General features: G+C 43.1%; 5 protein-coding genes across 8 annotated transcripts; all 5 read right to left on the minus strand.

Moving 5' to 3' along the window:
* Positions 1-2,060: 2,060 nt before the first annotated feature.
* On the minus strand, positions 2,061-4,817 carry lmo4lb (LIM domain only 4-like b). 2 transcript variants are annotated; one of them, XM_014171632.3, is made up of 5 exons: positions 4,772-4,817; positions 3,280-3,516; positions 3,005-3,101; positions 2,394-2,552; positions 2,061-2,298 (listed from the first exon to the last, which is right to left on the minus strand). In XM_014171632.3, exons 2-5 carry the CDS (start codon positions 3,495-3,497, stop codon positions 2,290-2,292), a joined length of 483 nt encoding a protein of 160 aa, XP_014027107.1. In that variant the 5' UTR covers positions 3,498-3,516; positions 4,772-4,817; the 3' UTR covers positions 2,061-2,289. The 2 variants fall into 2 exon arrangements, with proteins under 2 accessions (XP_014027107.1, XP_014027108.1); XM_014171633.3 differs by lacking the exon at positions 4,772-4,817 and adding an exon at positions 4,483-4,755 and having other exon boundaries at positions 2,161-2,298.
* A 3,384-nt stretch (positions 4,818-8,201) lies between these two features.
* On the minus strand, positions 8,202-11,675 carry LOC106585437 (CCN family member 1-like). The gene is made up of 5 exons (XM_014171631.3): positions 11,261-11,675; positions 10,730-10,943; positions 10,128-10,493; positions 9,784-9,968; positions 8,202-9,533 (listed from the first exon to the last, which is right to left on the minus strand). Exons 1-5 carry the CDS (start codon positions 11,330-11,332, stop codon positions 9,231-9,233), a joined length of 1,140 nt encoding a protein of 379 aa, XP_014027106.1. The 5' UTR covers positions 11,333-11,675; the 3' UTR covers positions 8,202-9,230.
* Positions 11,676-18,099: 6,424 nt separating this feature from the next.
* On the minus strand, positions 18,100-23,203 carry LOC106585436 (uncharacterized). Its single transcript, XM_014171629.3, has 11 exons — positions 23,074-23,203; positions 22,552-22,717; positions 22,231-22,405; positions 22,033-22,105; positions 21,732-21,850; positions 21,484-21,550; positions 20,986-21,351; positions 20,087-20,282; positions 19,703-19,866; positions 19,488-19,593; positions 18,100-19,320 (listed from the first exon to the last, which is right to left on the minus strand). The coding sequence occupies exons 2-11, from the start codon at positions 22,706-22,708 to the stop codon at positions 19,226-19,228; spliced, it is 1,518 nt and encodes a 505-aa protein (XP_014027104.1). The 5' UTR covers positions 22,709-22,717; positions 23,074-23,203; the 3' UTR covers positions 18,100-19,225.
* A 356-nt stretch (positions 23,204-23,559) lies between these two features.
* On the minus strand, positions 23,560-38,414 carry fkbp15b (FKBP prolyl isomerase family member 15b). Of its 3 annotated transcripts, none has more exons than XM_082968616.1 (29): positions 38,351-38,414; positions 32,611-32,714; positions 32,425-32,503; positions 32,230-32,299; positions 32,023-32,097; positions 31,826-31,924; positions 31,591-31,740; positions 31,397-31,465; positions 31,144-31,287; positions 30,886-31,037; positions 30,740-30,788; positions 30,496-30,612; positions 30,312-30,396; positions 30,013-30,116; positions 29,649-29,849; positions 29,398-29,496; positions 29,196-29,290; positions 28,959-29,061; positions 28,658-28,690; positions 28,021-28,192; positions 27,761-27,897; positions 26,525-26,680; positions 26,275-26,427; positions 25,966-26,058; positions 25,730-25,843; positions 25,535-25,642; positions 24,825-25,417; positions 24,507-24,612; positions 23,560-24,217 (listed from the first exon to the last, which is right to left on the minus strand). In XM_082968616.1, the coding sequence occupies exons 6-29, from the start codon at positions 31,865-31,867 to the stop codon at positions 24,143-24,145; spliced, it is 3,150 nt and encodes a 1,049-aa protein (XP_082824742.1). In that variant the 5' UTR covers positions 31,868-31,924; positions 32,023-32,097; positions 32,230-32,299; positions 32,425-32,503; positions 32,611-32,714; positions 38,351-38,414; the 3' UTR covers positions 23,560-24,142. The 3 variants fall into 3 exon arrangements, with proteins under 3 accessions (XP_082824742.1, XP_014027101.3, XP_014027103.3); XM_014171626.3 differs by lacking the exon at positions 38,351-38,414 and adding an exon at positions 36,505-37,432; XM_014171628.3 differs by lacking the exons at positions 28,658-28,690; positions 38,351-38,414 and adding an exon at positions 36,505-37,273.
* A 9,577-nt stretch (positions 38,415-47,991) lies between these two features.
* fgf17 (fibroblast growth factor 17) lies at positions 47,992-54,510 on the minus strand. Its single transcript, XM_014171418.3, has 5 exons — positions 53,984-54,510; positions 53,859-53,895; positions 52,882-53,059; positions 52,068-52,174; positions 47,992-48,693 (listed from the first exon to the last, which is right to left on the minus strand). Exons 1-5 carry the CDS (start codon positions 54,013-54,015, stop codon positions 48,403-48,405), a joined length of 645 nt encoding a protein of 214 aa, XP_014026893.1. The 5' UTR covers positions 54,016-54,510; the 3' UTR covers positions 47,992-48,402.
* Between the last annotated feature and the right edge of the window lie 15,745 nt (positions 54,511-70,255).

Raw genomic sequence — 70,255 nt, forward strand, 5'->3', positions numbered from 1 at the left:
TAGATCATCATCATACAGCTCGACACAGACTCCGTCTTGGATCTGTATCAGAGGAGTGGCTGGGCAGAAGGACACCACTCAGACCCTCTCTTCCTCTTCATCCGCTTGTAAAAAATATCCTGGCTTATTTCTGTCTCTTCACACAGTGTGAGGCGTAGAAGCTAAGGCAATTACACTCATCTGCATGTGTTAATATGATTAATGATTAATTAGTGAGTATAAACACTTTCCTATAACAGAAGCTAGGCTAGATGCTGAGCCACACTAAACGTCTCTGATAAAAAACAACGTCTCATGGCAAAAATATTTTTTTAGGAGACCTGCTAATTGGCATCTGAAAATGCTGGGCTAATTAGTGATATGCAGACGAGGCCTGATTGGTTTGAATGCAAAGTGTAACTTGTGGAGTGGTGGGCTTGAGATTGTGCAGGTTTTATTTCCTCACTATCTAGATATGAAGATATTTGTAATTGTGATCATTTCCATAAGTTAAAGAATTTGCGCAATGCTTTTCAATCAAACATGGAATACATAATTGATGCAGTATCAGCACCTACCATGACAAGTGGGACTTCTGAAATTGCTAAGAAGATTAAGGTGCAATTTTGATGGCTGCCATGCTCCTGGAAAAGGTGTGAAAGTACAGACCTCATTTGAAGCACAGCAGATGCTATCATCTGATTCACTCAAACTGTATTTCTTAAAGCTTTAACCACTCAGGTCTACACACCAATGTCTGACTATACAGGCTACAGATTTGTCTTATCCAGTTTTACATTACATCAAACAGACAAATTCAAGGAAGGCCAAGCAAGTTAGCCAATGCAGATCCAAACAGAAATCAAAGCTTATTCTTTTGAACAACCAAAAGCAGCAGAGGGGGATTAGAAAAGCTCTGGCTTGTGTCTTTTAATTGCAACATGGTAAACTGTCCAAGCATCAGATTGTTGTGTTTTTTTTCTTTTCTTCTACACGCGGGCTGGATGCGTAGGAGCCCCTCCCTTTAATTAGGCCGGCTCCCAGATTAGTCTTTAATAAAGTCAGCCACGGGATATGGCCAAAGTTCAGCCTCCCAGGAGCAGGAACTGTAGCAGGCAGCACAGATACACCACTCAAGTTTAATTGCTTCTGTAAATGGTCAGGACTGTAGCCCTCTAATTCCATTCTTCAGGGTAATCAGGCATGCTTTCACCATACAGGGCTGAGGGGAGCTATGCAGCACAAACAGGGAGGAAATGCCACACCAACTGGGTAGTAGTTTACCATGTAATCCCGCAAGACTCATGTCATGTGACCAACCAACTGCACTTAGGCTTCAATTACTTCAGTTCACCTCATGTTATAGTAAAGTCTTTAATAGCATTGTTTGTCTCCATCCGATAATTTCACATATTGAACAGGCATCCATAATTCAATTGAATGAAACATTAATTCAGGAAATAGAACTCTACTGGGAAACACAATAGCATTATAAAAAAATAATGGACATTTATCTTCTTCCTTGACTTCAGCCCAATTCATATGATGGTTTAAACATCACAGAGTAACAGATGAGAGGCCATTGAGAGGGATTCTGAGTTCATTATCGAAACGATGGGTTATTCTTGACAATAATGATAACCACAGCAATGCCACTGTGACAGAGTTTCAGTGGACTCCATGGAAAAGCTTATTTTTATTTGCTTTATTCTTCTTGGAGAGGGTATACCCTTAAAACTCATGGCAAGATCTGTCCACAAGCACCAAAGTTCTGGATATGATGCACAGAATTGGGGGTCCCTTACTTATAGTACAACATGTAACCTCAGTGCTGAAGTAGTTCATGTGGTCCATATTGTCTTTGATGGGCAGACCAGCACTGTATCACACACGACTCACCATTACGGTGTATTTGTACACTGTCTCAAGCATGGATATGTACAACACATCTGAAGTTGATCCTGCAAGTAAAAATAACCTCCTCGTCAGAGACAAGATGGTGGATGGTGATGAGGATCCCAAGTGGCGCAGCGGTCTAAGGCACTGCATCTCAGTGCTAGAGGCGTCACTACAGAACCTGGTTCGATCCCGGGGTGTATCACAATCGGCCATGATCGGGAGTCCCATAGGACGGCGCACAATTGTCCCAGTGTCGTCCGGGTTAGGCCGTCCTTGTAAAATAAGAATTTCTTCTTAACTGACTTGCCTAGTTCAATTAAAAAGGATCCACAACAACAGTATCAGGAGCGGGGATGGAGAGACCTCTGGAGACAAGTGAAGGATGAAGGCCCACCACACCGCTCTAACCACTCAGCACACCTACAGACAAGAGCAGGGGGGAATAGAATGTTCAGTACTAGACAGTGGTGTGTATGAAAGTGTGAAAGGCCTCATGGTCCTGGTCCCTCTCTCACCTTCTGGTCAGGCAGCACAGGGTTACTCTGGAGTGGGGGCAGGTGGCTGCTGAGCAGTGCAGCCTCTGGCCGGTCGTGCTCACAGAAGATGGTGCCGTTAACATAGTGGAAGCGGTCGCCTGGCACCAGTCTGTTTCTACAGGTGGCACAGGTGAAACACTAGGGATAAAAGAGACACAGGAGTTAGAATCCTCATGCCAAGTGCACACCTTACTCTTGTGGGCTCCCGAGTGGCGCAGCGGTCTAAGGCACTGCATCTCAGTGCTAGAGGCGTCACTACAGACACTGGTTTGATTCCAGGCTGAATCACAACCGGCCGTGATTGGGAGTCCCATAGGGCGGCACACATTTGGCCTAGTGTCGTCCGGGTTGTAAATAAGAATTTGCTCTTAACTGACTTGCCTAGTTAAATAAACGTTAAATATATACAAAAATATTATTGGGGCGTTAGCAAACGCTAAACTCCAACATACAAGGTAACTTTAGGATAGTGTATAAAGCACCTTGTTTCAAGTATATATCTATTGGTTTCACACAAACAACCTGTTACAAATGCACTGATGGTGACAGACACTAACAACAGTGAAACACTTACTGCCAGAGGGTCTTACCTTGAGATGGTACACATTGCCCTGTGCCCTCATAACCATCTCATTGGCCGGGATCGACTGGCCACAGGTGCTGCATGCGCCACTGTGCCCGAACAACCTGCAGACACAAAGCAGAGCCAGATCAGTCTCAGTGCTCTAGCCTGGGAGCTAAAGTCTCGATTCTCCCCCTCCTGTCCTCTCCCCAGAGCCAGATCAGTCTCAGTGCCCTAGCCTGGGAGCTAAAGTCTAGATTCTCCCCCTCCTGTCCTCTCCCCAGAGCCCCATTAGGACCTCACCTGATATAGTCGCTCCTACACAGGATCATGCCTCCTTTACTGTAGCAGGTGTTGCCAATGTCGCCTAGCTGTGCGTGGCAGCAGGAGCACTTGAGGCAGCGTGTGTGCCAGTAGCGCTCCATGGAGAAGAGCAGGAAGCGGTCTGCGATCTTCCCCCCGCATCCTGCACACGACCTGGGGGGTGACGCCACACCACCACCCAGCTGACTGTTCACCATGCTGAGCCCTCAGAAGCTCCTGGAAACAAAGACAATGTTGACACTTAAGCTACATGGCAAAGGTAGCAAGCTGTTACAATGACCTCATGGACAATGTAAGCAGGGAGCCTCCAATTATCTACTACTGGAAGGGGTCAGGATATCCAGAAGTCCTAACAGGTGACCATTAAAGCAAGCATGCATGGGCAACATTAATCCAAGTGTTTTAACTAGTATTTAGTCAACATGCTCATGTTTCACTGTATCTTCAGAGAAAGGAATTACCCACAACTTTACTTTCTGTATGTTTGCTAGTTCAAGAACATTAAGCTGCTACAGGACAAGCCAGGTAAACTGTAAATTGAGGTTTTAATAATGATGCCCATATTAGGTGGTTGGGTGAAGGATTTTTTTATTCCAAATACAAAAGCAGACAAGGTATACCTAGCAAATGTTAATTTGCCTGCATCGCAACTCATCAAAAACGTAGGAAGTCCAACAAATAATATGTTCACTGATTGAACAAAATAAGCTACATTATACTAAAAACTGTAACATAGCATTTATAACACGTTGTATGACATTTAACACTAGTTTAACCTGCCATTTTACCTGTCGTTTACAGATATCAAAATAAAATAAAAAACAATATTGATTTATATTCCACAAGATAAGGGAGCTGTGCTATCTATTCATACAGAACACTTTCCTATGTTGAATAAGGTCCAGGTAACGAAAAGCATTTTTTTATACAGGAAATCATACAGTGAAATACAGAAGTGTCAGAGTAATGCACGTGCAAGAAAAACTATAGCAGTCTCAAAAAAAGGACACTCGGAATGAACTTCGAACCATCACACAACAGCGAATCAAGATTAGGTGAAAATAGCCTGTATATAAATGTATATTTCATGGGAAATTAAGTTGAACATTACGGTAAGTAATTTGGTCATCAAAATAGGCTGCTTAACGTATCATAGGCGCATTTACAAGATAAGACGCTCACCTTGATGTGCGTTCCAGAGAATTCAGACGTGGAGAAGTTGTTGTAAAAAAGCAAAAACAAAACAATGGACGGCAGCGGATAATGTTTCAACAACAGTTAAATCTGACTGTGACAAACTAGCGCTTCTATGATATCCATAACCCACAAATAAAGCGACACATTTTCGAAAGTGGTTAATTAAAACGATTTAAAGCAATGTCAAAAAGGAAAAAGCGCACGTTATCAAAGATACAATGTAATAAAATTAGTTTTAAAGAGATTGCATGCAACATATTTTTAAGTCAATTACATTTATCATCCAACTCTCAACTATCACCAGCGTCTTTGACAGCTACACTATTAACCGAATAGCGCAAGCGGGTATTTAATTCGCTTCTTGGTGACGTTTTGAACATGCAGTGTGCGCAGCCACTAGACTCTCAGGGGTGGGGTTACTGTCAAAATGATTTATGTGTTTGGAGAGGGCCATTGTACATTTTCTCATTAGATTGAACCAAACTAAACCGTTTCCAATATGACAATCGATTCCACAATTCATATGTGCAATTAAAACGCATAGACTGTCAATAACCACTTCCACCTTACAATTCATATATTCGGAATAATACAAATTTGACGTTTACCAGACATTACCATTTACTTTTAATTAAGAGAAGTTTGGGCGAGATGTGGCAATACATTTATTTGAATATAGTTTATTTGAATAGTTACTATATTATTGTGTAGGTTAAATTATGTATTTTCGTATCATATCTTTCATAGTAAATAAAGAGCTGGGGATCAACAATAAGAAAACCAAACATTTTCAAATAAGACTGAATCCTAGTATTATGAATGTTATTAGAGTAGGCCAAATACACAGTGGTTAAATTGACCATGGGTCAAAGGGAGAGCCCGGCTCAACCCTGACCCTAGCCCTAGCTTCATGTCCACACCCTGGCTCAACCCTGACCCTAGCCCTAGCTTCATGTCCACACCCTGGCTCAACCCTGACCCTATCCCTAGCTTCATGTCCACACCCTGGCTCAACCCTGACCCTAGCCCTAGCTTCATGTCCACACCCTGGCTCAACCCTGACCCTAGCCCTAGCTTCATGTCCACACCCTGGCTCAACCCTGACCCTAGCCCTAGCTTCATGTCCACACCCTGGCTCAACCCTGACCCTAGCCCTAGCTTCATGTCCACACCCTGGCTCAACCCTGACCCTAGCCCTAGCTTCATGTCCACACCCTGGCTCAACCCTGACCCTAGCCCTAGCTTCATGTCCACACCCTGGCTCAACCCTAACCCTAGCCATAAGCCTAACCTTAGCTTATTGTCCTCACCCAAGCTCAACCTAACCTGCACTGCTTGCTAGGGGCCAGTAGAGAACAGTGTTCTCTTGTGTTGTAGGCCTACTGTCTCCTCAACAGTGGGCAATGAACAATGAGAACTTCAGTGTACTGGAAAACTGTGCTGCAGAAAATGTCCACCCAGTGTTGGTTATTTTTTCCCTATATTTTTTTTATGTTTTAATGTAAAGATATGCTTTAGAGTTATATGGCTGGACAAGTTAAGTGTTGTGTTTTACACAATACATATCACAGATTGCAGCACCTGAACTGCTGGAACCTTTATATCTTGGTGAAACCTGACTCCTGTTTAGAGTGACATTTCTCTTAGGGAGAATAATTTTTGCTACAAAATAAAAAGGTGTTTGTAATTGACTTATATGACAGTTGTCTTCTGCAGAGGATGCTATGTTTTTTGGGGAGAGATTCTTCTGCTCTGGTTAACCTTCCACCCAGGCCCCCACCATACCACTACTTCCCACAGACCCTGTTTATTTCTGACATATTTCCTTTTCCTATGTTACAGCCATGCTGAAACTCAGTTCTCTGTGAGGCTGGACAACACCTGTAACTTCCAGTCTGGTGTCCAGGCCAAAGTTAACTCCACCACAGAAGGAGGCTACAGCCAAAACAATTCACAGGGGAGAGAACTACATTTATACACTGCCTTTGAGTAATGCTCATTTCACCGGATGCTCTGTTTTCATATAATATGTGTTACTGTAAGTCAACTACAGTACATGGCAAAGCTTCTGTTTAATATGGACTGGACCCTTAGAAAAATCCATACCATGATATTATAACCCAATTTTAATACTCAATACTTTAATACTCAATCAACTATCACACAGTCTCCTATAACCTCCTCCCCAGTCCTCATATTGCCATGGTTTTCACTGAAATGCAAGAGCGCCTCTTTGACAGCTGTTTTGTCAAACGTTGTCCTTGGACATCAGCTTTAGTGTTCAGTAATTCTGAGAACGATACTATTTCCCTGAATTTACAACACCAAATAGCCCCACTAGACAAACACTAGAGACCATAGTCTGGAGAAATGTGGTACAGTCAGAAGGGGTACAGCCAATAGGAGGATTGGGGCCTTTAGTGAAGACGATGGCAGATAGTACTGCGGTCTCTATGGTGATGATGGAATGCCATGTGTCCTCTGTAGGGTTTTGTCTGTCAGTGGACCAGTGAACCAAATGCAAGGAGAATGTATAGGCTTATAAGAAACCAAACTGTTGCCCTATTCCCAGCCTTATTGTCACGTCCTGACCAGTATAAGGGTTATTTCTTATTGTAGTTTGGTCAGGACGTGGCAGAGGGTATTTTGTTTATGTGGTTCGGGGTGGTGATTTATGTAGTAGGGTGTTTGATTTATTATTTCCGGGTTTTGGTCTATGTTCTATGTTTTGTATTTCTATTTTCTTTCTGGTTTGTGGTATTTCTATGTGTAGGTTAATGGGGGGTTGGACTCTCAATTGGAGGCAGGTGCTTTCTCGTTGCCTCTGATTGAGAGTCCTATATATGGGTAATTGTTTGGTGTAGTGTTGTGGGAGATTGTTTCTTGTTTTGCCTGTGTGAGCATGACAAGACTGTTTTGTTGTTCGTGAGTTCTTCATTTTGGTGTTCTCTTGATTTAAAATAAATTAACAAGATGAGCATCCACATTCCTGCTGCGTTTTGGTCCTCTATCCCCGACGACAACCGTTACACTTATCTAATACCCTTATCTAACCCTATTGTGTATGAAACCTGAATTTCAAACTGATTACAATGAGCAGGTGAATAGATGATACATTGAGATGATCCGAATACATTAAACAGTAGGCCCATGCTGTAACAGCCTCAGAGATGCCATTTAGGCAACTAGCACACTGGAAGTCAGTCTGTTCTGAGCCAGACTGACAGGTCTACAGACAGTGGTGTGATAGACAGGGGAGGAGGTCAGGGTGGAATAGATAGACAAGGGGAGAGATAGGAGACAGGGGGAGGAGGACAGGGTGTGGAATTTGGAAGGCTGCTGTGATGTTTGTGCTGCAGAGACAAGCCTGTATGTATAAAGACACAAGGAAACATGATCGTGGCTAGAGTACTGACCCCGGCCACTCTGGAGACCCAGCCCCTTCTCTCCGGTCCCAGCCCTAACCACAAAACAACAGGCTGGCTTTCAGCACTGCTCCCCTCTCTGGAGTAGTACACTCAGCAATAAAGTACCTCTACAAGGTAAACGTCAGACTCACCACCTTCTGTGAGCCTATCCCAACTCAGGAGAGACTTTTGCTTTCCCCCCTTACTGTAGCATCCCAGACCAGCCACCCGATACTGTCATCTAAATCACCATCAATTAACACACCTCTCTGAGAAACACAAGTAAGACAGAGGGGCACGTGTTGAATGTTTTTATTACATTTTTCTGAGTATTAATGATAAGAATTCAAACAATATAGAAATCTTAAATATATCAAATACAATCTTCCCTCCAGTACAAGTCTCTATACTATGAGGCAATAAAAACACACCCCGGAAAATGAGGTGATCTCCATCAATTGCCACTCCACTAAGAGTGAAGTCTGTACACTATACTCTGTCATATGACACAAATACACACATGTAAACACTCTGTTTCTCGCCCTTTCATTCTCTCACACACATAAACACTGAACTTTACACAATGTAATATACAGTTAATTACAATCATTGATGAATTTGTAGAATGATATCCTGTCCTCTTTCTACCATCGATTTATCAGACAAAACACTTCATGAATGTATGAGATTGCCCATGGTCGTCACTCATCACATCCTTACACATTCACTGGCCTCACTAATTTACTTTACTATTTCTATTATGACAAAAAGTTATGTCTTTCACATACATACATATACATTCCTTTTCCCTTGTTCCTCTGTGGTTATAGAGGAACTTGACAATGTTAACAAATAAACATTATAAATAATGAGGGGGAAAAGCAGACAACCAAACTGATTCATTTACAAGTTCAAAATGACATCAAGAAAGTGACATCAGGCCATCCATAGTCTGTTGTGCTCAGTGCTGTCCCCCCCTCCACCAGAACAGTTCTGTAACTGTGTGATCAACAGGGAAGGGACACTGGACCTGGCTGTGGAGAGCAGTTGCTCCACATCTCTCATGTCTGATAACTTGTGGCAACGTGTTAGGAAGCTTAAAGTGCAAGCGATAGTTCTGCCTGGTTGGATGGAGCGGCCACCTAGCCGAGGCTCTCTCTCCCATAGTCTGGCGCTGGTGCAGGAGGGAGAGGCTGGTGTCCAGGAAGGGACTGAAAGGCAGGGCTATCCCTGGGCAGAGGGTGGGTGGAAGATGGGGAGAGGTTAGCATGCACTAGCCCTGTCTAGTGTGTTGAGGCTAGGGTTGGGCATCCTCCTAAGCCTGCCTCAGTGCCTGAAGTTGTGGATGTCATTGTGCAGGCTGACAGAGGGCCTTGAGGGGGAACTGTGATTGTGGCAGCTCTTCTTGCAGCTGCAGCTCTGGATCCACATGACGTTGCGTGTGAAGCCCTCTCCGTCGGGACATTGGAAGCGCAGGCGGACGGTGCGGGTCAGTGAAGGGGTGCAGCATCGCCCGTCCGCACAGGAGCCACAGGTGTGAGGCCGATGGCGGCGTGTTGTGGAGCAGCCAGCAAAGTTGATCCTGATTGGCTCCTGGGGGCGCACTGTACGCTGGCACTTCTTTACCCTCTGGACAGTCAACAAACAGAGTTAGACAACTGAGCTATGTATTCCACAAAAACATTATATATTACAAAAGTTATCATAATTAAAAGTGAAATATCAAATGTTATATGTGCTCTAACGCAATTTCCCACATTAGGTAGTTGTTGTGGAATTGTTCGATTACTTGTTAGATATTACTGCACTGTCGGAACTAGAAGCACAAGCATTTCGCTACACTCGCATTAACATCTGATAACCATGTGTCTCACTTTACCTTGATTGCTGGGGTAAGCTGCAGGTCACATTGGCGGACCTGACAGAGTCGTGTCTCTCTGACCAGCCGACACTCTGCGTTGTTATTGGTCACCCGGCTTGAGATGCCCATCCCGCACGTGGTGGAACATTCCGTCCAATCAGTGGTCTGAGGGAAGCATCTGGCGCTGGGGAGGGACACCAACTCTGTGGAAGAAAAGGACAGAGTCATCAGCAACATGTTGGGTAAGGCTTGGGAAAAACTAACATATAGGGCCGGTTTCTCAGCCTAGTCCTGTACTGAAAAGCCATGACTAGACAATCTGTGCCTGGGAAACTGGCCCTTTGGGTTAGGCTTTACTGTACCTCTAAAGGTGACTCCAGTGCTGGCCTGATAGCGTGGCTGGGCCAGGGCTTGGGCCTGGAGCTGGTTGTTGATGTGGTTTTGGAGGGGTTGTGGGTCAGGTAGGGCTGCCTGTGGAAGTTCCTCTGGGTCCTCACTGATGTGGTTTTTGTCATCACACACCCACTCCTGACAGCAGCGGTCCCAGGGCCGTGCCAGCCTTGGCTGGGAGCAGCGCCAGTTGGGCAAGGGCACCTGCTGGGGACAGAGTGGCATACAGCCCACCACCCCATCCATGCAGCTGCACTGGTGCTGGCAGCTGGGCTGGAAGTCCTCTCCATGCTGGTAGACACGCCCGTTGAACTCACAGGGCCGGCCCTGGGCCTCCGCTGGGGAGAAACAGAGACATTAGCAGCACTGTGGACTTCATACCCCTATGGTAGTGTGTTACCATGATGCTGAGCAATTGACAACTATCTACCTGGATCAATCTAATGATCAAAATTCTACTACAATTCTGAAAAACCCATACCCAGCTGCTACTCCCATAATTCTGCATACTCCCATACTGGCCCAGCCACCTCATATCTCTCCCACTGATGTTAAGGGTGCTCCTGGTCCTTACCTCGGCACAGGCCTCTCTCTGGGTCTCCCCCAGCCCCCAGGTGGCAGTGCAGGCCCTTGATGTGGTCACAGGGCTGGCTGGGGCTGCAGTCCTGGTTGAACTGCCTGGCACACACCTTACAGCAGCCACAGGCGTCTGTCACCCAACTAATGCCCGCTGGGCACGATTGCGGTGAGGGACCACAGGAGCACTGGGTAGGACAGTCACTCTCCACCTGAGACAGACAGCAGGGTCAGTGTTAAACGTGAGTTAGGGTCGGCACGGCAGCAGTAGGGGGAGGTGAGGGGAATGCATTCCAGGCTGATTTCTATGACTACTGGTACAATAGTATATTAATCTCAGTGCCTTTCTTCATTGTAACAAAATACCAAAAAAGTTCAACAATTATTTTTGTAAAAAAGTATTTTTACATAGAAAAATAAAATACAGAAACACAATGTAAATATGGTCATGCAAAGTGTAGAGAGAAAGAGTGAATGGGAAATAAATACAATTAGGGCAGGAAGGTAAGAATGCATCTTTGAAACTCACCATGACAGCAGCACTGGAGAGGAGAACGAACAGTGTGGAGACGGTCCGTCTCAAACTAACCAGAGAAAACATCCCGAAGGCGTAGATTACACAATTTAAATTAGAGATAAAGATTCCGTCCTAGAGGTCGTTAGATTCTAGATTAGATACCTAGTGTCTGTGAAGATATACTGTCCAGAGCCTGCACCTGAGTCCAGAGGAGAGAAGTGTCTGTCAGTTCACTTATTCCTTCATCTGTTTGAGTGCACTAAAAGGTACACCAGTCTAGTGTTTCTTTGCCCTCCTGCAGTGTCTTTGCTCAGCATGGGTCAGCACTGCTCAGCTGGGTTAGCTCCACTTCATATAGAGATTCCCTCTGTAGTGCCTGTACTTATAGACATGGGCAGACCGCCACCTCCCTGTGACATCAGCTCTCCTCAAGGAGGAAAAGAAAGTGAATCAAGGGGAGATTGAGTGAGTGGAGTAGGAGAGGAAGAAATTGCACCAATGCTACATTACTATACTGAGAAACCATGGTTATATTACGAACATAAACTCTGTAGGCACTTCAGTGCACTGACAGCTTACTATCATATGTCCCTAATGCTATTGAGAAACTACAAAAAAAGATAATTGCTGATAAATGCATAATAAGTAAAGGTAAGTGTGGAGTGGCTTCAAATAGTATTTGATTTCTTTCAAATAGGTTGAGCATTTGATTGAACCTTTCTTTAGTGCCAGATGGGTGTGGTTTGCACTTTTGGGACTATTCCGTGGGAGAATCTCAATTGCATATTCCTCATGTCCTCTCTCCTCGCCTCCTTCTTAAGACCCATTGGATGGAAAGCCAGATTTCCCTCTAACCTTCTCCTCTAATGGGTTTTGAGAAGGAGGTGGGGAGAGGACACGAGGAGTAGGAGTATGCAATTTAAATTCTCCCCATCAGTCCCATTTTGCCTTGAAAGCTCAATCAAGTGCAGCTTAAAGGGCAATTCCACCACTTTTTAACCTCATTTTCACAGTACCAGTGTCTACATCTGTGAAAAAGATGTATTTCTAAATTTAGTAGGAAAAATCTAACATTTAAAAGTTCTATCCCATGACGTCATCAAAAGTTACAATTTTTAAAAACACTGAGATTCGCGGTGACATGGGGAGCAAGAAAACATCTTCCCTCTGGCTAGAAACTTGTTGCAGGTTTGAAAAATCAACTTTTTTTATTTATTTTTATTTTTACTTTTAACCCTACACTGTGATGTCACAGAGAAGCCTTTAATAGGACCTTTCATCTTATCTTTGTAATCACTGAACATAGAAACATGCCATTTTCACATTTGTAGACACTGATATGGTGCTGGAGTTAATGAATATGAGGTTGAAAAGTAGCACATATGTCCTTTAAGTATTTGTATTTGAATGAACACAAACACTATTTGAACCCAGGGCTGCAGGGCTGTGGGATTCCCATACTGTGGAGTGACACGGTAGCTACATTCTGGCATATGAGCGGTATTTGACAATGGGGGTCAAGTAAGACTGATGCTGTCAACAGAAAAAAACAAGTGCAGGTATAACGGAAAAAATGAGTGGGGAATCCCACTCTGGCATAGAATCCACTTTAATAGGGGAAGTGGTGATGCAGATAGCAGAGAAAATCCCTGCGTACAACTCCTCTGGCCCCAGCCACCCCATTGAAACGCATTGCCCAGGCCAGAGCACATATCCTGTGTTCCCTCCATCTCTTTCCTAATGGCCACATTCCAGGAAACAAAGGCTCTTCTACAGGTTCCCATGTTCGGTAGGAAAAACTAAACATTCCCATTGTCATCCCAGGGGGACATAAAAAGTGTTTTGTTCGAGGGCAGGAAGGCCCTGCATTAGGCCTTGGCTCTCATTGTTATGAAACACAGGAAACGTAATTTAGCACATTTGATGAGGCCACTGAAAACCTGCAGAGCGAGACAGAGAGGAGTGAGTGTGAATATAGCAAGCCTCTCACACCACAGGAGAAGGCAAAGAAAATAACTAGGACCTGTTTCTGTGGATCCTTGCTCAATTTGTCAGACCTGTCCTCACTTGTCCCAGTTCACCTTGACAAAACCACAACAGAGCTTCTTCTACAAAAGCAGATCCCCCAAAATATCAAACAAAATATAAATAATAATGGTTCAGAAAAAACACGTGTCTTAATCACATATATTTTGGACGTGTCCGAAAATCCAGTCTTTTTGGTCTGAAATTCTCCATTTTATACAGGCCATCACACATATTATTATTCAACCAGACCCAGGTCATCTCCTCCTAGGTATTGTTCCTGTGGATACACTCCACTCCTCTCCACTTAAATTGATAGATTACCTTTTAGCAGCAGAAAGGAAATGTGTTACAAAATGCACTCCCAAAAGATATGTGGTTAGGTCTATGCGTGGAACTTGCTGTTTTGGAGAGAATTACATCAATCTTTTAACATAGACAGCATAGGTATGAAGATGTCTGGTCAAAGTTCCTGTCATATCGTACTGGTCTTATTCTGGAACTTCTGGGTTTTTGTGCTTGATTCTTTCTGTTATTTTTCTTAAGTGGCTTTTACATATTGTATTCTTATTCAGACTCTTGAATTGTTTGCTTTATACAGCCAAAATGTACCCTTAACATGTGAATCTCACTACGCTCCTTTGTAAAGACTGCAAAGATATGTTGTGTATGTACTTTACATGGTCTTTATGTGCTCTTTAAATAAAATTAATGTAAAAAAAAAAGTATAATACAAGTATCTTTGAATACAAAACCGCTTCAGAAATTGAAGAATTGCGAAAAATGAACCAAAATGAAAAACCAAATCTAAAAACCACCATGGATGTGTTGAGAGTTGAGGCAGCAGGAATCTATCTCAGTGTGAATAAAGATCAGTGGGTGGGAGCAGAGGGGAATCACAGAGAGCAGGTGTTGCTACTAACCTGCCTGCCACTGATGTGGGGACGGAGGAGCACTGTGGAGAGAAAGGAGGAATGGAGGGAGAGAGGTGAGCCACAAGCAGCACCTTACACAAACACCCAGGCTACTGGGCTGAAACCACTGGGACACTGGGGATGTTTGAGAGAGAGCACCTTTTTGGGGAGGGAGGGGTGGGAGAAGGAGGGCAGCTGTCTGGATTCCTGGCATTCCTGGCCCACAAAGGCAGGATGTGTGTGCTGGCCGTGGTTTGGCAAGTCCCCCCTGGCCTTCAGCCAGTCATTGTTTGTCAGATAGACAAACATTTCCAAAACAGGGGGGTCAGGAGCCCTGGTGATTTATCAATGCTGTCCCTTTCCAATCTACTCAACCTAGTCTCAATCTACTCAGCCTAGTCTCAATCTACACCAACAAACCACCACCCAGATTTACTCCTATCCACTCCTGTGTCTGCAGTCTGCCCATCTGTACTGTATGACAGCAGTTAGCAGCTTTACTATTTTGGAGGCTTTTACAACAGCTTGATTTCTGGTCTACTCACAGTCTGAAGATAATGGTCTGTGGAAATGTTGATATTGTTGGCAGCCCTGATGCCTGTAAGTACCCTGCGTAGTGCCGAGAAGGGCCAATGATGATGGGTATACTCAAGTATCATTGGTGAAGAAGTGGGTAAACAGGAAGTCTACAGTATCTACATAACACTCAGGAAGAGGTGTTCTAATGCCCTAAAGACTGACAGTCAGTAATCCAAACAGACCTGCCCTGAACACATAAATCAGTGTAACTGGGTTTGTGGGTGTAAGTATTCCATACAGTATCATTGCAAACAGACAGTTTCATCAAGTCAACTTTATCAGACTGGTGTACTGTATAATGAGAGTCCTAGTGTAGAATCAGCTGTGTACGTGTGATGCACCCTAGCCCAACTCATGACACCCCCTCTATAGGTCAGGCTTCCACTGAATTCCTCACACTAACGTCCTAAAAACCTTGGCTGGTACACTCACACACTCAATCATCAGTAACCCTTCAAATGGTCCAATCAAAGAGTGCTTGTTTGTTTGCTAAATGCCCATAATTGTACATGTATGAGAGAGAATACCGATTATACAACAATTCTTTAAATACGTTACATTTTGTACATTCCTGTAAGGCAGTTGAGCAAGACAGCTGTGAAAAGGGTGATGTCAGGGGGCCCGGTCATTGGGCGTATGGATCCACGACTGGGGGTAGACATCTGTGCATCTCTCCTCCAGTACTCTCCTCCATGAGGCCCCAGGGCAGAGCATGATAAGTAGACCTGTGCTAGCCTAATGCAGGTGTGGCTCTCCTGCACCCATTAAGAGACAAAAGGGCCTCATTTACCCAAGCAGGAGAGCAGAGGGAACCCGTGGCCTGTGCATTCCTTCACCCAGCCTAATAGGAGTGATGAAAGCAGCCAGGAGAAGAGACCCCCTCAGCAGAGCTCTCCACAGCACTGCAACAACCTGTCCATTGTGTGCCTGACTGACATGAGCAGGTGTGCTATAGTCAGGTACAGAGAGACAGACACACCTTCTCTGAGAGAGGAGAGGTATGCATGCCCACTGTAATCAGTCAGCCCATGCTGTAACCCAAAACTACTGCTGAATCACTTGATATTGTGAAGCACACCCAACCTACACAAGGTTAGGAGTTTTGGAATAATTGCATGATAGCCAGGCACAATACAAACGCAATGCATGGAAACAAAAATAGAATCCCAGGACAGAACTACTAGGCTGTGACAAGATATTCATTATAAACCATCTACTGTAACTGAGAATCCAGACCACCTACACACAGTCCATTTCAAAATGAATCCTTCCTTTTACCTAATACACTGTGGCTACTTATAGCCTACATCAATTGAAAATACTTTGATTCTCCTCCCAATCCAAAAATGTAATCAGACAAACAGATTATGGGCCAAGGCAACCATACCTACTGACACTGCTTTTTGCTCCAGTGAATCTGAGGGTTCTTAAACTGCACACTGCATATTAAACTAAGTACACCAAAAAAATCTAACTTGCATTTCAAAGGGACTTTAGTGTGGGAGTTGCTGGTGTAGCTGCCTGACAGAGAGTGTCCTGTTAGTGGGGAGGTGAGACGGGAACGGGCTGTGTGGCACCATTACACAGTGGTGCCTATGATTCAGAGGGGAACATTTTATCGCAAAGAGCTGTAAACAGAAAGTTCTAGGGTTATCCAACAGGGATGGTGACACAAACACATAAAGCTTACTGTGACTGAATGGGCCACTAGGCTGGTAATAGCCTAGAAAATGTAACACACCATACACTTGATATTTCATGCAATCTACAGCTGATGATAAAACAGCTATGCATGTCCAGGTAAGGGAGTCAGGCCTACTGGATATTCACACTCCACTATCATAGTTCAGAGCATTAAGCAATACTTTCTTTAAGTAGTTAGATACTTTGTTATCCAGCAGCTTGCAGCAGGCACTAATACCTAACGACCAATATTCAGTGTTATGCCACCTAAAAATAGGCCAGTTTGTTTGCTCTGACATTCAACTTACTTGAGGTCATTCCTAATCAATGGCTTCTTTATACCCTGGTGCAGTGGTGTAAAATACTTAAGTAAAAATACTTTGAAGTACTACTTAAGTAGTTGTTTTGGGTATCTGTAATTGACTTCACTATTTATATTTTTGACAACTTTTACTTTACTACATTCCTAAAGAAAACAACGTACTTTTTACTCCATACATTTATCCTGACACCCAAAAGTTCTCATTACATTTTGCATGGCTAACAGGACAGGAAATGGTCCAATTCACGCACTTAGCAAGGGAACATCCCTGATCATTACTACTGCCTCTGATCTGGCGGACTCACTAAACACAAATGCTTTGTTTGTAAATTATGTCTGAGTGTTGGAGCGTGCCCCAGGCTATCCATTAAAAAATAAAAATCTAAAATGTGCCTTTTTGTTTGCTTAATAAACAATTTGAAATTATTTATACTTTTACTTTTTACTTTTGATGCTTAAGTATATTTTTGCAATTACATTTACTTTTGACACATAAGTATATTTAAAACCAAATACTTTGAGACTTTCACTCAAGTAGTACTTTACTGGATGACTTTCACTTTTACTTGAGTCATTTTCTATTAAGGCATCTTTACTTTTACTCAAGTATGACAATTGGGTACGTTTTCCACCACTGCCCTGGTGAATTGAATCAAAACAGGACCTTTACGATAGGAAAAAATACGAAATCAAATCTATACAATAATGTATATGCCGCAGAAAGAGGCCTTTCCCTGATAGGAGATGCTCTGGGGTTAAGGGAGTAAGAGAGAAACATGTTGAACACATCACTATTATAACTTGTAGTACTTTCTGCTTTTAAAACCTTGCCTTTTACAGAGATAATTTAAGTAAAAGAGGGCATCAGACAGGTTCAGTTCAGCCAGTTCTTTCCTCAACCCAGCTTTGTTACAGTGAGAGTCAGTGCTTAATAAGTACTGTTACTGTGAGGCCCTCATAGGAGGAGCACCTGGCAGAGCAGCAGGAAACCTCTCCTGGGCGTCTACTCCACTAGCAGTAGCACTGCTAGCCTAACCTCCTGCACCCAACACTGGCCTTCACATCCTCTGCTACATTATAAACCACTGACTGCTGCTGCAGTCATAATTAGGCCAAGGACAGAGAGCGGAAATGAGCGCAGCTGGAGAGTCGAGGGGGTACCATCAACTATTCCATAAACAAACTGACTGAACCATAGCCCTAGCCCTATGATGTGATCCAACCCCAGAGCCCCTTCTTTCAGTTGTCATGGCGAATGTATATATTTGGGCTGCTGGACGGACAGGAGCCACGGTTGTGACAGAGCTCCCAAAATATGTGGAACCAAGTTTATCTTTTGTAGACGATTTTATCATAATAAAAACACATTTTAACTATGTTTTAAAGTGAAATATTTAGAGGTTGGCAATGGCAACTGATCAAAACAGACAAATTGGGAATTTCCTCGATGACTCTACAGTGACACCTGGTGCCCTCTTATAACCATGAAGGTGGTGGACTCTACGTAAACCCTGTGGTGAGAAGCACCTACAATCCTGATATGCAAGGCTACCATGAAGCTGACTAATGTCAAATAATCAAATACTGAATCATGACATAACTGAATAAGAATTGTTGATTGATTGTTGAATAAGGATTAGGCAGTATAAATCATGTAAGTTAACATACACTGAGTGGACAAAACATTAAATTAAGGACACCTTCCTAATATTGAGTTACACCCCCGCTTTTGCCCTCAGAACAGCCTCACTTCGTTGGGGCATGGACTTTACAACGTGTCGAAAGCGTTTCACAGGGATGCTGGCCCATATTGACTCCAATGCTTCCCACAGTTGTGTCAAGTTGGCTGGATGTCCTTTGGGTGGTGGACCATTCTTGATACACAAAACTGTTGAGTTCTTGACACAAACCGCTGTGCCTAGAACCTACTACCATACCCTGTTCAAAGGCACTTAAATCTTTTATCTTGCCCATTCACCATCTGAATGGCACACATACACAATCCATTTCTATATTGTCTCAAGGCTTAACAATCATTCTTTAACCTGTCTCCTCCCATTTCATCTACACTGATTGAAGTGGATTTAACAAGTGACATCAATAAGGAATCATAGCTTTGACCTGGATTCACCTGGCCAGTCTATGACATGGAAAGAGCAAGTGTCCTTAATGTTTTGTACACTTAGAGTATATTGTTACATTACCATGTTAGGCTATACTTGACATGAAAAAAAAGCAAGCTACCAGATGTATTTATCTAAAGCATAAGGATAGCTCTGGATGAAATATGTGAATGTTCACAGGCATGATGAGTACATTTACTCCTGGATCTTAGTCCTGGATCGTTCAGTGTCTGTCTCGTCATATTCAAGTTTAACCATCTCCACAGGTATCGGAGTTGACGATAGATGGTGGAGGGGATGGCTGGGACCCTGAAGGCCTGTGCCCTTTGTCCTAAGAGCTCCTACCCGGCCTCTCTAGGGCTCCTAGACCTCCTTCAGCATCTCTCTCTGAGCATAAGCCAAATTCATTATCCTCTCCTTGACAGTCTGTGGAATCACATGGAGATTAGGAGAATTATCTGAGAATATATTGCATATATGGACACTTCTGATGTACAAATGTACATACATTTAAAAAAGTAGCAGATGAATGACAATAACAAATATAAACGTTAAAAACTGAGAACCATCCTATACGGTATTGATATACTCACCACTGTAGTGTGAAGCTGTGTCCTGAAGGTGCATCATGGAGTTCTGAGGAGCGATGGTGCCCTTGTTGCCTGGATTCACATCACTTAGGTAATCTCCATCTAGGAGCTTAAAGAACATGTCAGATCAGTTTCAAATGCAGGGCTGAATTTTGGTTTTGATTGGTTCACGTTGAGTGTGTTGGCTAGCTTTGAGAGGTGTAGAGTTGGACAATTACTTGGTGCAAGGGGTTTTGACAGCTGAGGTTGGATCTGCTACAGAACTTGAAGGAACTCTTTGACACCAATGAGTTAAGGCACTTGGATATGGAGGCTAGTGGACCACCACCATGGCCACACCACATCCCATCCACACATTCCAGGCAGCGCCACACAGCTGGACCTGCAATGCACACACATCTTCCTCAACAACATTCTTTGCAATCTTTCTCTCTATTGGCATCACACCAAAAAACATATACAAGGTTGTTACAAATGAGCGGTTCTTTGATCACCTTGATCCATTCAATGCCAAATCTACAAATCTGTAAGTCTCTTTGTGACAGCATGGCACAGCGTCCTGACTTGCATACAATATGCAGCCTAGAGCTCCAGTGTGTTACCTTTGGACAGAGGGCTCCTTGGGTCGTGATGGAGCATGGCCTTTGGGATGGGGTAGAAACCAAAGCCTTTCTGGCTGACAGTCATGTCCTCTGGGGGAAATGGCTTCTCTCTGTCACAGTTGGGTGGAAGGTTGTGCTTCCTCCACAGATAGGTCTGTCTTCTCAGACTATCCCAGTCAATGCCACCCCCACCATTCTAGAGTAAAAGCCATGATGACAGAAGAAAAAGGAAATAGAGATTTAAAAAACTCAACCAAAACAACAACATGGGTTGCCAGATTTTCCTTATTCAAGTGTAACACTCTACAAAAATATATTTTCGACTAAACTAGCGGTTCCTCGCTTCATTTCCACCCACCAACAGGACATTACAATAGACAAGTGTTGTCTACAATAAGTAGCATACATCCCAGACAGTGTATTTGGCAATAATTCAGTTAAGTTTAAACTCTTCATTTATTTATCAACAGCTGAGCAGGAATTTGTTCCATTCTTCCTGGACTAAAGAGTGGCTGTTTGAGGAAGTACGTGACTACTGACCACTCCCTACATGAGATGCTGAAAACAGAAAATAAACAGTTATAAAACCAGGCAGAAAAGCTGAGTGTAATAGGAGCTATCGGGGCCTGCATCTCCAGAACCAATGCCCAGTCTCACTCTCCCGTGACTCTCCCTCACTGTGGAGCCAAAGCAGGGTTTTCCCTCTCTCAACCACTCAGCAAGCCTGATGAATATGGATTCAAAGGCAGCAACATGCTTCATGGCTGTTGGTTACATGTAAATTAAACAGCACTGGAGACAGGCCTTTTAATGATCAGACAGACCAGTCATACTCAGAGCAGAGAATCATTATGTAAAAAGAGAATGCCATGGGACAGTAGTATGATAGTATGAGTGACCTTGCTGTCCAGTTTGTACTTGTACGTTGAGAGGTCCTGCTGGGTGTGTCTTCTCAGTACCCTCTCCCTGACACTGTGGAACACCACAGGCTTGTTCCTGAGGAGGAAAGCACTGGGGATCCTGGGTGCTGGGGGAGGGTGTGGGCTGGTATGAGCCTGGGTCTGGGCCTCCTCCTCCTCCCTGTTGGGGTCAGTGTCTGTGTCAGGTTTGGCCAGGGCAAGGTCTGTTGGGTGGACAGTTTGCTGTGCCACTGGGGAGCTCAACCCATGCTCACTTTTCGGCTTTGACGTCAATGTTGTCAGCTGGAACGGCACCCTCTTCCGCACATTCTTGGACTCTTGGACTTGAATTCTTGGATTTCTGTTCTATAATATACAAGAAAGACTAGTAAATGTAACTGGTTAATGAAATAGGCCTATTCATTAACACTAATGTAATACAAAGACAAATAACCTGCCACATACAATTTATGAAAGCCGTGTAAATATGGTACTCACAATTTTTGAGGTTTTTAAGGACGGAAGGCAAATGAGCTCCTTGACAGGTACATAGGGAGATTTAGGCCTGTGATCAAAAAAGGCAATTTGCATATCTGCCAAGTTTAACGCCTAAAAAGGTAATGTGGTAATCAAACGATGCAAATTTCCAAGGTCTAGGCCTACAACATAAAAAGTACAGCATAAAGTGACTGAGTATGATGAAAAATAAAGATACAATCAACATCAAATACAATAAATCAAGTGACCTGTTTCGGGCTTGGCACTGCGGGATGTGTTGGGGATTGGGTACCCACATCACTACGGAGCCAGAGCCCCATGATGCACTGGAACAGCTGGCCAACTGATTGATCTGAGCTGTGTTGAGCTACAATAACACCCACAACAGACATTGCACTGGATCCGCCATACTCCGATTAATATTACTCACCATTGAAAAGTATAGCCTACAAATACTCCATCTTTGGTTTTCAACAAAGGGTGTAAGACAAAGTCAGCAAGCCTTGCATCTGACTTTAGGCCTACTGTCTCTGTGTAACTGTGACAAACCTTTACTTCCTTGTGTTGTTTATTACGAGGACTATGGTCAACAGAGTTTAACCCTGGAACGTGAAGATCTGCACTGCAAAGAAGAATTAGAGAGTAGGAGGACCCCTATGCAAAACCATTGTTTAAACTTTGACTATAAATGATAACTCTGTTCCTGAATGGCAATATACTACATTGACTTATTAGGCTATTACTAACCTTGTGTTATGCTCCCGCTGGTGGGCTTGTGTCTGGCTGGAGAGAAGAGTTAGAGAGGCATCTGTGGCAAAATTCTTCTTGCTAAGCGTCTTGTAAAGCAGCTTCACTTTAGGGGTCTTTTGGCCCTCAGTCGACTCCGATACATTAACCACACTAAGGGTTGGAAACTCTTCCACTGAACAGCAAGAACAGCACTGTTAATCCACTTTGACATATGGTCCATATGAGCCAGCAGCTGCTCAATGCATTTTGCAGTACTGCTGTGTGTGTTTGAAAGAGAAAGAGAGGAGAGAAATTGAATTGCAATACATGACTGCCTACCATCTACAGGGGCTCTGCCCCCATCTGATGTTCTTTGCTTTATGTAGTGTGGGACGCCTTTGGCAATGCGCTGCTCCGACTCCCAGCAGCAAGGATGAGCGCACGTCGCCCAGAAACAGTGGGCCTCATCCAAAACCTCACTGGCAAGGCTGCCCATGGATAACACCTGAGTGAGAGAATGCAATCATGTAGCTAGTCCTGTAGTACATATACTACTGTTAGCTATCTAATGTCCATACTAGCATACCACTTAGAATGCATTCCCAATAATAGCTAGCTACATTGGTTCAATCTATGTAGCTAATGTGCTATTGTGAATATTATAACAGAGCCGCTAACATTTTTGGAGAAGCACCTGGCCTTGTGCTCTGTCTGTTTCTCGTTAATTGGAAGGAAACTACTTTTTTTAAGAGAAACTTAGTGTACTAGTAGCTAGCTAGTCAGCCAGCCATTTCTACAGTAACGTTAACTCTGCAATACTTATTGAGAAAAACCCCCAGTCCGAGTGCAACGCATACGTACCTCGTGTATGGCAACCTAGATAACTGAATTGAATAACTATGCTGGGCTAATTTAGCCAGAGAAAATTAAACGTCGCAAGTAAACAACTCTGCTAGCTAGCTACCCAAGAGCCAACTGTCAGAACTTGCGTTGCCAAGCAACGGCGAGACACTTCCATACTAGTTCTCCACCTGCTGGTCAGTTTTTACACCAAAACCCATCCTCTTGGAGGATGCTCTGCACAACCTTCCATACCCATGAGTCATTTTAGGCATACTTTATTATATGGTGTTATGGTAAATGTGTCAACACCAAATTATGATCCAGTTGTCGATGTATTTTTAAACGTTTTCATTGCAGTAAGTATGCTATAGGCTAGCGGTATCAGCATTCATTGATTGCAGGTCGTTGGTTTGATTATGGATGTCATACCAAAATGATGCAGAAATATCTCTGGTGCAATATCTTGTGGAAATACAAGAAGAAAAAAAAATTCAAGAAAGAATATGTGGACATCTTTTTTTATGTTTTTGTTTTATTTTCTGGAGTGAATCTCTGCAAACATTTTTAAAAGTTAGATGTTCTTGAAGCATCAAGCCCTCATTAATACACAACAGCCTTGTAACCCTGACAACAAGCAAACAGACATCTTAAATCAAATCAGATAAATTAACATCCAAGCTACAGTAGTTAAAATACCCTAGAGTCTAGGGCCTAGACCATCATTTTCGTCTCAAATACCCAATGAAAGCAACAAATTACAGGGCTAACAGATGGATTGACTTTGATTGCATGGGGGGGGGGGGGGTATTTCTGGTGGATTTCATCAGATTTAATTGATCAAAGATGGCTTTCAGGCAACAGCAATCAGGTCAGCCCTACAGATCTCAACATGGCACACAGCTCTTTCAGCACAGTGTTCAGGGCAGTCTGACAGGACGTCCTTCTCACTCACATTGTTCAGAGTTGCCTTATCTCAGAGACAGTTCACTACATGTTCTTCCAGGTATAGTCTCTTCTAGGACAGTGGAAATCATCTCTCTAGAGGATGGCCTTCAAGACTCATAAGACTTATCACTTCAGTTGTTGCTCAGCCCAGCCAGTCAAGATCTTCATCCTCTTCATCGCCAAACAGAGGGGCTGGGGGAGGTCGCCCCTTCAAGCTCTTAGAAAACATGGGGAAAGTATATCAAATGTGAGTTGTGTTCAGTAATCCTATGCTGACCAACCACAAAACACTTATGAGACTGTTGGGAATGAATGAAGTAATTCAGAACAAGTTCCTGTCATAGACATTCAACAGCAGAGGATCCTGCCACTGAATTATATCTTGAAACGAGCTTTATGTTACCTGATGTACTATTCAGTAGGCCACGTAACAGACAAACAAGGGGAACAGAAGCAGTGCGTATAAATCTGAGAGAACTGGTGTGGCTCTACTGATTCTTCCTCACCAGCTCATCCTCCTCCTCCTCAGTGGGTGGTGGTGGGGGTTTGGTTGGGGCTGTGCTCTGGAAAAATGGCTCCTTTCCATTTTCCTCTCCTACTCCCTCAGTCAGACTGAGAGAATAGAACACACAAGTGAGAATGGACGTAGAGTAGAGCAAGGAGGGAGAGCAAGGGGGGAGAGCAAGGGGGGGATAGAAGGCAGAGAGAGAGGTGCAGGAATTCATGCATATTAGCAAGGGACAACAGACTTATTATGAACATAGATAAGGCTCAGTTGAATGAGACTGGGTTGTGTAGTTCACTGGTCTCTCTAGAAAACTCACCGTACTTTCCCAGGACTGTCATGCAGAGGGCTTGGTGGAGGTGGGGGCTGGGTTGGAGGACCTGTGGCTTTGGGGCTAGTTATTTCCAGTTCACCCATGGGACCCTCAATAGTCACACTCACTTTCTTCACCTCTGGGGTAATTACGTCACCTTCTGACTGACTTTCCTGTCCCATCTCAGAGGGCAGATTGTCCTCAGGGTTTATGTCAGTGGGTCCCGAAGCCTTGGTGGTGTTCTCCCCCAGTGGCTCGGGAGATGTTGGTTGTGGCTGGGTTGAGTGTGATTGGTGCTCTGGTTCTGTGTGGATGTCTGATGCTAGCTCCACCTTAGTCGGCTTCTCGGTCTCTGGTACTGCCTCCAGGTGAGCCCTCTCCTGCACATCTCTGGGGTCTCCCTCCCTCTGCCCAACGGCCTCACTAGGCTGCTCTGACTCTGTCCTCTGCTCCTCCTCTTCCTCCCCATTCACATGGCCATCCTGTGGTGGTCTCTCCTCTCTACGCCTCACATCACTGACCTCCACCACCTCTTCTTCCTTTTCACTCCGATGGGACGAAGGTCTCTCAGTAACGCTGAGCAGTTGCAACGTAACACTCTGAAGGGTCAAACACCAACATTAATTCACCCAAATCCCTTTCAGTCCATCTCCATTGTGAATTACACAGTAGTAAGATATAACAGTTTCGATAATTGTCAAGCAGAGATGCAGTACCTTTATGGTGTTGACGATTATACTGAGCACAGCGCTGCCTGTGTAGGTCTCATGTAGGTCAAACTCCCCTCTCAGAGAGTGGAACACTCCGTTCATCACACGCTTCACCTGCCAGGGCACACAGGGCTAGGGTCAAACCATGAAGTACAGGTAAGACAGACACTCAGCTGTGAAACATGTCTGTGTTCCTCTCACCTCCCCTGCAGTGTCCTCTTGGCCCCTTTGCTCTGCCAGCCTCCTTTCCAGCTCAGCCACTCGCCCCTCAAGCTTCTGTTTCATAGCAGATGACTGCTCCTCCAGGCCTGAATACTGAAAGAGAGGAGAACGAGAGAAAAGAGAGAAAGACGGTGAGTGTGTGAGAAAGAGGACTTCATTATGATATGGAGAGAGTTAGCTGCTAATGCTACACCAACATGTAAACACATCAGTACCTTTTCTTGTAGGACCTGCAGCTCCTCGTCCTGTACCTGCTGCTGTAGCAGGCACTGCTCCTCTGAGTCCCTGGACTGCTTCAGAGCTGAGAACTGTTGGAATGCGTTAGAACCACTAAACTCTCACAGATTAAGCTACACAAGTAATTTCCCAGCCTTAGAACTTATGGAATTTCATTGTTGTATAACAACAGTAACAAATCCCCCATTAGCCACACAATATAAAAGTATGTATTAACTCAGGAGTCCAAGGGGACGTCAGGAGAGAGAAAGCTTTGTGTGCGGTATAATATGGGTTAGGCTGTTGACCTTTTTCTGTAGCTGGGTCAGACTCTGCTCCAGTGTGTCCCTTTGCTCTGCCAGTTCGGCCATCTGACGCCCCTGCTGCTCCTTGGCTGAGGCCAACGCCTGCTCACACTTCCCCTTCCACTCCTCCTCCAGCTCCGCTTGCAACTGGGCTAGCTGGAACACACACACACACACAGTCAGGCGCACACGCACTCACAATTACTCTTCACCCTCTCCCCATAGACAAATATTATTACACCCTGTACAGTACCTGTTCTGAGGCTGCCTGGCCCGTGCTGGTCCTGGCCTTGCGGAGCTGTGTCTTTAGACTGTCCATGTCCTGCTGGCTGCTCCTCCTCAGCTCCTCCATCTCCTCATCACAATGCTGCCTCTCCGCCTGCCACTTCCTCTTCCTGTCTGACAGCGTCTAAGAGAAGAAAGATGAAGCTACCCTCAGACACCGATCTAATTTCAGTTTTAGGTATAGGATTGAAGAGAACTGAGATCTGTAAGCTGATCCTAGATCTGTGCCTTTGAGCAATTTCTACCAGAGACGTAAGTGTTGGAGGCTAAATCTAAAAGTTACGTTTTAATGTCACGTGCACAAGTACATGGTTACGATTTTCCGGGCCCTTCTTTCACACTGCCTGATATAGAGGTCTTGGATGGCAGGGAGCTTGGCCCCATTAATGTACTGGGCCGCCCGCACCACCCTCTATAGCGCCGGGCAATCGAGTGCAGTGCTGTTGCCATACCAAGCAGTGATGCAGCCAGTCAAGATGCTCTCAAGGGTGCAGTTGTAGAACCTTTTTTGAGGATTTAAGGGCCCATGCCAAACCTTTTCAACCTCCCGAGGGGGAAGAGGCGCTGTGCGCGTGTGAGTGGACCATTTTAAGTCCTTAGTGATTTGGACACAGAGGAAATTGAAGCTTTAGACCCGCTCCACTACAGCCCCATCGATGTGGATGGGGGCGTGCCCGTCATCCCATTTCCTGTAGTCCACGAGCAGCTCCTTGGTCTTACTGACGTTGAGGGAGAGGTTGTTGTCCCGGCACCACAGTGCCAGGTCACTGATCTCCTCCCTGTAGGCTGTCTCATCGTCGCCAGTGACCTACCATCGTTGGGTCATCAGCAAATGGAGTGTGGAGTGTAATTGAGACGCCGTCGTCTATGGATCTGTTGGGGCGGTATGCAAGTTGGAGTGTGTCTCGCGTGTCTGGGATGATGGAGTTGATGTGTACCATAACCTGCCTTTCCAAGCACTTCATGATGACAGATGTGAGTGCTACAGGGTGGTAGTCATTGTGGCATGAAGCCTTAGCGTTCTTGGGAACAGGAATGATGGTAGTCATCTTAAAACGTTACAGACTGGGGCAAGGAGAGGTTGAAAATTACTGTGAAGATGCCGGCCAACTGATCTGCGCACGCTCTGAGAACGCGCCCTGCAATACCATCGCGCCCAGCGCCCTTGCGAGAAAACAGCCCACAGACACTGTGCCATACTCACTCGTTCCAGACTTTCTTTGTCAGTCTTCAGGTCCTGCAGCTCCTCCTCCATGTTGTTTACTCTGAGCTCCATCTCTTTGCGTTTCTGCTTCTCTGTACGGTACTGGGCCTGGCCTCGCTCTGACGTCTCCTTTAGCTCTACTCAAAAACACACCTTTAGTCTCACACCAACATAAACACACTCACACTGGCACCTTTCTAACCAATTTAAAACAAAAACATTGTGTTTACAGCACATCATTATGTAAGAGTAGTGCAAACCTTCCAGTTGGGTCTCTAAGGAGGAGATGCATGTGCAGTGTGTGTCACTGTCCTGTAGGGCAGAGGTCAGTTTGCTCTGCAGCTCTGCAGCCCTCTGCTGGTGAGACGTGGCCTCCTGCTGCAGCTGGGACACCCGCGCTGTACATGTGGCCAGCTCCTCTGTCAGACGCACCTGAGCGACAGAGACAAGTACTGTTAGTCAGCGGTGTTGTCTGTCTATACAATACAAGGTCCAAAGGCAGGCTGTGTCCCAATAACCTAAACTAACGTATTTCCTTCATGATCACTAATCTGACTGGAAATAAATCAAGATGTTGGTAACTGTCAGTGTCCAGTCCTTTTTCCAGTGGTCATGAAGGGAAGGCAACAAGGAAAGGAGGCCTTCTCAGAGTTTTGGGACACAGCCAAAGACAGTGCGAGCGGACAGTGGTGATGGTGATTGGCTGGACGTGATGAGTGAAAAACAGAGTTAACATGGAGCCTGACAGCATGATCCTGTGGGAAGAAGATGACTGGTGAATTACGATGACTGATGATGAGGAGGAAAGGGCTGAAGAAAAAAATAAAAAGTCAGCAAAAAAGGGGGACAGGAAGGAGGATGAGTGGAGGAAGGTAGAGCGAGAGCTAACAGGCTCACCTGGCCCAAGCACAGGTCCTGAGGCAGTGCATGCTGGAAAGAGAGAGCAGTCACTACTAAAGGTCCTGAGAGGAACACAGCAGGACAAACAGCCAGGAGCTGCAGCAGTCATTCTGTTAGTGTTTTTGTCTGGGGACTAGACTAATATCCCTAAAGCCATGTTAGATACTGTAATAGAGCCGTTAAGTCACGTGAGAATAATGAGCCCTGGCTGTGATAGTATAAGAGAAGGTTAGTTCCTCCTTGCAGGGTGATGACAGTATATACAGAAGTATAGTAGGGTGGTGGTACTGTGATCTACCTTATCCTGCTCAGCCTGCAGCACCCGGACCTGGTTGTGTTCACTGGAGGACTTCAGGGAATCATTCCTCTGCTCCATCAGCAAGTTACTCTGCTCCATGTATCTGGACAACAACAAAAGAGACAAGCCGGCTGGACACGCAGAGAAAATCAACAGCTGTGTCTGAAATTGGTATGTGAATATGGTGCCATTTCAGATCCCCCAATGTTAACTTCTGCATCAATGTCTGTGTCTTACCTCTGGTTCTGGTTGATGAGCTCCCCAATCTTGTGGTTCTGCTCCTCTACACGTGAGCTCTTCTCATAGACATCCTTCTTTAAAGATTCATTTTCCTGTACAGTAAATATAGTGAGATACAGTGAGAAAAAACATGTAGATATTTTACTGAAGTATTATTAGGGAATTAAATCCCTAACACACCCCCCCAACCAGACTATACCTGAATGATTCTTTGGATGTTGTGCATAATCATGGATGTTTCCATATTGACACTGGGCATAGCCAATGAGTGGCCTCCTTGCCTCTGAAGGTCGTCAACCTGTCAAATCAATGAGAAGTGAAAAACTGATGTCATAATGGAGGTGGAAATGTCTGATACAGAAAGAGAAATAATATTATTATTATTATTATTATTATTATTATTATTATTTTATTATTATTATTATTATTATCAACAATAATATTGCTGACCTTTGACGCCAACTGGTCCACTTTATCGGCCACTTTGCCGACAGCCAATCGGATCTCAGTGTTGTGCTGCCGAGCTTCAGTCATGAGGAAGGAAGTGACCTCTCCAGTGCCTCCCATGTATGGCACTGTCTGGGTGGGGTAAATCTGGCCCATTTGTTGAAGTTGAGAGGGAGCCATAGAGGATTGTGGGTAGGCATAAGGCTATGAAAAAACATAAGACTGATTAAATGACGCAACAGAGAATGAAGGAAGATTCATTAGAAGGGAGGTTAGCCTTTAAGTCAGCTCTGCAGCCAATACAAAATAGCAAATTAGTTTAAATGTTTGACAGTTGAACAATAAAGATGACATTTGTCATTCTCACCTGAAAGGCATGGGCGGAGCCTGGCATCACAGGCTGCGGAGTAGCAGTTGTCATAGTGACAGGCATCAAGGCAGAGGGCGGTGCCCCATGGGGGTAGGAAAGCACTGTAGGAAAAATACACATTATGTACAAACTGAGAAATTACATCTCAGGGCATCAACAAACATCGACACCCTGAAAAGAAAGCTTTATAGCAAATCTCAGTCTAATCGGTCTTTAAAAACTGTGATATTAGACAATTTATTGGCCAGCTAAACATGGAGAGTGATGACTCCAGCAGAGGTTGTGGCAGAGCTCACCTTGCACTGGAGCTTGGGGGGCAGGGGAGATCTGCACAGGAGAGGGAGCAGCAGGACGCTCCTTCACTCTGGACACACCGGGGTCCTGAAGGAAGACACTGGTTATATCTAGCATCATTATCTCAGCTCATATTCTGTAGGTGCAGCTATGTGAAAATACAATCCCTTGGACCCCCCATCTCACCTCCATCTCAGAGTCGCTGGAGTCTGGCTGGGAGGAGGGCCCTGCCATGAAGGGCAACATGGGTTGGCCCATCTTGGCCATGCGAGAGATCAGCTTGGCTTTGGTGGCATCTGGATTCTGGAGCCATGGGAAGATGAAGGAGTAGGTTATAACTCATCAGCCTGATAGGGCTTGGGTTACAAACAGGTCAGCTTTGCACATTTTATATTAAAGTCTAATGTTACTCAGAAGAGAAAGCACTCACTGTCAACTGTTCACTGATGGAATTCGACTTTGCCCGAAGTAGTGGTTCCCTGAAAAAGAGAGGATGAAAACAATGAAAGAAGGACAAAGACAAGAAATGAGCTGGGGGAGATGGTTATGAGTGTTCAGGAAAGCCTGTACTCTTACCCTGGTCTCCCGGGGCTTGTAGAAGGGGGCTGAGCGGGCCCTGCTGGGAGGTCCGGGCCCAGGTTCTCCATACTGGGGGCAGGTGAGAGGGCAGCAGAGTCCCGAGACCCAGCACTGGCACGGTCAGACACACTGTCCTTCGCCAACTTCAACTGAGGACACAATAGAAGAGCATGAGGAGACAAAGAAACTCATCAAATGTGACTTTTGGCTTAATGTTATCGGACAGTCCCATTTGAGAGATGCTGGACATCCTACCCGTCGTAGCTCTGCCTCAAAGATAAGTGTGCAGTCTGCTGGGACACAGTTGGCCACTCCTTGGGAGCCGTATCCCAGACTGGGGGGTATCACCATGAGACGCCGGCCTGACTTCCTCATACCCAGCATGCCCTCCTCCCAGCCCTGGCAATTAGAAAGGAGAGAGAGGAAGCTGTAAGTTCCCCATTCCCCTACTACTCTTCTTGAGAACAGAAGCTGCGCCCATACAACCCAAATGACATCAACGACTCACCTTCATCACTTTTCCAGCGCCAAGTTTCAGTCGTAGTAGCTTGTCTTTGTTCAGGTTGGAGTCAAAGACCTGAAACAATAGTTGAATATTACAAGCCCACTGCTGTACCACTACATCCCAGGGCAAAGAGGACACACAGCAATGTGCAAATCACTGAGATCTCTAATGGCACAATAAACACAACGATATCTTACCTGTCCGATGGCATGGTTCTGCAGGAGCCAGCCTGTGTATGCCACCTCCAGGGAGTCTCCATTCTCAACCCCCTGCCCCTCCCCTAGTGTCAGGTCCTGCACCACCACCATATCTAAGGAGGGGGCGCTGTTCACTTTTGCCAAACACACCTAAATCAAAGACAAATAGTCAATTCAATCACTTTTATACCTGTTTAATATAATACTAACTCAGAGTCCATCTGCTGTCCTTCACCTCTTTACAAAAGTCCACAGCAGCTTTGTCTGTGTCAAACATGAGGGACCAGTTCTGACGCTGGTCGTCATAAAAAGTGCAGTAGTTGCTGGGCTGAACCTGCAGAAGACAATGGGAAAGAGTAAGAGCTGAGATTCTTTAAGTGAAGCCAACTGGCTCGCTCTTCACTTGCTCAGGTTCTTCTGACACAAACTCACCGTGAAGACGAACCCAACATGAATCGTGGCCGCAGTCACTTGTTTCTGTTGACTGGCGTACAGCAAGAGTTTGTACTACGAAAAAACAGACAGGGAACTTTTACGTCATTGTTAGCAAACTTGCATGATGATAAGCATGTTCAAAGAGACAGAAATCATGAACATTTATTCACATTAAAAAAAATAAAAGCACATCTCTGCTCACACCTCTCTGGTTGTGTGGTTACCCAGGACTGCAGCTCCAAGCTTTCCTTGTTTCTGATACTGTCCGTTAAGACTAAAAAAAAAGATGCACCATTAATTATGGAGTAAGTCATGAACTCAAAACAAATGAATGGGTCTCATGTCACAGGATCAACAGGGCAGCATTTCAAGTCATTTGTACAGTTTAAAGATACTCACTATTTGAAAGCATGGATAGCTGTAGCCAATAATACCGCAGGAGCACCAGGAGGGCCAGTGGGTTTCTGGGCAGGAGGTCCTGGAAATTAAAACATGCTCTATTGTCAGTAAACACATCTGTTTCACCTGATCATGTTAACCTAACTTTGGTCATATTTCCTTCCATTGCTAAAATTATGTTTTTACCTGGATTCAAGGTCTTCCTAGGCTGTTTAGGGGCTGTATATTGGAAGGATTCATTCCCCTGACTAGGTGCTTGGTCCAGTCCAAAAAGTGATGCCAGCTTTGCCCTGAAATAACACAGCAGGGATCACCAACTAGATTCAGCCGCAAGCTGATTTTTTTCTTGGGCGGATGGTCAAGGAGGCGGAACATACAGTGCATTCAGACCCCTTCACTTTTTCCATTACAGCCTTTTTCTAAAATGTATTTACATAGGTATTCAGACCCTTTGCTACGAGACTCAAAATTGAGCTCAGGTGCATCCTGTTTCCATTGATCATCTTTGAGATGTTTCTACAACTTGATTGGAGTCCACCTGTGGTAAATTCAATTGATTGGACATGATTTGGAAAGGCACACACGTCTATAAGTTGACAGTGCATGTCAGAGCAAAAACCAAGCCATGAGGTCGAAGGAATTGTCCGTAGAGCTCCGAGACAGGATTGTGTCGAGGCACAGATCTGGGGAAGGGTACCAAACATTTCTGCAGCTTTGAAGGTCCCCAAGAACACAGTGGCCTCCATTCTTAAATGGAAGAAGTTTGGAACCACCAAGACTCTTCCAACTATCTCTGCAGCACTCCACCAATCAGGCCTTTATGGTAGCGGCCAGACGGAAGCCACTCCTCAGTAAAAGACACATGACAGCCCGCTTGGAGTTTGCCAAATGGCACCTAAGGAACTCTCAGACCATGAGAAAAAAGATTCTCTGGTCTGGTGAAACCAAGATTGAACTCTTTGGCTTGAATGCCAAGCATCATGTCTCGAGGAAACCAGGCACCGTTCATCACCTGGCCAATACCATCCCTATATTGAAGCATGGTGGTGGCAGCATTATGCTGTGGGAATATTTTTCAGTGGCAGGGACTGGGATACTAGTCAGGATCAAGGGAAAGTTGAACGGCGCAAAATAGAGATCCTTGATGAAAACCTGCTCCAGAGCACTCAGGACCTCAAACTGGGGCGAAGGTTCACCTTCCAACAGGACAACAACCCTAAGCACAGCCAAAACAATGCAGGAGTGGCTTCGGGAAAAGTCTCTGAATGTCCTTGAGTGGCCCAGCCAGAGCTCGGACTTGAACCTGATCGAACATCTCTGGAGAGACCTGAACATAGCTGTGCAGCGACGCTCCCCATCCAACCTGGCAGAGCTTGAGAGGATCTGCAGAGAAGAATGGGAGAAACTCCCCAAATACAGGTGTGCCAAGCTTGTAGCGTCATACCCAAGACTTGAGGCTGTAAACACTGCCAAAGGTGCTTCAACAAAGTACTGAGTAAAGGGTCTGAGAATACTTATGTAAATGTGATATCAGTTTTCTATAAATTTGCAAAAATGTCATTATGGGGTATTGTGTGTAGATGGATTTTGGGGGAAAAAAGTTTATTCATTTTAGAATAAGGCTGTAACGTAACAAAATGTGGTACAATTGAAGGGGTCTGTATACTTTCCGAATGTACTGTAATTACAAATAATTTGTAGACTGCAAATTGACCGCAAGAAGCCCAAACACAGATAATAGTTGACTAAAACATAATTTCTAACCTTGCTTACATTTGTATACAATCACATCTCTCTATAATGTGTGGGAATACTTTGAAACAGATTTCCAAAAGTAAAAACACTTAGAACTGATTTGCAGTCTCATGTCCAACAAGTCAAAATAAAACACTCTAAACTTGGGGTACCAAATTATATATATAGTGTTATTTAGGTTATTTCTGCAAGCCCATAATATGCAAAAGCCCTATTGGTGTAATGAGGCAGGTCTACTAGGCTCTCTCCTAAGTGAAGTTCAAAAGAGAACACATATGTTCCATAGAGACAAAAAAAAAAAACATCTCATTGGATGAAAAGCAAACGCTATTCTGTCAATTCAGTTGTTGCCGTTTCAAGGTCAACAATTTTCTTGCTTCCTGTTCCTGATTTCAGCTGACAACAAATTGAAGTGAAAAGTTATTTTTATTGAGCACAGAGAACAAAAGCCTCATGCCTGGTTTATACAGCCACCACACACTGTACATCAAGACCCATGCCCATACAACAGAGAAAAGCTGCTCTTATGAGCCCTAACATCTGAAAATGTCCAAATCCCAAAGCAACTGCATCCAACAAGTCAAAATGCAAAAATGACGTGTTCATGTTAATAAGTCAAGTAGCCCATTTCCACATTTAACAGGTTGTTGAATGAAAGATGACAAACACAAAACCGTGAATGTAGGTTGTTATAACAGCAGCTCTTACTACGATACAATAATCGTACACACTAGAAAAGCTTACATCATCAGGTATTGCACCATCATCTCTAACAATATGTTGCCATAACTGAAGCATAAATACATCACAAGAACATTCACATGCTTTCCAGCAGAAGAACCATATCACAAATTCACACCATGACCTTCCTCAACTGCCACAGAGACCACCAGCGGCAAATTAATGCTTTGTTCATTATCGAGATGAAAAACATCAGGTTTCATTTGAACACTTCCCTCCAGAGCAGGGCCATACTGACCCTTGGATCTCCCTCCAAAGGTAGTCATTATCCCTCAGAGCAGAAGACATGGTGGGCACCTTGAGGCTTGGGTCTGCTGACGACTGGTGGTGAAGAGTAGCCCGTTTAGCCACTTGTAAGACAGACAGGCATGGGCCACAGACAGGCATGGGCCACCCAACAACACACTAAGTTTCAGTGTTGCCACTCTTAGCGATACCCTCCTCTCCTTTCCCCAATGTCTTGCTCTCCAATGCAGTTACACCACCATGGCAGATTTGACACCATATCACTGGAAGAGCTGTGGAGCTCTGGCTCAGTGTGCTGTCCAGTTTGTTGAGCTGATCTGAAGGAGCAGGCAGCCCTCGCCCTACTGGCCCTAATTAGCAGCATGTGAGAGGAATTAGGAGCCACAACCCTAGCCTCCCCCTCCTTCACTGCTCCTGGCCCAGACAAGGTTTATTCCTCCAAATCATATTAGTCGAGGGAACAATTGCCCCACTAGCCAGGAAATGTTAGAGAGCAAAACAACATGCCCTAGTTGGCAGTTAGCCTGCATTGTTCAAGTGATTGAATAGCTATGAACTTCAGATGAGACATAGCAGACCTATTAATTCAGCAACTGTGGTACCAAACCTCGAACTGAAGTCAGCCTCACAGCCAAATGGGTAAACATATTGGGGTGAAATCAAACTACCCAAAACATAGGATATAGCAAATACAGTGACCTGCAACTGAACCAGTTGCATGAGACAGCTACTGTACATGCAAATCCAATGCATTACTGTCTCTGGGTGAGAGGTGGAGGACAAAGCCTGTCTCAGAACACAGGGCTCTAACTGAGGATGAGCGAAGTGTAAGGCGAAGTCACTCTTTCCTTCGATTTATATTGTGCAAGGCATGCGCCCGACTAGGTCAAATCCGTAAAATCTAATCGTATTGGTCACATACACATGATTGACAGATGTTATTGCGAGTGTAGCGAAATGCTTATACTTCTTTTTCCGACAGTGCAGCAATATCAACAAGTAATCTAACAATATACCAGACTGTGTGTGAGTGGGCTTGACTACTTTAAATTGTTGGTGAATTCGGGGGTAGTTGGCTACAGTGTCAATCAAAATCATTTCGCGCTAGCCATTTTCCATAGCATCGGTGCAGTTTCTGTCAGTGGGTGCAGTAACTAACTAGTTCTGTGAAAATTATAGCCTAGCCTACTTCAATTCAGGAAGTGTCTAAAAAAAAAAGCAAACAAGCAAGATATCTTAGCTTCCATTAGCTACAAAAAAAAGCACAGCTTCATGTAAAAAAAAAATTGTTCAGCTAGATTGGTATTAGCCAGTTAGCCTGAATGAAAGCAAACTCACCCTCCAGTAGGCGACAAAAAATCTCCATCCTCGTCGTCAGCGGCAAACATTTTGAATGTACTTTCTTTCGTGTAGCAATAATAATTCTCAAATATTATGATTTGTCTTGGGTTGATAAATATAATACTTATTGAGAAATAACAGCGCTAGGACACCCACTAATCTGTCTTCCTGTTTCTTCTGAACATCAGCTGACATATCACCTGATCCATGGTACTGTGAATTGTTCTGCTACGGGGTAATGGCCTTATTTCCCTTTTACGACATAATGTAAATAACGCGATGCACTCTGGGATCATTAGGTAAAAGGTAAACAAAGCAATTTAACATGTTTGCGCTAAAATATCGAGTAAAAAGACATGTAGGGAGCCACCCTTCCAACACCAGTTATAGAAGATAATGACGTATCATACGTTGGCTACAATGTAGAGGGTTTTCTGCGTCGAAAATCGATTATAAGAAACGCTTAACTTGTTAGTAACAAGGTTAGCTAGTCGATTATACTGGTAGCGTAGCTAAGTAGCGTTGTCTGATTTTACCGTTGCCAGTTTACTAGTTAACTTTACCAATGTAAGGTTGAATTCTCACTCTACCTACCAGTTGTCCAACACAATTCAACAAATTGAGCATTATGTTTTATACCCAAGTCCAATGTTATAGACTTTCAAAATAAACACAAGCCGTGGTGGACATGATGCTCTTCTTCTATGGTATTGTACCGACCCTGAGTTTATAAGCGCGGATATCGACTCTGCCGCGGAGCATGCTTTTGGGGCACAATCGATAGCGCGCTGAACTTCAGGCTAGAAGGTCGAGGGTTCGAGGCCTGCTCCCTGCCTGTTTCATTAAAGTATATTGGCGATAGCCATCTACTGTGCTGGATGAAAACAGGATTCCCAAAAATGGAACAAAATACCCCCCAAAAATAAATACACTAAACTAAATCAAACGAATCTGACAGGCTCAATGGGGAGCCTGAGAGGGCGTGTCTTCTGGCGCCAGTACCCCTTGCAAGTCTTCAGATGTAAAATCCTTAAGTCCCCATACCTTTTCTGCCACAGTAATGTCCAGTTTCTTAGATTTGTGCTGTACAGTTAATAAATGTGGCAATGAATGCAACAAAATCCACCTTTTTAGCACACAGGGTATCTCTTGACTGGCAGCAAACATTTACTTCTGGCTGTGGTGCGTCCACGACCATCTTCACTAACATCACTTATTTTATCTATTTTTATCGCCTCCGCATAGGAGATTCGATGGTTAATCTCCATGAACTCGGGATCAGGATCCCCACCACAATTGCAGCACAGTCGTCCTACACACAGTTCTTCAATATACTCTGTCCGTCTGCACACACTTGAAACATGGACAAATCCTTTACAAGTCTTACACTGCAATGGTTTCGGTCGAAAACTCTTATAGTGTATCTTACATAACCAAACTTCACATGCGTAGGTATTTGGTCTTTATCAAAAAACAACAGGTCTGACAGACTTTCTTATTTTTCTCCATTCACCCATCGGGTCAGACGCCTGGCATCAACATCAGGAATTTTGTTCAGGTATTCAACCTGAACATCTGTCGTCACCCCTTAGACCAGTGCTCTACTCCGAAGTTCAAAACCCAAAACTTCTGTTTTTCGGATTCTTTTGAGGTGCACTGCAATCTTCCTGTTTTTCAGAAATACACTTAATCAAAATAAGACCAGTCCTGGTCAATCTGACAGACCCCTCTTTTCCCAGCACATAACAAACAGTACTTAAATATTTTCTACACCTCAAACTGGTTTCCCACAAACGCATCCCAACAAGAAGCGATTAATTATCATTCATACACGTATCCTCACTCCAATTTTAGACAATTCCCTTTTTGTTCCGGTTTTTGCTACTACTGTTGTCCTTTCAGACATTCGTCTTCACCGACTTTCCTCGATGTGCTGCTTGATTCGAACTCAGCAACCACTTCCGCTAACTTTCTCGTCTGCAGCTTTCCAACCAATCATCCAACCTCAATCCTTTCTCCCGATTGGCTCATCTGTAAACGCATTAGATAAATGAGACTAACCATGTTGTGAACTGCTAGAGACCCTTTTCCAGCATTTGACACACAGACGTCACGCACAGATGCGCTTGACTCTTGGCCATCGCTATCTGCGCACGTTCAACATAGCCTAGATTTACGTTTTTATTACTTCTAAACAAAATAACGTTTTGGGGTTCTCATACGGTAACAATGATGATTGATTCTTGCTTGAACAGTCGCTAAGATTATATTTGGTTGTGATCTTTGCAAAATAACTATTTTGGATGCAGCCGTTTTTAGCTAGAATGCTATTGCTCATTGATATGGGCTGTAGCAAAACCTAGCCAAATAGTCATTTTACTGGTTGTGTTTTTTGAATATAATGCATTTGTGATGATGTCACAAACATTATATTAAGCAGGACATTCATACGAGCCGTAAAATCCAATTATAATCCAAAAGTAGTGTGAAATGCACTCATAAGCAACATGTAAAAAATGTTTTTGCTGCCGTTCTATAGGAACTACACCTTGTACCACACAGGACTGTTCTGCTAGCACAGACTGGAATATGTTCCGGGATTCATCGAATGGCATTGAGGAGGAAACCACCTCAGTCATCGGCTTCATCAATAAGTGTATCGACTACATCGTACGTAGATATCCCAACCAGAAGCCATGGATTACAGGCAGCATCAGCATCGAGCTAAAGGCTAGAGCTAACGCTTTCAAGGAGCGGGACACTAATCCGGACGCTTACAAAAATCCCGCTATGCTGAGACGAACCATCAAACAAGCAAAGCGTCAATACGGGATTAAGATTGAATCCTACTACACCGGCTCTGACACTCATCGGATGTGGCAGAGCATGAAAACTATTACGGACTACAAAGGGAAACCCAGATGCGAACTGCCCAGTGATGCGAGCCTACCAGACGAACTAAATGCCTTTTATACTCGCTTCGAGGCAAGCAACACTGAAGAATGCACGAGAGCACCAGCTGTTCAGGACAACTGTGTGATAACGCTCTCGGAAGCCAATGTGAGCAAGACCTTTATACAGGTCAACATTCACAAAGCTGTGGGGCCAGATGGATTACCAGGACGTGTACTCAAAGCATGCGCGGACCAACTGGCAAGTGTCTTCACTGTCATTTTCAAACTCTCCCTGTCTGAGTCTGTAATACCTACATGTTTCAAGCAGACCAAAATAGTCCCTGTGCCCAAGGAAGTGAAGGTAACCTGCCTAAATGATTACCGCCCCGTAGCACTCATGTCAATAGCCATGAAGTGCTTTGAAAGGCTGGTCATGGCTCACATCAACAGCATCCTCCTGGATACCCTAGACCCACTCCAATTCGCATACCGCCCCAACAGATCCACAGATGACGCAATCTCAATCACACTCCACATTGCCCTTTCCCACCTGGACAAAAGGAACACTTACAGTTGAAGTCGGAAGTATACATACACCTTAGCCAAATACATTTAAACTCAGTTTTTCACAATTCCTGGCATTTAATCCTAGTAAAAATTATTGTTTTAGGTCAGTTAAGATCACCACTTTATTTTAAGAATGTGAAATGTCAGAATAATAGTAAAGGGAATTATTTATTTCAGCTTTTATTTCTTTCATCACATTCCCAGTGGGTCAGAAGTTTACATACACTCAATTAGTATTTGGTAGCATTGCCTTTCAATTGTTTAACTTGGGTCAAACGTTTTGGGTAGCCTTCCACAAGCTTCCCACAATAAGTTGGGTGAATTTGGCCCATTCCTCCTGACAGAGCTGGTGTAACTGAGTCAGGTTTGTAGGCCTCCTTGCTCGCACATGATTTTCAGTTCTTCCCACAAATTGTCTATAGGATTGAGGTCAAGGCTTTGTGATGGCCACTCCAATACCTTGACTTTGTTGTCCTTAAGCCATTTTGCCACAACTTTGGAAGTATGCTTGGGGTCATTGTCCATTTGGAAGACCCATTTGCGACCAAGCTTTAACTTCCTGACTGATGTTTTGAGATGTTGCCTCAATATATCCACATCATTTTTCTCCCTCATGATGCCATCTATTTTGTGAAGTGCACCAGTCCCTCCTGCAGCAAAGCACACCCACAACATGATGCTGCCACCCCCGTGCTTCACGGTTGGGATGGTGTTCTTCAGCTTGCAAGCCTCCCCCTTTTTCCTCCAAACATAACGATGGTCATTATGGCCAAACAGTTATATTTTTGGTTCATCAGACCAGAGGACATTTCTCCAAAAAGTACGCTCTTTGTCCCCATGTGCATTTGCAAATCGTAGTCTGGCTTTTTTATGGCGGTTTTGGAGCAGTGGCTTCTTCCTTGCTGAGCAGCCTTTCAGGTTATGTCGATATAGGACTCGTTTTACTGTTTCCTCCAGCATCTTCACAAGGTCTGTGAAGATGAAAATCTGGACCCCTACAAATCAGCCGGGCTAGACAATCTGTACCCTTTCTTTCTAAAATTATCTGCTGAAATTGTTGCAACCCCTATTACTAGCCTGTTCAACCTCTCTTTCGTGTCGTCTGAGATTCCTAAAGATTGGAAAGCAGCTGCTGTCATCCCCCTCTTCAAAGGAGGGGACACTCTTAACCCAAACTAATACCGACCTATATCTATCCTACCCTGCCTTTCTAAGGTCTTCGAAAGCCAAGTCAACAAACAGATTTCCGACCATTTCGAATCCTACCGCACCTTCTCCGCTATGCAATCTGGTTTCAGAGCTGGTCATGGGTGCACCTCAGCCACGCTCAAGGTCCTAAACGATATCGTAACCGCCATCGATAAGAAACAATACTGTGCTGCCGTAATTCATTGACCTGGCCAAGGCTTTCGACTCAGTCAATCACCACATCCTCATCGGCAGACTCAATAGCCTTGGTTTCTCAAATGATTGCCTCGCCTGGTTCACCAACTACTTCTCTGATAGAGTTCAATGTCAAATCGGATGGCCTGTTGTCCGGGCCTCTGGTAGTCTCTATGGGGGTGCCACAGGGTTAAATTCTTGGGCCAACTCTTTTCTCTGTATACATCAATGATGTCGCTCTTGCTGCTGGTGAGTCTCTGATCCACCTCTACGCAGACGACACCATTCTGTATACTTCTGGCCCTTCTTTGGACACTGTGTTAACAACCCTCCAAACGAGCTTCAAGGCCATACAACTCTCCTTCCGTGGCCTCCAACTGCTCTTAAATACAAGTAAAACTAAATGCATGCTCTTCAACCGATCGCTGCCTGCCACTGCCCGCCCTTTCAGCATCACTACTCGGACGGTTCTGACTTAGAATATGTGGACAACTACAAATACCTAGGTGTCTGGTTAGACTGTAAGCTCTCCTTCAGACTCACATCAAACATCTCCAATCCAAAGTTAAATCTAGAATTGGCTTCCTATTTCGCAACAAAGCATCCTTCACTCATGCTGCCAAACATACCCTCGTAAAACTGACCATACTACCGATCCTCGACTTTGGGGATGTCATTTACAAAATAGCCTCCAATACCCTACTCAATAAACTGGATGCAGTCTATCACAGTGCCATCCGTTTTGTCACCAAAGCCCCATATACTACCCACCACTGCGACCTGTACACTCTCGTTGGGTTGCCCTCGCTTCATACTTGTCTCCAAACCCACTGGCTACAGGTCATCTACAAGACCCTGCTAGGTAAAGCCCCCCCTTATCTCCGCTCACTGGTCACCATAGCAGCACCCACCTGTAGCACACGCTCCAGCAGGTATATCTCTCTGGTCACCCCCAAAGCCAATTCCTCCTTTGGCCGTCTCTCCTTCCAGTTCTCTGCTGCCAATGACTGGAACAAACTACAAAAATCTCTGAAACTGGAAACACTTATCTCCCTCACTAGCTTTAAGCACCAGCTGTCAGAGCAGCTCACAGATCACTGCACCTGTACATAGCCCATCTATAATTTAGCCCATACAACTACCTCTTCCCCTACTGTATTTATTTATTTTGCTCCTTTGCACCCCATTATTTCTATTTCTACTTTGCACTTTCTTCCACTACAAATCTACCATTCCAGTGTTTTACTTGCTATATTGTATTTACTTTGCCACCATGGCCTTTTTTGCCTTTACCTCCCTTATCTTACCTCATTTGCTCACATTGTATATAGACTTATTTTTCTACTGTATTATTGACTGTATGTTTGTTTTACTCCATGTGTAACTCTGTGTTGTTGTATGCGTCGAACTGCTTTGCTTTATCTTGGCCAGGTCGCAATTGTAAATGAGAACTTGTTCTCAACTTGCCTACCTGGTTAAATAAAGGTGAAATAAAAATAAATAAAAAGGTCCTTTGCTGTTGTTCTGGGATTGATTTGCACTTTTCCCACCAAAGTACGTTCATCTCTAGGAGACAGAACGTGTCTCCTTCCTGAGCGGTATGACGGCTGCGTGGTTCCAAGGTGTTTATATTTGCGTACTATTGTTTGTACAGAGGAACGTGGTACCTTCAGGCGATTGGAAATTGCTCCCAAGGATGAACCAGACTTGTGGAGGTCTACAATTTGTTTTCTGAGGTCTTGGCTGATTTCTTTTGATTTTCCCATCAAGCAAAGAGGCACTGAGTTTGAAGGTAGGCCTTGAAATACATCCACAGGTACACCTCCAATTGACTCAAATGATGTCAATTAGCCTATCAGAAGCTTCTGAAGCCACGACATAATTTTCTGGAATTTTCCAAGCTGTTTAAAGGCACAGTCAACTTAGTGTATGTAAACTTCTGACCCACTGGAATTGTGATACAGTGAATTATAAATGAAATAATCTGTCTGTAAACAATTGTTGGAAAAATTACTTGTCTCATGCACAAAGTATATGTCCTAACCGACTTGCCAAAACTATAGTTTGTTAACAAGAAATTTGTGGAGTGGTTGAAAAACAAGTTTTACTGACTCCAACCTAACTGTATGTAAACTTCCGACTTCAACTGTATGTGAGAATGCTGTTCATTGACTACAGCTCAGCATTCAACACCATAGTTCTCACAAAGCTCATCACCCTGGGACTTAACACCTCCTTCTGCAACTGGATCCTGGACTTCCTGATGGGCCGCCCCCAGGTGGTAAGAGTTGGCAACAACACGTTTACCACGCTGATCCTCAACACTCGGGCCCTTCAGGGTTGTGTACTTAGTCCCATCCTGTACTCCCTGTTCACCCACGACTGCGTGGGTGAACTATTCCAACACCATCATGAAGTTTGGTGACGACACAACAGTGGTAGGCCTGATCACCGACAACGATGAGACAGCCTATAGGGAGGAAGTCAGCGACCTGGAAGTGTGGTGCCAGGACAACAACCTCTCCCTCCATATGAGCAAGACAAAGTAGCTGATCGTGGACTACAGGAAAAGGTTGGCCGAACAGGCCCCCATTCTCATCAGACATGGCTGTAGTGGAGCGGGTTGAGAGTTTCAAGTTCCTTGGTGTCCACATCACCAACAAACTAACATGGTCCAAACACACCAAGACAGTCGTGAAGAGGGCACGACAACACCCTTTCCCCCGCAGGAGACTGAAAATATTTGGCATGGGTCCCCAGATCCTCAAAAAGTTCTACAGCTACACCGTCGAGAGCATCCTGACCAGTTGCATCACTGCCTGGTATGGCAGCTGTTCGATTCCTGACCGTAAGGCGCTACAGAGGGTAGTTCGTACTGCCCGGGACGTCACTGGGGCCAAGCTTCCTGCCATCCAGGACATATATACTAGGCGGTGTCAGAGGAAAGCCGAAAAAATTGTCAGAGACTCCAGTCACCCAAGTCATAGACTGTTTTCTCTGCTACCACACAGCAGGAGGTAAAGAAGTCTAGGACCAAAAGTCTCCTTAACAGCTTCTACCCTCAAGCCATAAGACTGTTGAACAATTAATCAAATGGCCACTAGACTATTTTAAATTGACCCGTCCCCCCCATTTTTTGTACACTGCTGCTACTCACTGTTTATTATCTATGCATAGTCAATTCACCCCTAGCTACATTTACAAATTACCTCGACTAACCTGTGCACCCCGCACATTGACTTGTCCTCCACCAATTTACGCAGATCGCCCTTGTGTGGCAATGTTTGTAAATACAGAAAGGGATCTATTGAGAAACTCTTTACAGTCATGTTTCCGTTTGTCACACGGTTGTAGCTTTTCATGGTGGTAGCTTTTCTAACACAGCGAGTGCAGGTCCAGGGTCAGTTTATTCTAATGGGGTTTTTGGGCTTATCCTACCAAAAAACCTGAAGCAAACAAAAATGACTTGATCAGCCCAATGGGGCACAATTACCGTTGCAGTATACAATGATAACCACTAGAGTGAACTGTTACTCCACTTCAATCATCCCAGTATTAGCAGAAGAAAAACATTTTAAAAAGACTGACCAGGTGAAAGTCATGATCCCTAATTGATGTCACTTGTTAAATCCACTTCAATCATTGTAGATAAAGGGGAGGAGACAGGTTAAAGAAGGATTTTTAGCCTTGACAATTGAGACATGGATTGTGTATGTGTGCCTTTCAAAGGGTGAATGGGCAAGACAAAAGTGCCTTTGAACGGGGTATGGTAGTAGGTGCCAGGCACGCAGGTCAAGAATACACTGTTTCCTGTGTGTATCAAGACAGGTCCACCACCCAGAGGACATCCAGCCAACTTGACGCAACTGTGGGAAGCATTGGAGTCAATATGGGCCAGCATCCCTGAGGAACGCTTTCGACACCTTGTAGAGTCCATGCCCCCAATGAATTGAGGCTGTTCTGAGAGGGGGCTTCCAAGTCAATATTAGGAATGTGTTCCTAATCTCTGGTACACTCAGTGTATACCACTAGTTAAGGGGGGGTGGGGACACTGTAATTAGGATACCTACTCCATTGAGTTACATTTGGATGTGTCAGCAGGCTAATTTATTTAAGCACTATTATGAAAGGATGGGGGGAAAATGTCCCTATAATAGCATTACACAAACCCCAGTATTGGAAATGGATGCTCTTATCTGGCTTTTGATGATGATTGAATAAAAGACAGATGTGAGGGATGAATGGATCAGCACCTCCAGTGGCACCTCCAGCACCTCAGGTTGAAAATAGATCAAATTAATATTAAATAAACATAAGACCACATCTCTTGCTATTAATGATAATTAATTGTAATACCCATGTCTTACTTCCTTGCCAAGTTCATTACAAGCGATAATCTCCACAATATTATTGGCCTATTCCTTGATAAAAGGCTTAGTGGCAATATAATTTTGGATCTGTCATAACAGTGCCATAAATCCATGTGATTGATCATTTGGAATCATGACAAGTTCATCCTAAACAGAAAATGAATGGCGTTAGGAGTTAGTTTGATTGTTGTTGTTGAATAAAGCATTTACGTAATTGTACAAAACAGTAGGGCTAAGCAACAGAATTAATAGCATGAAATTGAGTAAGTATAATAAGTACATGTCTTACTTTGATAGTACGCAAATGATTTCATATTTCTGACTATAAGTACAGTAGCTAGGCTACATATTGGTAGGTGGATGATTTAAAGCACATATCAAACTCATTCCACAGAGGGCAGAGTGTATGCAGATTTTCGCTTCACCCTTGTACTTGATTGATGAATTAAGGTCACTAATTAATAAGGAACTCCCCTCACCTGATTTTATAGGTCTTAATTAAAAGGAAAAACCAAAGACCTGCAGACACTCAGCCCTCCATGGAAAGAGTTTGACACCCCTGATTTAAAGAATCATACCTGAGCAATGAATCATGTCTTGGCATAGCTGTTCGTTAGAATGATATGCCACTTGGCTACAGATTTTTATACTGGATACATTTTTTTATGCACTGGTTGTGCATACTGATCTGTGAAACAAGAACATTACTACTTCCTGTACATTTCTGAAGAGGTTTTCTTAATTAACTTAGAAATCAATTTCAGCACTAGTACCAAGAAAGCAATCATATCATATGAGAGAGATAATCTAAAGGTAAAATGTTGCATTTGTCATGCTTAAGTTTTGTGTTAACCAAGCTGAACATGTTTATTAATGTACCTATCCTATACCCACTCTGTCACAGGACCAATCAAAAAGCAAAAGAAAACACATACATACAGTGAGGGAAAAAAGTATTTGATCCCCTGCTGATTTTGTACGTTTGTCCACTGACAAAGAAATTATCAGGTTTATTTTAACAGTGAGAGACAGAATAACAACAACAAAAATCCACAAAAACGCATGTCAAAAATGTTGTAAAATGATTTGCATTTTAATGAGGGAAATAAGTATTTGACCCCTCTGCAAAACATGACTTAGTACTTGGTGGCAAAACCAGGTCAGACGTTTCTTGTAGTTGGCCACCAGGTTTGCACACATCTCAGGAGGGATTTTGTCCCACTCCTCTTTGCAGATCTTCTCCAAGTCATTAAGGTTTCGAGGCTGACGTTTGGCAACTCAAACCTTCAGTTCCCTCCACAGATTTTCTATGGGATTAAGGTCTGGAGACTGACTAGGCCACTCCAGGACCTTAATGTGCTTCTTCTTGAGCCACTCCTTTGTTGCCTTGGCCGTGTGTTTTGGGTCATTGTCATGCTGGAATACCCATCCACGAACCATTTTCAATGCCCTGGCTGAGGGAAGGAGGTTCTCACCCAAGATTTGACGGTACATGGCCCCGTCCATCGTCCCTTTGATGCGGTGAAATTGTCCTGTCCCCTTAGCAGAAAAACACCCCCAAAGCATAATGTTTCCACCACCATGTTTGACGGTGGGGATGGTGTTCTTGGGGTCATAGGCAGCATTCCTCCTCCTCCAAACACAGCGAGTTGAGTTGATGCCAAAGAGCTCCATTTTGGTCTCATCTGACCACAACATTTTCACCCAGTTGTCCTCTGAATCATTCAGATGTTCATTGGCAAACTTCAGACGGGCATGTATATGTGCTTTCTTGAGCAGGGGGATCTTGCGGGCGCTGCAGGATTTCAGTCCTTCACGGCGTAGTGTGTTACCAATTGTTTTCTTGGTGACTATGGTCCCAGCTGCCTTGAGATCATTGACAAGATCCTCCCGTGTAGTTCTGGGCTGATTCCTCACCGTTCTCATGATCATTGCAACTCCACGAGGTGAGATCTTGCATGGCCGAGGAAGATTGACAGCTCTTTTGTGTTTCTTCCATTTGCGAATAATCGCACCAACTGTTGTCACCTTCTCACCAAGCTGCTTGGCGATGGTCTTGTAGCCCATTCCAGCCTTGTGGAGGACTACAATCTTGTCCCTGACATCCTTGGAGAGCTCTTTGGTCTTGGCCATGGTGGAGAGTTTGGAATCTGATTAATTGATTGCTTCTGTGGACAGGTGTCTTTTATACAGGTAACAAACTGAGATTAGGAGCACTCCCTTTAAGAGTGTGCTCCTAATCTCAGCTCATTACCTGTATAAAAGACACCTCGGAGCCAGAAATCATTCTGATTGAGAGGGGGTCAAATACTTATTTCCCTCATTAAAATACAAATCAATTTATAAAATTTTAGTCATGCGTTTTTCTGGATTTTTTTTGTTGTTATTCTGTCTTTCACTGTTCAAATAAACCTACCATTAAAATTATAGACTGATCATTTCTTTGTCAGTGGGCAAACATACAAAATCAGCAGGGGATCAAATACTTTTTTCCCTCACTGTACACACTGTCATATTAAATATATACATAAATCTCATTTACTCTCTTACATGATTTACATGGGATCATTTTACAAAAAAATTACTTTAGACTTTTTTGCATTTTAAGTATCTTCACATATTAAAAACATACAAAAATAAAATTACAATTTTTCCTCAATAATAGTCCAATTTGTTCTGTACTAGGCAGCAGTCTGTGATTTCCTGTTCCGTTTCGCTCGACGGGTGGGTGGAAAACTGATAAACTCAAATTGTTTGATTCTGTCCATGTTGGGGAAAGGTAGTGGGCCCTTGTGTAGCCTCTTGATGAAATGGACCTCTCTCTGGTTCTCCCTCGTCTTGGAGGCTTTGATGGGCCTCCCTTTCCTGGTGAAAGCCACATACCAACCCTCATACTTGGCATTCTGGAAGGCAGTGTAATTGTTCTCCAGAACAATCTCTGTGAAGATACAATCCCTGCTTCTGCCATCAGGCTGTTGAAAGGATGAGAGAGAGGAAAGACTAAGTCAAATCCAAGTTTATAGGCACATACACAGTTTAGCACCACTACTAGAAGGCATATTAAAAACAACATCTGATTAGGCTACTTACAGTATTTCCCTCTGAACTACACTGCTATCTATTCATTTCCACGCTCCAAACAATATTGAATACTTCAATATTGTAATGAAACACAGAACTATTAACAATTACAAACAAATGCAAACAATGTGTACAAGACAAGCCAAATAGTATCCTACATGACAAGGTCAAACCCATTGTATCTACATTTTGAGACAGTTTTGTTAAAACTACAAGGAAGATACCACATACTGTATCAGTACAGCCAATAAACTACGAGTAAACTAGGAATAGTGAAGAATGTATTTAAAATAAGTACGAATTATTAGCAGCATATCCAAACCACACAACGATAACTATATTGTAGGAGTTGTGAGAAGTATTAGCAAACTATTCCTCTCTAACCTAAGTTTTTCAAATGAGAGGAACCACTAGAAAGCTACACCCTTTATCTACATTTATTTATTCACTAGATTAAACCAGAACCTAATCTTTTAAAATGATGATGACAGATGAAAAAGATGATGCGAGATGAAACCCTTTATTTCTCATGGCAAGTAGACAACACTGAATACATATTTTCTGTTTCCATTCAAGAAGTGGAGGGTTGACTCCTGACCAACCACCAAATGGAGTGAGGAGAGTTTCTCCCATGCCTTGAAACTGTAATGCTACATGAAATACAAGTTGGGTTGTCTCTCTGTCACCGACCCTAGCCAGGCTAATGAATAAAATTACAAATAAGTAGCATTATAACACAATATAAGTCACGTATATCTCATATTTTTCTTACTTTTTAACTCTGAATTGTTGGGAAAGGGCTCAAAAGCAAGCATTTCACAGTAGTCTACTACACCTGTTGTATTAGGCGCATGTGACAAATACAATTTTAGTAAGTATACACTACCGTTCAAAAGTTTGGGGTCACTTAGAAATGTCCTTGTTTTTGAAAGAAAAGCACATTTTTGGTGCATTAAAATAACATCAAATTGATCAGAAATACAGTGTACATATTGTTAATGTTGTAACTATTGTAGCTGGAATATCTACATAGGCATACAGAGGCCAATTATCAGTAACCATCACTCCTGTGTTCCAATGGCACGTTGTGTTAGCTAATCCAAGTTTATCATTTTAAAAAGCATATTGATCTTGAGAAAACCCTTTTGCAATTATGTTAGCACAGCTGAAAATGGTTGTCCTGATTAAAGAAGCAACTTAACTGGCCTTCTTTAGACTAGTTGGAGCATCAGCATTTGTGGGTTCGATTACAGGCTCAAAATGGCCAGAAACAAATAACTTTCTTCTGAAACTCGTCAGTCTATTCTTGTTCTGAGAAATGAAGGCTATTCCATACGAAAAATTGCCAAGAAACTGAAGATCTCGTACAACACTGTGTACTACTCCCTTCACAGAACAGGTGTGGCAGAACACTCCGGGATGCTGGCCTTCTAGGCAGAGTTCCTCTGTCCAGTGTCTGTATTCTTTTGCCCATCTTAGTCTTTTTTATTTATTTGCCAGTCTGAGATATGGCGTTTTCTTTGCAAATCTGCCTAGAAGGCCAGCATCCTGGAGTCACCTCTTCACTGTTGACGTTGAGACTGGTGTTTTGCGGATACTATTTAATGAACCTACCAGTTGAGGACTTGTGATACATCTATTTTTCAAATTAAAAACTCTAATGTACGCCTTGCTCAGTTGTTCACCAGGGCCTCCCACTCCTCTTTCTATTCTGGTTAAGGCCAGTTTGCACTGTTCTGTGAAGGGAGTAGTACACAGCGTTGTAAGAGATCTTCAGTTTCTTGGCAATTTCTTGCATGGATTAGCCTTCATTTCTCAGAACAAGAATAGACTGATAAGTTTCAGAAGAAAGTGCTTTGTTTCTGGCCATTTTGAGCCTGTAATCGAACCCACAAATGCTGATGCTCCAGATACTCAACTAGTCTAAAGAAGGCCAGTTTTATTGCTTCTTTAATCAGGACAACCGTTTTCAGCTGTGCTAACATAATTGCAAAAGGGTTTTCTAATGATCAATTAGCCTTTTAAAATTATACATTTGGATTAGCTATCACAACGTGCCATTGGAACACAGGAGTGATGGTTACTGATAATTGGCCTCTGTACACCTATGTAGATATTCCATTACAAATCTGCTGTTTCCAGCTACAATAGTCATTTACAACATTAACAATGTCCACACTGTATTTCTGATCAATTTGATGTTATTTTAATGGACAAAAATGTGCTTTTCTTTCAAAAACAAGGACATTTCTAAGTGACCCCAAACTTTTGAATGGTAGTGTACATCAGTTTTTTTGCAGTTTCACTATTTAGCTAACCAAACTCTTTAAATGATTTTCTATTTGTTTATTTACAATAACAATTATACTGAACACTGGTCTCAGACGATCCCGCAGGTGAATATAAACGCAACATGTAAAGTGTTTCATGAGCTGAAATAAAAGATCCCAGAAATGTTCCATGAGCACAAAAAGCTTATTTCTCTCAAATGTGTGCATTTGTGCACACATTTGTTTACATCCCTGTTAGTGAACATTTCTCCTTTGCCAAGATAATCCATCCACCTGACAAAGGGTGGCATATCAAGAAGCTGATTAAACAGCATGATCAAGTGCACCTTGTGCTGGGGACAATAAAAGGCCACTCTAAAATGTGCAGTTTTGTCACACAATATAGTGCCACAGATGTCTCAAGTTTTGAGGGAGTGTGCAATTGGCCTGCTGACTGCAGGAATGTCCACCAGAGCTGTTGCCAGAGAATTTAATGTTAATTTCTTGACCATAAGCTGCCTCCATCGTCGTTTTAGAGAATTTGGCAGTACGTCCAACCTGCCTCACAACCGCAGACCACGTGTAACCACGCCAGCCCAGGACCTCCACATCTGGCTTTATTCACCTGCGGGATCGTCTGCGACCAGCCACCCGGACAGCTGATGAAACTGAGGAGTATTTCTGTCCTTAATAAAGCCCTTTTATGGGGAAAAACTCATTCTGATTGGCTGGGCCTGGCTCCCCAGTGGGTGGGTCTATGCCCTCCCAAATCCACCCATGGCTGTGCCCCTGCCCAATTGTGATATCCATAGATTTGGGCCTAATGAGTTTATTTCAATTGACTGATTTCCTAATATGAACTGTAAGTCAGTAAATTTATTGAAATTGTTGCCTGTTGCGTTTATATTTTTGTTCAGTATACATAATGACCAACAAGGAAACGAGCAAGCTGGAATTCTTACAACTTTGAAAGTGATGTGGATTTGATATCATACCTTTCCAACCAGTTTCCCCTTCCGGTTCATACAGAGGTAGCGTCCACTCTCTGCACCTTTGATCCGAACCCGACTGCCAAAGGTGTCAGTCTCTACAAAAAGACGTGCTACAACATCCACACAAATATCCACATGAAAACGGTGTGATAAATCCACTAGGCATATGTAAATTTACTACATAACAAGTGTATTTTATTCAAAATCTTAGATGGAAGTAGAATAATCCAAACCTGTATAAAGCCAAAAATAAACTGTCTGCCATCTATTGGCCTACAAGAAAATAATATGCAAAATGGAGATCCTAAAATAAACTGACATTTACTGGAGAGAGACCAACACTATGTGAGATATTATGTGTTTCAGGTTTGAGACATATTAACGAACCATTGCGATGATTCATTAAGTGTTATCATTAATCATGTTTGAAGACAAAAGTAATGGAAGTGGAATACAACAAATCCCAAATGCAGTTGTCCTATGGGTCAATTGATTTACCCCCTGGTTAATTAGGGTTAACAACTGGATTGTGTATTGGACCAGGACAAAAGACTTGGTCTGATTCGCCAGACAAGGGTTTAGATACAGTAGGAAGGCTAAATGAACATACAGCCCCACAGAGTGTCGGGCCAGCAATAGGTGGGCAAGTAGCCTAGGCTAGCCCTGCAGACCTCTTCATAGACAGACAGCTCATTACAAATGCAGTCCTCATTAAAAACTATTCATAAGCCTTTAGCCTTGTATGCATGGCTCCGACTGGTTGAAAACAGATACTTTGCCCAAATGCAGCCACCATTGTGTCATGGGAACAACTTACCGTAATTGTTGCCGTCCTCAGCAGTAGCGGCGACCCTCTTGCCCTGTATCTGGACGTGCTTCCCGCTGGTCCGGCTGTATAGTTGATAAACCCTGACCTGTCGCCGGCTAAGCTGGTCCGTCATTGCGCCCTGCTCCATCACATACTGGTTAAAATTAGGAGACGGGTGATTCTCCCCCTTTTTATGCAAAAGGGAAAAATAAAATCACATATAGAATTTTCTTCTAACCTCTATTTTTTTTCTTCTAAAATAACCAACCACCGCCTGAGGAGAGGCTCACTGAATAACTCAATCCAAACAATAAAACATCTGAGTTTGTAAATGATTTGGTAAAACAAAAGCCCATCATATCAAATACTGGGGTATCACAAAATATTGTGTGACATTAGCCATATTAAGTGCATTCAGGAGCAAGCAAGCACTTTAAATAATTTTTATCATCAGCCAAAAACTAGATGAATCAACGTTGTTTACACGTTATTTCAACCCCCCAAAAAGCAATGTGATGACGTTGAATCAACGTGGAAAACGAATTGGATTTGCAACAAGTATTCAACATAAGGCCATTTCGTCTTTTTTTTCACCCTATTTTTAATCTAACTAACATGGTGATATTTTGGTTGATTTCACGTCATCTAAACCAAATGTTAATCAAAACTGGACGTTGAACTACTGACGTCTGTGCCCAGTGGGAGATGCCTATATATGTTTTTATTTAACCTTTATTTAACTAGGCAAGTCTGTTAAGAACAAATTCTCATTTACAATGACGGCCTATGAACAGTCGGTTAACTGCCTTGTTCAGGGGCAGAAAGACAGATTGGTACCTTGTCAGCTCGGGGATTCGATCTAGCAACCTTTCGGTTATTGGCCCAACGGTCTAACCACTAGGCTACCTGTCGCCCCAAACTGTCTATACAATCAATCTGCGAGGAATCAATCTGCAATCTGCGAGGAACTATGGAAGAGGGTTTACCTGAGCATGGCACCACAACACGAAGAAATGAAAAGATCTGCAAAATAAAATCACAATAAATAAAACATTGTCACCAACAATGCAATCTGTTTTGATAAGAATGTTTCAAAGGGTATTCTTCTTACATGTAAATACAGCGCTGATTTATTCCATACATTCTTTCATCCAATCGCAAATGTTTTTCTTCACAGAGAGCAAGTAGCCTAATATTCCCAACGGATCCAAAATAATCCAAGAGTTCCCTTGCATCCGCTTGACCTGTCCACTCCGTGTCTCTTGTTAGTTTATGAGTTTATTCCATTCACACACCAACTTTCAGATGTGAAACACCTTCTTCATAAATTCATATGAGAAAAACATCATGGTGTTGGGGAAAATCTTGTACTCCAGTTACTGCATGTTTGTTGAAGTGTGCAGGTCTTCCTGAGAGTATCCAAAAAGTCTGCAACCAAGAGAGTCACCGAGATCCATCATACATTTTAGAGTCAAACTTCCAAAGTCCACAGGAAAAACTATTAGCTATTACCATTTGGATGTTTATTTCAAGAGAAGAAAAGTGTCACCCATAGGTACTGTATCGCAATGTAGCCACGATGTAGCCCCAAGTAATTACACGTTTAAAAAGCCCTCTTACTCAGCGCGTCTTGGCCTCTTGCTGGGCAGTGGTTAAATGTTGAAAGGCAGGTCCCTCCCACGAGTTGGGAGTTGGAGGTTTTGTATTGTGGGTGGGCAGGGCACAGATGACTGTAAAGTGGAAGAAATTGGGGCAAAAGGTTTTGTAGCTCCCTGGTGCAGATGGTAATGGATACACTTTGGGTATGTTTTACGCACAATATTACGCATATTATTAGCCTACGCAATTAACGACAAATGAACCAACATGCAGTATGCATATCAGCATGAACTTCGTATGTTTGTTTAATTTTATTAAAATACACAAGATTAAAAAGACTGATTACAAGAAAAGTTTTAATGTAACCCTACATCTTGTTTTTCATCTCTCTCTCTCGTGACGGATATAAAATGCGTTTTATCAACTATGTTATAATGCATTTAGATCATAATTAATCACTGTATACATAAGTGAGTAGCTTAATGTCACTTGAAGGGGTGTGGCAATGATGTGCCAAATACTCCATCGCCTTTCCATTCTTTCTCGTTGAGCAGTTGACTGCTCACACGTTCAGCTAATGTGTAAAACAAATCATTTTCACAATAGGCTGTTTCGTCATGATGCAAGGGTAGTCTGGTGAGATAAGCCAATGTGTAGTAGCCTAATCAACATCACTAATTGATGACTAACTGATGTTAACAGGATTCTTATTTTTCGCTGGTTAAACTGGCATTCATTGAATTAAGGTCTATTTTTGTCTAGGCTTTCACCAGTGTCAAAGCCGTCATCGAGGTTATGGTTATGTCTCTGAGAGACTTTGATAATTGCACAATTTATTGTTTCAGTGCAATACATGAGTTGTAATTAATGTTATATGAAATGATGTTAGAATTTCTTTATTTCTTTAGTTACTCTGATATCTAACACAGCACATGAACTACAGATATTCTTAAACCTAGCAGCACAGATTGCATGAGACAAGTTTGACAATTGGAAAACCTTGCACTGTTATAGTTTAATATACATTTCCTACCATTAAAGGCTACATTCAAACACTACATTGTGTAATGTGGGCTCTGTGCAAGAATTTAGCAAGTCCCAGTGTTTACATCGTCCACCGCTCACATCACTGGCCCTCTGTTCAGCCAGAAGTTAAGCATCTCTGACAAGTTGTAGCAACAGCAGTTAAGCATCTCTGACAACTCATTCTGCTGAATGTGTGACAGGCATTGGTAGCCAGTGACAGACTTCGTAGCAGTTGATTCCACTTGTTAATGTCACTTCTTAAAAGTGGTCAGTCAGTCCATCCATCAAGTTGCGCTGCCCAAGCTGTAGTCTCTGACATAATCCAACAACAAACAATGTTTTTTGGTGTAAAAAACAAAACAAAAAACAAAGTTGCAGACAAGCAAGGTAACATTCATGATTTGAGAGTAAGGAAACATTCTCCAAACACATTTTTATGTATACATATAGATGCATGTACAGCAATACAAAAATAAACCACAATTTCTTATGCAGCAATAATAGACACCACATCACCTGGAAAATCTATTTGCCAGGCATCTGTTGATATTTGATCCTGTCTTCAGCTTAGTCTGCTTGTACAATTCCAATATACACTTTTTAAAGAATCTGACAGGTGTGGCATATCAAGAAGCTGATTAAACAGCATGATCATTACACAGGTGCACCTTGTGCCGGGGACAATTAAAGCCCCACCACCACCCCATACCACCACCACACGCCACCTCCACTAGTCCACCCCACCCATTGACCTTTCACTCATAAAATGAACATTTTTGGTTGCTCATCACAAGTAGTTTTGAAGACATTGCCATCCTTAATGTTTCATGTCTCTAGTATTTTCTATCTATATATTGGTATAGTGGGTGATGAATATGACTGTGGTTCAAAAGGGTTATTACACACTGCTATATGTAGAAACACGGCAGTGTGGGATGTTTAGCTCTTGTGACTAGACTCCAATTTTAGGAGCTAACTAGCAGAAATTTGGGGAGTGGCTGAAGGGAGAGAGAGCTTTTGCAGTAGCTAGCCTCATCACTGTGGAATTCATCTCCAGCAGGCTGCCTTGCTCTGGTGTCAGCAATATTTTTTGGGAGTGGGATGTATAACGAAAAAAAGAGAAGTGGCTTCATGAAATGCCGCTCGTCTACTCCCCCCCTCCCCCCAACACACACCCCCACTTCAGTTTACAAAGTGACGGTGAGATCTGAGGCCTTGCAACCTGATCTTATTTATTCATGTCTCCACTGGCTTTACTGGCGCTAAAGCTGTGATGGAAGTAACCAGACTTTCACTGAAAAGCGGGCACCTACAGCCACCCACAGAAAAGGCACAGAATTCTTTGAACCTCAGGAGAGAGAGAGAGGGGGGTGACTTTTTAAAAAGACTTGGGTGGAACTGCAGAAACCCATGACAGGTGGGCAGATAGATCTGACTCAAGTGTCATGCTTCAATGTGAAACTGATCATATGTGATTGTAAATGTATAGACACACCCATATTTAAACAGAGACCACCTTAGAGCATAACTTGTCTCCCAAAATCAGACAAATCAGATGTGAAAATGTTATTCCTCGTCATGCAATGACCATGTTTTTTACCTACCTCAAATCAATTCATGTTTTGCCACCAGTTGACCAAAGGCTGCCTGCATAAAGTTATGGACAGCGTTAAACCCTCACTATACAGTATCACTACTTGTAATTACTTATTATTTTGAGTAACTTCGTCAACACATGACAATCTTGATCCAGTATACTTCAGAGCTACTGTACCTCCAGTAACAAGTGAAAGGACGATTGGTGGTCTCCCAACAGCTCCAACTACATCGTAAAGATCTCCACCATAAAGAACAACTGGACACTCTTTTCTGACCCTGCAAAAATAGAGGCAAAGGTTTAGAAAGTGGGTGGTCCTCTTTATGAATGATAAAAACTCAGATTGTTTCAGAAGATGAGCTTGGAGAATGTCTGTGGATTGCCACTGTGGATGCTTGCACAGCAGTGGAGCATCTCCACTCATGCCACCCAAACCCCTGCTATTAGGTCACTCCGCAGTGCTCTGATGAGAGGGCACCATAGACTTATAGGAGGGCTCTCGCCATTGCTCTGGTTGTCCAAAGTCTGTATGACAGAACATACATACTTGCCTCTTATAGAATGTTCTGTTAGAGAGGACTTTTTCTAGAACTGTCATACTCAGACGTGAGAGATAAATGATGAGACATTTGTAAAAATGTATCAACATTTTACTAACGTAATTAACTTTAATCTAATTCCTTTAATCCTATGTTTTTATTTATACATGTAGAGTGTGCTCAAAATGTACAGATTTGTGGATATTAGAAAGGCCTCTGACCCCTACGTATACCCCAACCATTTGCAAGCTGACCATTTGAGCTTGCCAAATTTGACACAGCTGACACAGGCAATAAATTTGAACTAGTTTCCCCACCCCCTTTATCTGTAATGAGCCTTGGCCTACAACCCTTCGCACACACACACACACACACACGCACACACACACGCACACATGCGCACACAGAATTTGAATGGGTCCAGAGTTATTGCCAACACATCAAAATATGATGTATGCTGCTATATTAGAGTAAGTGCATTTGCTAGTATTGGAAGACACAGTACAGGCCTAGTCAAAACACCATATAATAAAAATATACAGTACCAGTCAAAAGTTTGGACACACCTACTCATTCCAGGGTTTTTCTTTATTTTTATTATTTTCTACATTGTAGAATAATTGTGAAGATATCAGAAATATGAAATAACACATATGGAATCATGTAGTAACCAAAACAGTGTTAAACAAATCAAAATATATTTTGCATTTGGGATTCTTCAAAGTAGCAACCCTTTGCCTTGATGACAGTTTTACACACTCTTGGCATTCTCTCAACCAGCTTCATGAAGTAGTCACCTGGAATGCATTTCAATTAACAGGTTTGCCTTGTTAACCTCTCTAGGGTCGGCGGGACGAAATCGTCCCACCTACTCAACAGCCAGTTGAATCCCGTGGCGCGTTATTCAAATACCTTATAAATGCTATTATTCAATTTCTCAAACATATGACTATTTTACACCATTTTGAAGACAAGACTCTCGTTAATCTAACCACACTGTCCGATTTCAAAAAGGCTTTACAACGAAAGCAAAACATTAGATTATGTCAGCAGAGTACCCAGCCAGAAATAATCAGACACCCATTTTTCAAGCTAGCATATAATGTCACATAAACCCAAAACACAGCTAAATGCAGCACTAACCTTTGATGATCTTCATCAGATGACAACCCTAGGACATTATGTTATACAATACATGCATGTTTTGTTCAATCAAGTTCATATTTATATCAAAAACCAGCTTTTTACATTAGCATGTGACGTTCAGAACTAGCATACCCCCCGCAAACTTCCGGTGAATTTACTAAATTACTCACGATAAACGTTCACAAAAAACATAACAATTATTTAAAGAATTATAGATACAGAACTCCTCTATGCACTCGCTATGTCCGATTTTAAAATAGCTTTTCGGTGAAAGCACATTTTGCAATATTCTGAGTAGATAGCCCGGCACTACAGGGCTAGCTATTTAGACACCCACCAAGTTTAGCACTCACCAAAATCAGATTTACTATAAGAAAAATGTTATTACCTTTGCTGTTCTTCGTCAGAATGCACTCCCAGGACTTCTACTTCAATAACAAATGTTGGTTTGGTTCAAAATAATCCATAGTTATATCCAAATATCCTCTGTTTTGTTCGTGCGTTCAAGACACTATCCGAATGGTAAAGAAGGGTGACGCGCACGACGCATTTCGTGACAAAAAAATTCTAAATATTCCATTACCGTACTTCGAAGCATGTCAACCGCTGTTTAAAATCAATTTTTATGCAATTTTTCTCGTAAAAAAGCGATAATATTCCGACCGGGAAAGCGTGTTTAGGTTCAAAGACGAAAGAAAATAAAACATGGGGTCGACTCGTGCACGCGCCTCAGCCCATTGTCCTCTGATCGAGCACTTGCCAAAAGCGCTAATGTTTTTCAGCCAGTGGCTGGAATTACATCATTCATGTTCTGAGAGCCTATGGGAGCCGTAGGAACTGTCACGTTACAGCAAAGATCCTCAGTCTTCAATAAACAGAGTCAAGAAGCTCAAGGAATGGTCAGAGAGGGCACTTCCTGTACAGAATCTTCTCAGGTTTTTGCCTGCCATATGAGTTCTGTTATACTCACAGACACCATTCAAACAGTTTTAGAAACTTTAGGGTGTTTTCTATCCAAAGCCAATAATTATATGCATATTCTAGTTTCTGGGCAGTAGTAATAACCAGATTAAATCGGGTACGTTTTTTATCCGGCCGTGTAAATACTGCCCCCTACCCCCAACAGGTTAAAAGTTAATTTGTGGAATTTATTTCCTTCCTAATGCGTTTCAGCCAATCAGTTGTGTTGTGACAAGATAGGGGTGGTATACAGAAGATAGCCATATTTGGTAAAAGACCAAGTCCATATTATGGCAAGAACAGCTCAAATAAGCAAAGAGAAACGAGAAGTCCATCATTACTTTAAGACATGAAGGTCAGACAATGCGGATCATTTCAAGAACTTTGAAAGTTTATTCAAGTGCAGTCATAAAAACCATCAAGCGCTATGATGAAACTGGCTCTCATGAGGACCGCCACAGGAAAGGAAGATCCAGAGTTACCTCTGCTGCAGAGGATACGTTCATTAGAGTTACCAGCCTCAGAAATTGCAGCCCAAATAAATGCTTCACAGAGTTCAACAGACACATCAACTGTTCAGAGGAGACGTGTGAATCAGGCCTTCATGGTCGAATTGCTGCAAAGGAACCACTACTAAAGGACACCAATAAGAAGAAGAGACTTGCTTGGGCCAAGAAACACGAGCAATGGACATTAGATTGGTCGAAGTAGTTTGGTCTGATGAGTCCAAATTTGACATTTTTGGTTCCAACCGCTGTGTCTTTGTGAGAAGCAGAGTATGGGAACGGATGATCTCCACATGTGTAGTTCCCACTGTGAAGCATGGAGGAGAAGGTGTGATGGTGTGGGGGTGTTTTGCTGGTGACACTGTCGGTGGTTTATTTAGAATTCAAGGCACACCTAACCAGCATGGCTACCACAGCATTCTGCAGCAATACACCATCCCATCTGGTTTGCGCTTAGTGGGACTATAATTTGTTTTTCAACAAGACAGTGACCCAACACACGTCCAGGCTGTGTAAAGGCTATTTGACCAAGAAGGAGAGTGATGGAGTGCTGCATCAGATGAACTGGCCTCCACAATCACCTGACCTCAACCCAATAGAGATGGCTTGGGATGAGATGGACCACAGAGTGAAGGAAAAGCAGTCAACAAGTGCTTAAGACTGTTGGAAAAGCATTCCAGGTGAAACTGGTTGAGAGAATGCCAAGAGTGTGCAAAGCTGAATCAAGGCAAAGGGTGGCTACTTTGAAACATCTAAAATCTAAAATATATTTTGATTTGTTGAACACTTTTTTGGTTACTACATGATTCCATATGTATTATTTAATCGTTTGATGTCTTCACTATTATTCTACAATGTAGAAAATAGTAAAAATTAAGAAAAACCCTTGAATGAGTAGGTGTTTCCAAACTTTTGACTGGTACTGTATATATATCTAAAATGGGGTGCTCAACAGGTGAAACCCGAGTTGTTGATCCACGATTAACACCCACCATTTGCAGACAGGGTTCGACTGCTTCATCTGACAAGATCAAGAAGCTGGTAACATGTCAGGCTTCAAAACTAATAGAGTGACTCAGACAAGAGCGATTCACAGAGAGGCAATGAAAATAGCCGGACACTGTCCAATTCCAATGGCAGGAATCAGACAGGCCTGCCGAGGACGTCAGAGCATCTGTGTTATTTTTAAGGAGCAAAATGTCACAGAGCAACTGAACATGCTCAAGGCACATGTGTAACAGGGTTAGGCACAAGGTCAAATCGAAGCCCTATCACTTTCTGAAGATAGTCACTGTTGTTAATGTGGCATAGATCAAGTGCTTTGAAGGCCCAACATTTAGAAAAAGGACAACATTAAGGAACATTTGATGAAGTTATTGCACACACAGTATTGGTAGCAGCTGTTCCAATACCTTCATAAAAAAAGTCCTTGTTTGAAAATTGCATTCATTTTTATGGAGATGCTTTGAGGCTGTCCCTCAGTCTTTGACAGTCATAGACAGTATTTATGAATCGTTGGAGAAATTCAGGAAAATCATGAGTCATTAAAAATAAAAATGATCAAAATTATTATTCAATCGTTTTTTTCAGGCTCAGCAGAGCAAATCCCAGACTCCTCACGTCTCACGTGGCAGTAAGAAAACGGAGACGAGAGACTTCGGAGACGAGAGACTGCAGAAAAACAACATGCAAACAATGTGACCTCTAAACACTAGCATTAGAAAAAATAGCCATTTATTAGAAATTAGTTATGCATCCAGGAACATGTGACCTCCTGCTCCCCAAGGACACATTAGGCCATTATGTTTGACTGGTTTGGGGTTTCAAGGGCTCACTGATAGGCCTTTTTAAGATGTATTTTATCTTCAGTTGACAGCAAAGACTTCAGGCATATGCCACTGATGTCACTGGGCCAACAGTGAATTGCTGAGTACATTCCCTGAGACATTTTGTAGGGGGATCCTTTAGAAATTCTCCTTTTGTAGCAGAGGAAGGATAGAACACTAGCATACATTTATCATAGGTAGTAGATTCCTTTAGCAATATAACATTATAATATAAATGTTGTTTTCAAGGTAAACCATGTCCTTTGTTTTAAAAGCAGGAGAATACTTAATTATGATCAAAATATTTCATCTTTGAGAGGGAGAGGGATCAACTGCTGATAATATACATTTCCCTCTAGTTGATGATGCACAACACCAATCCTCAAGGACTGTAGTGCTGCTGGGTCACCCCAGGCACTAATGGATAAATTGTCACGAATTGACTGTAGTACACACATGGTTGCCTAGCTGCAAATAAGACCCTAGGAAGCATAAACGTCAACTGACAGCAGCAATAGCCCCTGAGGACCTGACCCGTGCAACCCTGCTCTAGCCCCTCAACAACACGTCATTTAATATTGTACATTTTAATGTTGAAATAGTGCTAATAACGCAATGAAAATGTGCAAAAAATAGATTTTGAGTGATAGGTGAACATTCACCTTATTGGTTTTTGTACCTTGTGCAAATTATAAGCAAAACATGCATCTGCTTTTTTGACATCATTATTTGTGAAGTTGTTGATACATTCCAAACAGCCGGGGCAAAATAACATAGGACAGTGTTGAAGGGGAGTGTTGAATATTGCACCCCTGGATACAGTTTAGCAAGCTGTCAGTCATCTCCCAGTGATTGCATAAAATGTTTTGTGTGTCTCAACAACTTCCTGTACAGAACAGGACATACCGTACGTGTAGTAAGTCACTCGATCTAGTGTCAGTCTATCAAAAATAAGATTTGATTGCAATTTGATTGAAACTGTTTGCAATTTGATTGAAACTGATTGCTGATAGACAATCATGACTGATGCATGTTTTAATTTGGAGCATGCTATGATGGTTCACATACAAGTAGAATGACATCATGAACATGCTTTTCATTGATTTATCAGACTAATTCAGAACATCACATTCTGTAATTATGAATGTGCAAGTATAGGCGAATGACTGAGGTTCCCCGCCTTGCTTTTTTCCCATCTGCTGCCTTGCATCCCAACTGGTTCTGTCTGCTGCCGTGAGCCCTCCAGTAGCTGCCTGACTGTGGGCCCCAACCCCAGCTGGTGTGTGGCTTGGTGGAGTGCTGACTGGGGCTGGAGCAGCTGTCTGCTCCCTCCACCCCCTCCTCCTCTGATCTCCGCTCTGCAGTTCACACCTGATCACCAACGACTGCACTTCACAAAGGAATTTTCTATTTTCTCTCACCCCACCAGCAAGACAAGTGGTGCCCTACAACTCCCTGACTGGCGACACCCAAACCAGGCTGTGACACAACAACACGCTTGGTATTTCAGTCACACTTCCATGACTCAGTTACCATGGGAGTAGAAGGCTATTCTCTCTCTGTTGGTGTGACTCTAGGCAGTAGACTTAAAAAGCCCTTCTACGTCAAATAATTGTCTGTGTGTCCGATGAGCAAAGACCCCTCATTATCTCCTACCTCATCACCTCCAATGATCTCTTCCCAGCATGCAATACTTATTGAAATGGTGTCATTACAGTCAAGAATTGTGGTTGACATTATTTCAACCAGCTGAGTTGAAGCAGTTTAATGTCACAATAGCTGAGAAAATTCAGACCATATCTGACACTGACCCCTGAAATATCCCTGTCTAGAGGTCACATGTCATCCCACTGGTCACTGGCCGTGAGAACCAAACTATCCTAGGTCAGCCATGCTGTGTCTTACCTGCCTGTGACCTCTGAAAGGGCTTCCGTTGACCCCCTTCAATCTTTCCTCACATATCTTTACTCTGAGCTCTGTGTCCCTCTCAAAGGCCTCTTCACATCCAATCTAACACTGCATCTCTGAACCCAGGGCAGGCCTGCTTCCCCTGACTGGTCTGTAGTTCTGCGGACGAGTGCTTACAGCCCCCTAGTCAGTCCTCCATCAGTCAGTCACATATTTCACAGACATAATGACAAAGTCAAACATCGGCTGGTGACACATGGCCTTAAAGAGGAGTTGAAGGCCGCTGCCAGAATGTGTGTTGGGGGGAGTGTGTGTGTTGGGGGGGAGTGTGTGTGGTGGTGCGAGTGTGTCCTTTCATGTCCTTTCAGGCGATAGTTTCAACCTCATTAGTAAAAGTTCAATTGACTTTCATAGTCAAGCTCATTATTGCTCATCATAGGGATTTCTGCATTCAAAGTGAGGGAATACAAATCCTGCACAATATCCCCCCCAAAAGTAAAATCATGACTTCATTATATATATATTTATGTTTCATGCATGATTGTAAGATTTCTTATCAAATGTACAGTTCTTCTGAAGTCTTTACTCAAGCTGGTGAAGTTAAGAGTCTCAGTCATGACAGAAACGGAAATGAGATTAAGCAACGTTTTATATCAGAGATTTTTTTTAAATCATTCAGATGGTCTGCTGCTTGGAAAACAGGTCTCAGTAGGCAAAACAAATCAATAGCTTACAATTCCATTGACAATGTCACACTAAAGTAATGGAAGTAATTGGCTTAACTTTGATGCAGGGGGAGGGTCAGAGGGTCACATAGGGAGCAGCGTAACAGGACACTTCCAAAGACAGCACTTAAACTCTACAAAAACACAAGTGCAGCTCCTGTTTCCACTCACCTGCACAGCCCCAGCATCGAGGCCCGGTCTCCCAGCAAGTCACTACAGGACGGACCCCTCAATAAGCTGGGAACACATTTGTTGCTTTCACATAAAAGTTTGACACAGAATACCATCAATGAATCTAATCTCACAGTTCTTACTGTAGTTCATTAAGACAGGAGTTTTGCATCCCTGTGTCAAAGCACTGTCCATTTACTGTGTTGTTATTTTGCAATCGATGTGTGAAGTATAATGAGCGGTAGAAAGTAGAAACACAACCATACCGATCACTTATCACAGGCATTTTGCTGATATCGTTTCTTATGATAAGTAGCCTAAACTAGAGAAATGTGAAGTTTGAAATGAAATGTGTTCTAATATGGGTGATGGTTATTGGGAAAATGAATGACTACAACCATCAAGCTAGTAGTGGTGCACATTTAAGTTATAAACGTATATCGTCCTATATCATTATCGCATCAATTCAGAATTTATCATTTATCACCCAGCTCTAATGAGAATACTAAGTAAATGGCAATTTTTATATGACAATTATGATTGAAATTCCTGTCACAACAGCACAGATTTAGGAGCTATTGAAAACTATGAATCACGTTCCATTTTTCCCCATTTGAAATGACCCTTTATCAACAATAAAATGAAAAGCCCTTTTTGCTGTAACACCAAGTCATTACTATCAACCAACCAAAGAAGAATGTTCATGTAGGCCACCATAACGACAACAGAGTGGACCATTCTGTTAACGTGACAGACAGCTAACCATTTTTTCCTCTTGTTAAAGTAACAGCGTAGGTGCAGAGAGAGGCAGAGAGATGCACCTCTTTCCAAGGTGCTGCTGGGGTTCAGATGGTACATATCAACAGATACAGGATGACTAGTCAACAGGCACAGAGATAAAGCCAGAGATTTGAGAATGGCTATGTTTGCATGTCAGTTCTGATAGCTTTCAACATTCCAGAGAAAATGTCTCCTTTCCTCACCATTCCCCCTGTTCTTCACCCTTCCACTCCCCCTGCTCCCCTGTTCGCTCTCTCTCTCTCTCTCTCTCTCTCTCTCTCTCTCTCTCTCTCTCTCTCTCTCTCTCTCTCTCTCTCTCTCCCTCCCTCTCTCTCTATCTCTCTCTCTCTCTCTGTCTCTCTGTCTCTCCCTCTGTCTCTCTCTGTCTCTCTCTCTCCCTCTGGGTTGGGCTGTCAGATTGAGCTGCAGACAGAGGGGTCCACAGCAGGGGCAAACTCAGCCTGTCCATCACTGGGCCCCCCATAGTTCCCAGTGTACCCTGTCACACTCCAATTAAACCAGAAGCCGCTCTGAGGGGCACCTTCTTAGGCAGGCTGCCGACAGCTATTTGAAATGGGACATAGGGACCTGCCCTAGCAATGTTTGTCTTTACACTAGCTATCACTTTGACACATAAATGCCTTTCCCTCCTTAACATGTTTAGTTAAGTCACATTCAAAGTCAAACATATATTTTTGTCTGGATATGTCAACTGCATAATTTATTATCTTAGAGAGACACTGAGAAATCATACAGATATAAATGAATATGCATGGAGACACCCAACATACTACCTAAATGACAATTATGAAAGGTTAACACATTTTATGTTTTGACATGTCAATCCTAGGGCAAATCAACGCACCACATGCTGCAAAAACAGTCCTACTCCAATCTCCAAGAACGGTCCTAATCCAATCTCCAAGAACGCTTCTACTCCAATCTCCAAGAACGTTCCTACTCCAATCTCCAAGAACGGTCCTACTCCAGTCTCCAAGAACAGTCCTACTCCAATCTCCAAAAACGGTCCTACTCAAATCTCCAAGAACGTTCCTACTCCAATCTCCAAGAACGGTCCTACTCCAATCTCCAAAAACGGTCCTACTCCAATCTCCAAGAACGGTCCTACTCAAATCTCCAAGAACGGTCCTACTCCAATTGCCAAGAATGGTCCTACTCCAGTCTCCAAGAACAGTCCAACTCCAGTCTAACACATCATGCTATCTTATAGGTCTTATAGGCAGATAGTGAGGGAAATGTGGCTTGAAATGACGATTCCTTGCCCAGCCTATAAGCTTTAGCTTTAAAGAGGGACAGACACTACTTAAAATAACAAAATTAAATAGAACCAAAATTTGCATACAGTACTTTTTATCAAACATTGACAAATGTATGACACTTTGGAAGACATGTATTTCAAGTCTCAACAGCTTTCAGAGTCATGAAAAGAAGTAGTCAGGATTTTTTTTCAAATCTACAAATCCTCTCCCTTTTGCACAAAGTCCAACAAAGGAGGAAGCCGCCAATGAATGACATCCTGTGAGGTACTGTATCCCTCGCCCAACCCTCCCACCACAGATTCTGACTGCCTCAATACACAATTGCACCTGAACCGTGAAAGGAAGGTGAAAATTAAGTCTACTTTGGGGCATAAAAAAACTGGCTTATCTCCCGGGTGGAACGATGCCCTCCTCATCTGACACACTAGGAGCGAGAGAGTTGACCTGAATGAGAAACAGCATGGCCTTTTACAAAGACCTGTTAGAAACAATTAGTCCTGACCGCCGGGTTTGATTTGGGCGGCTAATTGCTGGTTTGGACTGAGAGAGTGTGTGAGGTAGCTGGGAAGCCCGGTAACTGTGAAGACCCTGGGGGTGAGCGATGCTCAGACAATAGCTGCCTTTATTTCACATTCAGGTTCTACAAGGTAGGTGTGCTCAAATGGCTTAATCATTCATTCAGAGCACACTGGAAAAGTCATTCATATTGTAAGATGGTACAACACTGTTTCAGGTATGCTCCATTCCCCTGTCTTAACCCCAACATCTCTCTTTCTATATCACAAGAAAATAAAAAACAATTACCTAAATTATAGTGATTTTTTGGGGCTTATAAAACAGGAATTTTTGCCTTCCAGTCCCAGGAGAAAGCTAGGGGAAACCTGATCCTATTGGCTTGCCCTGTCGGGAGCACCTCAGAATCCTTCAGTCACGCTGTCTCAAAGGCTTGTTTTTAACTGAGGCATATTTTGACCAGTATACCTTTTTAATGAGGCCAATTTGACCAGGATATCTTTTTACTCAGGCCATTTTGACCAGGATACCTTTGAACTGATGCCAGCTTTGACCAGGATAGCTTTTTACTGAGGTAATTTTGACCAGGATTCGTTTTTACTGAGGCCATTTTGACCAGGATACCATTCCAAACTACTTTGTGAGTGATGAGTGGTTGACATAAATAACAGTAGAACATGTAAAAGGATGGCCATGTGCTGGAGGATTAAAGGTGCCTTATACACCACGTTTTTAGGTTCATACTCGCACCTATATGGCTGGGGTTTCACTCTTTTTTTCCCTGTTCAAGAAGTCAGTCTTCACATACCAAGTACCTCCTACTCTACAATATCACCTGTTTTCTGCTCCTTTAATCACTTGAATAGGCATTCCTTCATGCAATTTACAACAGTCTCTCATGTACAGGTAAAAGGGAAAGAATTTCAGAACAAAAGTGAAGCAATCCATGCAAGCCCACAACTGACATCATGTCCTACATAGAAACCGTGAAGTTAAACAGAAACACTTTTTCACTGTAGATTCCAGCATACAATAGATGGATTTGTAGACTTTAGTGATGAACCTTCTAAAAGTCACAAAGATTCCACAGCTTGACATGTGCGGCATGCAATATCTCTGTTAGTTCTGCTCCCTGTCTTACTGTATGAGTCACTTATAAGTTACTATTCATCAAAGTGTCAGCCTTATGTAGTTGTTACGGTAGATAAAACTACCTTTGTCTATCTGTGTTTTAATTAAATGTATGCTATTTGGACAAATGTAGAGTATTGACATAATTTCTTACACTTGGTTGATTCACTTTTTTATCAATTGTATTTATTTATTTTTGTAAGTGGCAAACAACAATTGTCACCTGTACTATATTTTGTCTGCCTGCGTCAGTTGCCGATATGATGTATGCATGTCGTCAATGTTGCCACATTCACATCCATAAGGGAGAATCTTCACCCTGACTTTCTCTATCACCATACTGCATGGAGAAGGTTACTTCAAAGGCTTGCTTCAGTCAAAGGGGCAATAGAGGACTGGGGTCGACAAATGCACAAGTTGTAAAACTTAACAAGGTGTGAATGCCCTGCTGGTGCCCTGGCCCTCCAATGTGCAGCAGCAGCCTGTGTAAGTCCTTAGGGCCCTGCTACCAGGCCCGGGGGATGGGACATTGACAGTATTGTGTTTGGAAAGGAAACATCAGGTGGTTGGTGGTTGGACCAGAGCTGGCCCTGCAGGAGAGAGGAGAGGCCCTGCCTGACTAGCTGGACACTCTTGATTTATCTGTGCATTTCAGAATGATGTTCCTAACCTCTTCACCTCTCCGCCATTTGTGTTGTGTTGCTCTGTTCAGGCAATCAAGCACTGTGCATCTCACCCCTCACCCAACTCCAGTGCATGTCACCAGCTCCAGTGTCATCTACAGTTCGGCATGAACGCCAAACCACACACTGTCTTGGTCAGAATGGAGCGCAAGCATCGGGGGAGGTTTGGCTAGATTCTGTTGTACTGCTGGATATTCTGGGACACATCAAACATACTGTATATATATATATATTAAACTAATTTGGCTCCTAAATAATATTGTGAAATTACCTTTACACCAGACCACACATAGTGTAACATACAGGAAATATCTTGGTTAGTGAGGATTTTGCAACTATTACAATGTCGCATCGATGCATTTGCATCAATGTAACTGATTTGACCAAAAAATAAGACCAAAAAAATGTGATCATCCACAAGCAGCACAATCTATTACCAGCAACATCAAGGACCATTATCAGAATCAATGTTTTCACTTAATTTTATTGAGTCTACCCGGATACAGTCTTATAAATTACCTATGCCAATCTACTGTAACCACACATTAATTCCGCCTTTGAAGACAGACTAGAAAGCACAGCTCCTCTTCATCAAAATGAAACCTCAACAAACACAACCTGAGGTAACTGGCTCACCGGGAGGTGTGACATTCTATTGGTTTAAAAAAAATCTAACTCCTTTGAAAATGAATTATTTGACATCTGCAAGCAGATGAGCAGAATTATTTGCCTAATTTGTATCGATCTGACAGCTGCATTTAACCCAGGTCACCATGCTATATTGATGGATGATTAGTCTCACAGTCTCTGCTGTTGAAAGAAGCATGGATACCAATGAAGACAGATAGACATGGAATGTGTGTTACTGCTGGTTTAGTTGTGGTTGAATTAACCAGAGAGTTGGGTAATTGTTTCTCAAGGCATAGAGCAGGATATGCCTGTAGGTTGCCTCACGTGGAGTTGTGAGAGAGTAGCACCCCCCACTGGTTCAAA

This window comes from Salmo salar, chromosome 24 (assembly GCF_965601325.2).
Source record: "Salmo salar chromosome 24, fSalSal1, whole genome shotgun sequence".
Taxonomy (NCBI): domain Eukaryota; kingdom Metazoa; phylum Chordata; class Actinopteri; order Salmoniformes; family Salmonidae; genus Salmo; species Salmo salar.

Bases quoted from the DNA above. Each gene is read 5' to 3' on its own strand.
- fgf17 (XM_014171418.3), bottom strand. From the start codon at position 54,015: ATGTATGGAATAAATCAGCGCTGTATTTACAT. The intron at 53,896-53,983 runs GTAAGAAGAATA...TTTATTTTGCAG, and splicing joins AATCAGCGCTGTATTTACAT to ATCTTTTCATTTCTTCGTGT. The intron at 48,694-52,067 runs GTATGATATCAA...TCCTTTCAACAG, and splicing joins AGGGGAAACTGGTTGGAAAG to CCTGATGGCAGAAGCAGGGA.
- fkbp15b (XM_014171626.3), bottom strand. From the start codon at position 36,554: ATGTTTGCCGCTGACGACGAGGATGGAGATTTTTTGTCGCCTACTGGA. The intron at 29,850-30,012 runs GTGAGAATGACA...GTTTTTTCATAG, and splicing joins GCTCCGCCCATGCCTTTCAG to CCTTATGCCTACCCACAATC. The intron at 25,418-25,534 runs GTACTGCATCTC...TTGACCCTTCAG, and splicing joins TAATCGTCAACACCATAAAG to AGTGTTACGTTGCAACTGCT.
- LOC106585437 (XM_014171631.3), bottom strand. From the start codon at position 11,332: ATGTTTTCTCTGGTTAGTTTGAGACGGACCGTCTCCACACTGTTCGTT. The intron at 10,494-10,729 runs GTAAGGACCAGG...GTTTCTCCCCAG, and splicing joins AGAGAGAGGCCTGTGCCGAG to CGGAGGCCCAGGGCCGGCCC. The intron at 9,534-9,783 runs GTAAAGTGAGAC...TTGACTGTCCAG, and splicing joins AGCTTACCCCAGCAATCAAG to AGGGTAAAGAAGTGCCAGCG.
- lmo4lb (XM_014171632.3), bottom strand. From the start codon at position 3,497: ATGGTGAACAGTCAGCTGGGTGGTGGTGTGGCGTCACCCCCCAGGTCG. The intron at 3,102-3,279 runs GTGAGGTCCTAA...TTGTGTCTGCAG, and splicing joins TGTAGGAGCGACTATATCAG to GTTGTTCGGGCACAGTGGCG. The intron at 2,553-3,004 runs GTAAGACCCTCT...TTTTATCCCTAG, and splicing joins GCAATGTGTACCATCTCAAG to TGTTTCACCTGTGCCACCTG.
- LOC106585436 (XM_014171629.3), bottom strand. From the start codon at position 22,708: ATGGGCAGCCTTGCCAGTGAGGTTTTGGATGAGGCCCACTGTTTCTGG. The intron at 22,406-22,551 runs GTAGGCAGTCAT...CTTGCTGTTCAG, and splicing joins GGGCAGAGCCCCTGTAGATG to TGGAAGAGTTTCCAACCCTT. The intron at 21,352-21,483 runs GTGAGTACCATA...TGTATATTATAG, and splicing joins CCTTAAAAACCTCAAAAATT to AACAGAAATCCAAGAATTCA.